General features: G+C 41.4%; 1 protein-coding gene across 9 annotated transcripts; it reads right to left on the reverse strand.

The window, feature by feature from the left end:
* Positions 1 to 7,305: 7,305 nt before the first annotated feature.
* On the reverse strand, positions 7,306 to 31,936 carry THNSL2 (threonine synthase like 2). Of its 9 annotated transcripts, none has more exons than XM_045835242.1 (10): positions 31,660 to 31,917; positions 30,153 to 30,202; positions 28,714 to 28,948; positions 27,109 to 27,303; positions 26,534 to 26,686; positions 23,419 to 23,649; positions 20,318 to 20,466; positions 20,095 to 20,220; positions 9,548 to 9,699; positions 7,306 to 9,122 (listed from the first exon to the last, which is right to left on the reverse strand). In XM_045835242.1, the coding sequence occupies exons 3-10, from the start codon at positions 28,934 to 28,936 to the stop codon at positions 8,897 to 8,899; spliced, it is 1,455 nt and encodes a 484-aa protein (XP_045691198.1). In that variant the 5' UTR covers positions 28,937 to 28,948; positions 30,153 to 30,202; positions 31,660 to 31,917; the 3' UTR covers positions 7,306 to 8,896. The 9 variants fall into 9 exon arrangements, with proteins under 9 accessions (XP_045691198.1, XP_045691199.1, XP_045691201.1 ...); XM_045835243.1 differs by having other exon boundaries at positions 31,811 to 31,913; XM_045835245.1 differs by having other exon boundaries at positions 30,153 to 30,198; positions 31,811 to 31,896.
* Positions 31,937 to 72,089: the final 40,153 nt, after the last annotated feature.

Consider the following 72,089-nt stretch of genomic DNA (forward strand, 5'->3'; position numbering starts at 1 on the left):
AAATAATATTTTCAAATGCATAAAATACATGAGATAAGAAAGAGAACTAATTATATCAAAAGACAGTTATCAAAATATTTAAAAATATTCGAAATATAGAAAGATATGTTCCTTATTGTTAAATAATATAGTGTCAGATCTAATATTATTTCAAGGTACTGATGATTGTTCATGATATTTTGATATACCTGCAACAATATCATGTGAAAATGTCTTGTGATTTGTATTGCTGATAAAGTCCCAGGTGCTGCTAGTATTAACTGGTTTGTTGCCAACATTTGTATTTTAAGAAAGTGCTAACATTCAGACACAGGCTAATAAAAGTAAAGATGCCGTGTTTCCTAGTCAAGTTCTCAACCCTACCTCACCCCCTACCCCAGTTCTACCCATAGACCATTTGGGAGTTAACAGACCTCAAATTAAAGACCTGCCCCTGGAGTTGGGGCAGAGATGGTCTATTTTCCCCAGGCCCTAAAAATAGTATCCAATAAGGTCTCCATACCTGAAAGAACTAATTAAGTGTGTGTGTGTACATGTCAGAAAATGAGAACACACGTGGCATGGTGCAGACTGAGCCTTCTTTTTAGACCCTGGAGTCTAGAGGGCTTTAGACAAGTTCTTCCTAACTGTAGCAGTGTCTGTGTATATCCAGTCTCTTTCATGTTCCAAGCCAAGATGGCTACCTGGAACCTGCAGGAAGCTCTACCTCAACTGCAGGGGCTGAACCCTAAGAGAATCTTCAAGATCCCTTTCCTTGCAAAACACCTTGCGCCAGACCTATGTTGACAGGAGCAATGCCTTGCAAAGTAAAAGTCCAGACTTCCCAAGCTGTCCCACAAATTAGCTGTATGACCTTGGTTAGGCCAATGTTCATCTTTCATCTTGTTTGCTCATCTATAAAAAGCAAGGGTTGGAGGAGATGTTTTTCAGATAGGACTCCAGACATACATTCTTGGTGTTTAAGAATTTTCAGTGAATGGTGAGCCTCTCTGTGTGATTTCATCTTGATAATTTTTTTTAAAGACATTTGCTGGATCATCAGTCTGGGCACTTTACTATTAAATCTTAAATATTTCAGTGTATGAATTTGCATTGGTATTTACAATTGCAAGCAACAATACTATCTCAATTGCTACAAACCAGTAAGGAGAGGCAAACAGATGTGACACATATATGACAAGCTGGTCCCAAGTTAAGTCCATGTGACATCACAGTGTGCTGTGCTTGGGATGTTTCCTTGTGGTTAGAATGAAAAAAGTGATGGAAGAGCTTAGTTATTCCACAATTGAAAAATAAATATGCTAAACAAACAATGACAACAAAAATCATGCCTTAGGAATGAAGTGCCATAGCTATATGCACAGGACATTTGAGTGTAGCATGTGATGTATCATGTATATTAATGAGATAACTTTGAATTTTATTGATCTTGTTTATCTATTTGTTTTTATTTGAGTTTTTTTATTAACAGAGGTATGGACACATGGAACACAATGACAGCTGTCAGAGGAGAGGGGGAACTGGGTGAAAGAAGGTGCAGGGATTAGCCAAAGAACATATATGCATAACTCATAGACACAGACATCAGTGATGGCCAGAGGGGAGGGGAGCTGAGGTGGGTGGAGTGGGCAGAGGGAAAGGAAAAGGGAACATCTGCAATAGTTCAACAATAAAAACAAGAAAAAAAATAATTTCTGTGTATCCTTGTGTGGCAGTTATCAGATTAAGAAGCTTAAAGGTTTATGTCTGAATAATATCACTACAAAACAGAAAAGCTATTTAAAACATTGGAAGTAAATGTGAATGATATTTTTACTTTTAAAAAAGAGAGCTCCTAATATTAAATTTGAGAAACAGTGAACTGAAAAAATATTTGGTTCCTGTCCCTGCTTCTGACCTACAGGGGCTCTGATTCCCAGAAAACAGTCAGACCAGGAGGCCTGTCAGGGAGGTATGGGAGTGTGCTCTGCTTCCCTCTGCTGGCTATGTGAATCATTGTCTGGGCTCACCCTGGGCTTGGAGAATTTGAAAGGATACATTTGCCCACAGGTGGTGGGAGGAGGGGAGTAGGGTGATTAAAGCTCCAAGTAACCTTTATTTGCAGAAACGTTCACAGAGCTGGGCCCTGACCCTTCTCAAGCCTTAAAACCTAAATTGAATCCATTTTACAAATAAGTGCTGTTCTTGCTTGGGGCTAAGTCTTATATAAGGCATAGTGGAAGGAAGACAGTGAAGAAAGTGATGAGGTGAAGAGGAGGGTACAGAGATGACACCCCCGTAGCCTCCTAGTGACCAAACCATGGAGAAGTTCCGGGGACTTCACCTGGGCCTGAAGGACTCGGAGCACTGCCTCAGTTCTCAGCTTTGCACCTGGTACAGGGCTTTGTCCTGAGTTGTCATTCAGAGGAAAGAAATTCTTCCCTAAGTTCACAGACTCTTATGCTATGACAGGAAGTTCCATTCCCTCTTCATGGTATAGGTCTGTAAAAGGCCTTTGTGATGACAAAACCGTTGAGGCAGCAGTCCTGAATCTAGGAGAATCCTCTTGGTACCTAGCAGATCCTTGAAGACCCAATCCAGCCTTCTCCCTCCCCCCTCTCCCCAAGAGAGGGAGGTAGGAACCTCCCTCTCTTGGCCAGTAAGCTTTCCTCCTCTGGACTCTGCAGCTCTTCCTGCCACGTCTGTCCCAATCCACCATCCACAGAGTCCACATTGAGTGAAGGCTGGATTTTCTGGCTAGGTCCTGGATTCAGGGGTATTTGACAGCAGACTTAAGAAATGTTTAAGTACTGGGTGAGCAGACCCCTAAACCAATCACTAGGACACAGTGGGAACCCACAGCCATTGCTGAAGTGGGAAGGGGAAGAAGGCCTGAAGGAGGGCTTACTGAGCACTTACATTCAAGAACTGTTTGCTTAAAGTCTTGGGGCAGCCCCAGGGTTTTGTCACAAACTTTTACCCTTCTATATAAGTCAACTCCAGCCATATCTTTTCCTACTTTTTATCTATCTCTTGGTACCCAACATAGTGCCCAGAACTTGGTAGGAAGTCACCACACTGGTTCTCAGCATTTGCCCAGCCCCTGGCACCCAGGAGGCACACAGATTATAGAATTGATGCCTAGCAAGGGAAGATCTGAGAAGATGCTTTTTTGGCAAAGTCTGCAGGAAGCCCTCTTCTCTTTTCAGGAGTCCAATGGCCCAGTCTCTCCGTGTTGCTTGACCTTTATTTGGGGACAGGGAAAACATAGTTAAGTCTAAGTCTCCCTGGCATCATCCAGTTGCAGTCTGAGTCTTCTCAGTTGGGGCCAACCAGACTGAGTCTCCTTGCCAGAAGATGGAAATCCCACAGAACTACTCTAACACCTCCTCCACTCAGCACACACCTGATCCCAGCCATCCCCAGTGAGGAACCCAGCTCCATTTAAGAGGTTAAGCCAGAGAAAAGCTCCCCACAAATGTACCAGCTTTGTGCCCCCTCTGTAGAGCATCTGGTCCTTTTCCTAATGATGGTACCTCTTCTTTTTCCCTCTACCTTCAGACATAGCCATTTCCCTGTCTAGCCTGCAGACTTTAATTTGAAGACAACTTGGAAGCCTTCTGACCCAAAGCACTTCTCCTGGTCTAGCACGGTGGTTGAGCTCGAAGACCCTACACTCAGCCTCATATCTCTCTTCCACCACTTACTTGATGGGTGACCATGGGCAAGTTACTTAACCTCTCTGAGTTTCATTTCCCCATCTTTAAAATAGAGATCCTAGCAGTATTTTTCATATAGTCTTCATAAAGATTAAAGGAGTCAATGTCTGGAAAGTGCTTTACGAAGGGCTCAGCACATCATTAGTGCTCAAGAAAGGGAATTGTTCCATCATCATCAGTGGAAATTAACAAGGCTGTTAACTGGCTAGCATAGCCACAACTGACTAATCCATGACATTCAGCCCCCTAAATGGCTGTCATAGAGCCTGCTGTTGGACATATTAGCTAGGTGATGGCAACTGCAAACCTGCACAAGAGCTGTGCCAGCTCTGTGAGGCCACAATAGAAGTGTGTCCTCTGGGAAGATGCAATCTCACTGGAAAGATAGAATGAATTATCAAAGCAATTAATAAAAGGTACAAGATAGTTTAGAAGTACTAAATTGTTTGGTGCAGGCTATATTCTGTTAATCATAAGAACTATTTGTTATGGCATTTTAGCATTTACCCAACACTTGGAAATACATTATCTCATATAACCTCCAAACAAACCAGCATGGTTAATACTGTAATTAGCAAATGAAGAAACTGAGGTTCACAGAGGTGAAACGGCTTGTCTGTGATCACAGCACCAGTAAGCGAGTGACTCAGAAAGGCTAACTTCTGCCTGATTCTGATTTCATTGGGTATGAGGCTCTTTGCTTTTTCCATTAAGTGGTATGGTCTATGTGTGTGCATGCCCTTGTGTACATTTACAAGGATAATGCTTCTTCAGAATTCATCTCACTCTTGTTCTGCTCCTGCACTCAGCCCCAAGACATTTATGGCCAGAATAATATCCTGTAGCTCATGTTTCATGTCTGTTCTGTGTCCAGTGGCTTTATTCTGGGCCCCCTTTCACAGGTGTCATGGCTTCTCAGAGGTACTCAGACTCTGAACCATCCAGGAGGACAGGGGATTTTGTTACCTGTGACCCCAACACTGCCCTCTGAGGCCTTCAGAAATACACAGCAGAGAAGGAACCCCTGGCTCTGCCTACCCACAAAGGGCCTGGGGTTCAGGGCCAGTGCTGGTAACAGAGACCCAGAAAGCAGGCTGCAGCAGCCCCTGGTGGGCTTCCTCCAGAAGCACAGCCATGCTCCCACATCCACCCTAAAAAAGAGGGGAAGGAGGCTCAGAGGCAAGGCCATGGCTTGGAGGACAGAGAGTGGCCGACCACAGCAGAACATGAGCAGATACATTCGACATAGTGTGTAAAAGCTACACACTGGATTTGAAGTCACGTGCCTAGGTTCAAGGAACACCCTCTTTGCTCCCTCGTGCTGTCACCCTGGCAAGTTACCTCACCTCAACACCTCAATTTCCTCTTCTCTAAAATGCAGACAATAGTTAACACCTGCTTCACAGGTTGCTGGCAGGATTAAATTAGGTAATTTTTCAACTAATATAGTAGGTGCTATCACTGCTATATTATGACTTCTGTGGGCCCTGGGCACTTGTACATTTCTTTTAAAAGAAATTAAAACACTTTTATGGATGTCTAAGTGTATCATGACCCCAAAGTATTGGGCCTTATTGTGCCTAATGGGTTTATCATGTATGTTGTTGCAGATGTTGAAGTATCTCAGCAACTGTCAAGTGCTATGGCCTGTAAGGATCATAATCTTTCCTTTAGAAATGCTCTTTCCCATCTTGCTGTGTTTCCATCACATTTGTACTGAATGTCATACTGCAAGGTCAAGTTTTCCAGTAAGAGGGTGGCCCCTGGCCTCTCCCTTCAGTCCCTGGGCACCGCAGAGATGTGGGACTGGGATGTTTTGATGTGGGGACATATTACAGAGAACAGCCTGGGTGACAAACTCCTTTAGACTTCAGGTCATGGGAAAGGGACTCTCAAGGCCAAATAGCCACTAGGTCCTTCAACAGTAGCCCTCAGAGTAGTAGCAGCATGAGGGAGCTGCTACTACTGGCCCCAAATTTCTATCCACATGGCTCCCACCTCGCCTGCCTTCCAGAGAGGCCCCCATGTCCAGGGCAGGAATGAGGTTTGTGTTGACATTCATGTATTTGTGTTTGTGTAAAACATCCCTCGATTCACTCAGGATTTCAATCCAGTAATATAACTAAACCCACAACTTATGTGCTGTGTGTATATTTGTATACAAAGCCAAGGCTATGCTCTAAATCACTGCTATTAATAGAAATACAATGTGAGCTATATATATATATATCCTTGCAAATTAAAACTGATGAAATTTGTCTCTCACAGACTGGTTTATTTCACTTAGCATAATGCTTTCCAGTTCCATCTATGCTGTCGCAAAGGATAGGAGCTCCTTCTTTCTTTCTGCTGCATAGTATTCCATTGTGTAAATGAACCACAGCTTTTTGATCCACTCATTTACTGATGGACACTTAGGTTGCTTCCAGCACTTGGCTATTGTAAATGGTGCTGCTATGAACATGGTGGTGCATAGGTTCTTTTGGATTGGTGTTTCAGGGTTCTTAGGATAGAATCCCAGCAGTGGAATTGCTAGGTCAAAAGGCAGTTTCACTTTTAGTTTTCTGAGGAAATTCCATACTGTTTTCCACAGTGGCTGCACCAGTCTGCATTCCCACCAACAGTGCACTAGGTTTCTGTTTTCTCTACATCCTCTCCAACATTTTTTTGATTTGTTTATGATGGCCATTCTCACCAGTGTGAAGTGGTAACTCCTTGTGGTTCTAATTTGCATCTCTCTGATGGCTAGTGTTGCTGAGCATCTTTTCATATGCCTCTGGGCTCTCTGTATGTCCTGCTTGGAGAAGTGTCTATTCAAGTCTTTTACTCATTTTTTAAAAATTATTTTATTGTTGTTCAATTACACTTGTCTGTATTTTCTCCCTGCCCCTCCTCCCCACTCCCTCCAAACCCACCTCCCTCAACTTTCAACCATTTTTAAATTAGATTGTCTGTCTTTCTGGAGTGGAGTCATATGAGTTCTTTATGAATTTTGGATATCAAACCCTTGTCTGAGGTATCATTGGCAAATATGTTTTCCAATATGGTTGGTTCTCTTTTCATTTTAATGCTGTTTTCTTTAGCCATGCAGAAGCTTTTTAATTTGATGAAGTCCCATTTGTTTATTCTTTCTTTTATGTCCCTTGCTTTAGGGGACATATCAGTGAAGATATTGCTGCACGGAATGTCTCATTGAAATTAAGAACGATCTGACAGTAACCAGAGGGGAGGGGGGAGGGGATAATGGGGGGAAGGGTTTTCAGGAACTACTATAGAGGCCACATGGGCAAACCAAGAGCGGGGTGGAAGCAAGGAGGGAGGTGGGTTTGGCTGGGTTGGGGTGGGTAGTGGTGGGTAAATGCAGACAACTGTAATTGAACAACAATAAAATAATTTTAAAAAAGAAAACTAGGCCCTGGCTGGCGTAGCTCAGTGGATTGAGCGCGGGCTGCGAACCAAAGTGTCGCCGGTTCGATTCCCAGTCAGGGTACATGCCTGGGTTGCAGGCCATGACCCCCAGCAACCGCACATTGATGTTTCTCTCTCTCTATCTCCCTCCCTTCCCTCTCTAAAAATAAATAAATAAAAATCTTTAAAAAAAAACGGATGAAATCAATTTGATATTTTATTTAACCCAAAACACCAAAATATTATCTTCATCAGTATTCAAGATAAAATTTTTGATATGTTAGATTTTTTCCATTTGAATTCTGTAATGTTGAATATGTATTTTACAGTTATGACATATCTCAGTGTTCGAATTTAGTTCTCTAACTTCATTAGGAATACTTATCTGTGTTTTATGCACTTCATAAAATTTACAGCTGAAAAAGTAGATTTACATACCAGCATTTTCCCAACCACACTTAAAAGGTGTCCAACAACTCAATCAAGTAAGTTTTGAAATTTAAATGTAAATTAAAATTAAATAAAATTTAAAATTCAGTTCCTTAGTTATACCATTCACATTTCAAATACTCAACAGTCACACATGGCTAATGGCCACCAAACTGGACAATGCAGGGCTAGAACATAAAAATAGTGGGAGCAAGAAAGCATGCCTTTGTGAAAATAAATCATATTGCACTGTGGAAGAAAATTATTTGCAAATAAAGTCCTCAGAATCAAATACAAAAATCATTATTTACAGATGGGCTAATGAGGGCCCACTGCAAACAAGACACAGGAACCAAAATGCAAGTAGTATGTGGGTCTTTGGCCTAGGCAAGTGAAAGTTTGGAGGCATGAAGAGGGGGAAGCATGAGTCATGTTTTCAGAGAAAAGAACAATTTGATTTCTTGGGGCATTGTGATTCTGATGGTACCTATGGAAATGTGGGCATCTGGACTTTATTTCGTGGTCAAGAGAGATCACTCCTTCTTGCTGGTATGTCACACGTCCTGGTAAACTGATATATGAGCAGGTGAACCAACATATGAGCAACAGGGCAACCTGACTCAGTTCGCACCTTGAGGAGCACACTTTCCCACATGGCTAGACCTGGTGATCCCACATCTCAACTCTGTTCACCACCACCTGTGCCCCACTGCCTGCTCTGCTGCCCCCTCAATGCTGGGCCAATCTGAAACAACTGGTAGATGTAGGACACACCATAGTATCACCATCACCCCTCAGCAGCCACTGTCCCTGGCCCACAGGCCATACAGAGTCACCATCATACTGGACGTGCACTTGTATTCCACAGATTCTGACATTTCAACAGGGTAGTAGCCTCTTACAGGACAGGCCCAGACCTCTGGATAAACAGACTCAGGCACTGTGAGCCTCAGACCTGTGCAAATGGAGTGTACGGGCCCCACCTGCAAAGGTTTTAGGGTCTGGGGTCCTAAACCCTGGAGCCAAGGTTGACTCTGCACCCAAAGCTCTTCCTGTGCAGGTCCTAAAACTTTCCCATGCAGCAGCGATGCTCCCTGCACTGTCCAGCAGTTGGGGTGCCCCTCCAGTGACCATGCACACCTGTCCAGCCTTCCTGGTGACTAGGTACCACAGCACCAGGTGAGAACACAGAGCAAGCAGCCATGGAACCGAGCAAAGCCACTGGCTCCAGACCCCACTGCACAGCCTCCTGGGAACCTCCTACATCAACACTTACAGGGAGAAGGTGCTCAAGGTAGCACAGAGGGCACTGCCACCCCACCCCAGAGTCTGAAATCTAAAGGACGCCAACTCCAGTCTGGCTATTCTGCAGCATTCAGGAAGCGATCCCTCCACTGCTGGCTCATGTCTTCAATTGCGTCCCGAAGCGTCAGCATCCAGTCGTCACTCTTCCTCATTAGGGTACAGCGTGTCTCCTTTCTCTCCAGGGCTAAGATCTCTGAGGGAATTTCTGGGGTCAGCCCAGCAGTCAGGACAGCTTCTTGGAACTTGGCTGCAGAGGCTGGGGCCAGACAACACCTGGGAGTGCTTTGGGGCGGAGCAGGTGGAAAAGTTGGTGGGAGATAATAGAAGGAGGGACAGGCACAGAAGGGGAAAGGGAAGGAGGGATGATAAGAAGGAACAGGGAAGATTATGGTAGTGTGGGGCACAGAAGAGAAAGAGAAAGAGAAAGACAGATGTTTGGTACCTTAAACTTAGTTCCACAATGACTGCTGAGCAAATTGCTTCTTGCTAGAGGCCCAACTTAGCTGCTGCCTCTCATGTGGGCTCTCCCTGGGATATCTATCACACACCCTCTTCTAGGACCATGGTTTTTGGGGCAGTTTCACAGAGCATCTATTATGTTTATTGAAGCCATCTGTTCACATTTCTGTCTTCCCTGCTTGAGGAAGAGGGTCCCTGAAAGTCAAAGTATCCCCCCTACCAAGTGACCCAGGTGTCCACGGCCATACCTGGGTGGCTGCCTATGCAACTTCTGGTAATGGTAGCTCACAGCCACTGCTGAGTGAGGGCACAGCAAGTACTGGTTCTCTTCCCAGCAGCGGACCATGGTCTGGGTGATGGTCTCATCTGACACTGACTCAGATGTCACTGCTGCTGAAAGCTGACAGGTCCCAGGGCCAAAGAGGTGGCATCAGAGTTAGGGGGAAGCAGAGAGAAAGGTGAACAAAACTCACTTCATAACATAGCCAGGACAAAACAATACCCAGGGGAAATGTTAAGATTGAATGGCTTAGATTCAGCCAAGTCTCACATTTCCCAGTGGCTAAGCTGATTCACTCAACTTGGGGGAATTTTTTTGACTTTCAGGTCAATAAATCTAGTTAGGATTTGGCTCATAAATCAGCAAATACAGAGTCTGGTTCAACAACCTCAAAACTACAGGTTAAGAGCATTCAAACATTCCCAGTGCTTTGTTGTTGGTGTGTCCTCTTTCTGTGGGTGTGAGAACCCTTCCTGTCAGTTCCCACCAAGTTTGTGCAGCAGCTGCTCTAGGAAACCCCCTCACTGCTCTTGGACAGAAAAACTCCCTTCTTTGTGTCCCCTCAGTATAGATGGCTTATTTGATCATTCTCTGAAAATATGTTGCATGCCTACAATATGCCAAACACCCTGCATGTGAGGTCTATCTGGAGAAAGTCCATCCATTGTTAATATAACAAGAACAGTTTGTACAATATCGATGTAACATGGCAGCCAAGGAGGGTGGACTGGAATGCACACGTGTGAACAATGACGACTTCACTCTACTAGTCAGTGGGGGCAGTAGATGCTATTAAGTGAACATGTGCACTGAGTGATCATCTCATTCAAAATGACTGAGTGAGCAGAGCAATGAATCCGCATTGAGTTTTGTGTTAAGCCTGAACATTCCTCCATGGAAACTATTCAGATGGTTCAAGATGCTGCAGCTATGGGCACCTAGTGATTGGTGGCTTCATGTCTTGTGCAGAGTTTCTTGGCAAAACATCAAATCACCCAGGTGACTCAGCCTCATTACAGCCCAAATTTCTAAGACTGTGACTTCTGGCTTTTCCCAAAATTAAAATCACCTTTGAAAGGGAAGAGATTTCAGATCGTTGATGAGATTCAGGAAAATATGATAGGGCAGCTGATGGTAACTGGAAGAAGTGTGAGGTCCTAAGGTGCCTACTTTGAAGAGAACTGAGGTGCCATTCTCCTGTGTACAATGTTTCTTGTAAGTTGTATCTTCAATAAATGTCTCATTTTTCATATTACATGGCCAGATATCTTCTGGAAAGACCCCGTATATTCAATGTCAATAGAGACCAGGGGTTGTTATAAAATTGTTTATATAGCTACCTGCCCCATTAAGGCTCAAGGAGGACAATGAATGTGTTTTATTTATATTGTTATTTCCAGGGCCTAGCACACTTTCTGGCTCATAGTATCTATGTGATGAATGAATGAATGATTGAATGAAGGCTGTTCTAGTAGATGAAGTGTCTCCTACAAGCAAGCCAGGAGGGGAACAAAGAGCTGGGGGGTTCTGTGTCTGTTTTCATGGAATTCCTTACTCACATGAGGAGAAAGTGGAGGTCAGAACAAACCATTAACCAATTAAGTCCTGAACCATCTGAATAGTTTCCATGGAGGAATGTTCAAGCTTAACACAAAACTCAATGCAGATTCATTGCTCTGCTCACTCAGTCATTTTGAATGAGATGGTCGCTCAGTGCACATGTTCACTTAAGTTGATCTTTGCTTGTGTTATGGTCTGAATGTGTGTGTTGCCCTAAATTTCATATCTTGAAACCATAATTCCAATGAGATGATGTTAGGAGGTGAGGCCTTTAGGAGGTATTTAGGTCACAAGGGTGGAGTCCTCATGAATGGGATTAGTGTTTTTATAAAAAGAGGCCAGACAGCTCACTAAATCTCTTTTCTATTGTGTAAGGATATGAGAAGCCACCATCTGCAACTTGGCAGGAGGCTCTGACTAGAACCCATCCACACTGACACCCTGATCTCAGACTTCCAGCCTCTATCCATAATTGTGAGAAATGAATTTGTGTTGTTTATAAGCCACCCAGTCTATGGTACTTTGTTATAGCAGACTAAGCTGGTTAAAAAAGTTTACATCAATGCAGCACATATTCCAGAGGACAGAAAGACCACTCTGCTCTGTGTTGGTACCTAAGCCCAGAGAACTGTATCTAGCTCTGGAAACTAACCACTCAAAATTATGTCATATAAGACACAGTTAAAGGAACTAAGAAGGATTAGTGGATAAATAAAGATCCTCTTGAAATATGGGAATTGAACTGAACCAGTGTGTAAGCTTGGAGGAGCAGACTCTAGCGCAACATAAAGAACTGTGTAATGATTAGAGCTAATATGAGGACATGAAGTTCTGGACCCTAGAGATATACACAGTCTGGATGACACTTGGTGGGACTGTGGTAGAGAAAATTAAATGCAACTTCAAGATATAAGATTCTATTTTTTTTTTCATAAGTGACCATCACCAAGTGACATTAAAATGAAAGCAATCCATCCCAATTAGATTTCTACCACTCTGAGGGGACAAAATTTGACGTCCTTCAAAAAAAACAAAACAAAACAGGACAATGGTCTCTGTTCACACTAGATGGACAAAGTGACTTCCAATTGTTGCTATGACTGGAAATCAACAATAAAAATTAAAATAATAATATCAATAGTTAATATATCAAGCCCTATATTGCCTGGTAGTATACAAAGTACTTAATGGAACACTCCAGAGACACCTGGGCATTGGCATCAGCAGAGGCTGTGGTTGATGGGATGTGGGGATAACGCTGAAGGAGGACGGTACTGTGCCATTTGGAGCCAGATCAGTCTTTGTTGTGGGGGCTGTGCTGGGCCGTGTAGGGCGTTTGGCAGCACCTCTGACCTGTGCCCCCACGATCACAATCTCAACAATCAAAACTGACTCCTGGTAGACGGAAGATGGCAGCTATACTCTAGGAAGCGTTTTACTCGGCTTCCGTGAAGAGGAGGGAAACTCACGGATCGGTGGAGAAACAGAGCAAGTGGACTAGGTTACCGAATCACTTTGGAAGGCAGGACATCAAAAATTATTGCAATCATTGAAAATCCAGATGGTAAGGAGACTGCTTCAGGACAAAAGGGGCCCAGGGATCAGCGCGGGGACCAGGGGTGTGCAGTCCCCAGGCCCGGTGCTCCGGGGTCTGCCTCAGGGCTCCCGGGAGAGGGGAGTCACTGCTCCCTCCCCCGAATATGGGGGTGAGCAACTCCAGGGGAGAATGTGTTGCTAGAAGGAACAGATTGGCCAGTTGGACTGGGAAAAAATCGCCCAGGGACTATAAACACCCACCCAGAGACCTGGGAGAAGTGAGGGCCTCTAGCCGACAGGACCAGGGGCAGCCTGGAAGAGTGCCCGCACCCCTAGCCCAGTGGAAGTGCAGATCGGTGGAGAGCACAGAGCCGGGTCGCGCTCGGCTCACTCCCCATAGGGAAGCCTGAATTGCGCCCGTGATCCTGGGAGGGATGTGGCGCTTAGTGCGTTCATACAGTAGTGGCTCAGAAATTTCCAGCCAGCCCAACCGGGGGAGCCAGGAAAGGCGCCAACACCGGTCAGAGTGTGGTTTGGCGGGGAACACGGACCTGGAAAGGGCTCGGATCACGCACCTTCGGGGAGCCTGTCTCGCGCTCGCTGTGAACCCGGAAGGGTCATGGCGAGGCGCTTAGGGCGATCCTAGACCCCAATCTCAAAAGTTTGGGGGAGGGGCGTGCCCTTTTACGATTCCCAGGGAGGGTGCAGTGAATCCCAAAACATCGCGGGTGCCTCCTGAGATCATAGAGCTGGAACCCTGCAGGACCCCAGAGTCCGGAAGAACGAGGAAGTGAGATCCAGAGAGCCAGTGTGCTCGGGAGTGCCCAGGATACCTGACAGACTTGCTGAGATCTGGCTGGGAGAGACAGAAGCATATCAAAGGTCCCTCAGCCAGCAAGATCAGAAAAACTTGTCTGGCCAGTTAGAAACCAACAAGAGGTTGTTTTTTTGATTGTTTTGTTTTGTTTTGTTTGGTTTGGTTTTTGTGGCTGTTGTTAGTTGATTGATTTTATCTTCTGTTTTATGTGACATTTTATTTTTCAATTCTTATTATTTTCCTCTCGCAATCCCTTATGTTTCTCTTCCATTCCTCCTAATATTATTCTTTCCACTCCAAATTTATCTCTCCTGCACTACATCTTCTGCTTTTCTTTCCTTTTTTTTTAATCTTGCAAGTTACTGTAAATTTGTATTATCTTTTTCTCACTTTTCCAACATTTTTTACTGTAATAATATTTTGGTATTCTTTTTCTCTCTGTATAATCTTCTTTGCTTGGCTGGTTATACTGTCATTTGATAGGTTTCCCCTGGTATCTCAGTCACAAGGTGTTGATAAGTTACTATCCTTCATCTGTGTTCCATTAATACACCTCTCAAGGTTCTATACTCTTTATTCTTGTTATCTAGACCTCATCGATTCTGCCACAAGACTGTCACTTTACTATTACTGTTAGTAAGACCTAGTCTATATAATTGTAAATGCTTCTCAATACCTCTACCTGATCTCAGCCCACTTTGCAATTTTCTGAACTATACTATTGGGGGGTTGTCTCTATTCTTTTACTCACTACTCCTATATACTAATCTTTAATCCAATCCTACCTTAGAATCTGACCTCCCACAGCCTCACAGCTTCCTAGATCCAACTAACAATCGTCTCACGCCAATAAGAGTCTTACCTTCTTTCCATCCTTTCTATAACATGGATAGTGGGGTGGAGGATCACGGTTAACACTATAAGGAGCCAAAGGATAACCCATCTCTTCTCTACTGGCTGCTAATGGAAATATCATAGTATACTGTCTTGCTGTCTTAAACCATTTTGCCTTACTCCTCCAACTGATCACAAAAAAGAGTAGGGGGAAGCTGTGAACATCAGGATACACGAAGGAGATTGCACCACTGAATCTCACAAATATTCTATCACAGAAGTTCACACCATAATTACAGGGAATCAGAACAGTTCAAATTAACAAACAAGAAGAAAAAAGAAGAAACTCATGAACAATGAGAAAACAAAGAAACAACCCCCAACTGAAGGGAAATGAGGAAGCCTCACCAAAAATGTTAAATGAAATAGAGGCAACGCAACTATCAGATAGTGAGTTCAAAACAATGATTATCAGGAAGTTCAATGAACTCACAATGAGCTTTCAGAAATTAGAGGGAAACTACATCAATCTCACTGCAAACTATATAAACATGAAAAAGGAAATAGAAACTCTCAACAAGGGTCAAGAGGAAATGAAGAATACAATTTCTGAACTGAAGAACACAGTAGAAGGAATGAAAAGCAGAATCGATGAAGCAGAAGATTGGATTAGCCACCTGGAGGACAAAGTAGAAAACAACATCCAGAAAGAGCAAGAAAAGGAAAAGAGGCTCAGAAAGAATGAAGAGGGATTAAGAGAAATGCAACACAATATGAAACATAATAATATCCGTATAATAGGGATACCAGAAGAAGAAGAAGAGCAAGGGATCGAAAACCTAGTTGAACAAGTAATGAAGGAGAACTTCCCTAATTTGATGAGAGAAAAAGTCATACAAATCCAGGAAACACAAAGAGTCCCAATCAAGAGGAACCGAAAGAGGCCCACCTCAAGACACATCATAATTAAAATGGCAAAATTTCAAGACAAAGAGAGAATCTTAAAGGCAGCAAGGGAGAAACAGGAAGTAACATACAAGGGAGCCCCAATAAGGCTAACAGCTGACTTCTCAATGGAAACACTTCAAGCCAGAAGAGAATGGCAAGAAATACTCCAGATAATGAGAACCAGAGGTCTGCAACCAAGGCTACTATATCCAGCAAGGCTCTCGATCAAGATAGAAGGCCAAATAAGAAGCTTCCCAGACAAAAGAAGTCTAAAAGAATACACCTTGGCCAAACCAGCTCTGCAAGAGATTCTAAAAGGACTGCTTTAAGGAAGGGAAGGAAAACAGAGAGAGAGAGGAACACATGTACATAAAGACAATGAATAAGTACCTATCAATAATAACCTTAAACATAAATGGATTAAGTGCTCCAATCAAAAGACATAGAATAGCTGAATGGATAAGAAAAAATGACCCACATATCTGCTCTCTACAAGAGACCCACCTCAGGATAAAAGACCTGCACAGGCTGAAAGTGAAGGGCTGGAAACAAATCTTCAATGCAAATGGACAGGAAAAAAAAGCTGGGGTAGCAATACTCATATCAGACAAAGCAGACTTCCAAAAAAGGTCCATAAAGAGAGACCCGGAAGGTCATTTCATAATACTGAAAGAAAGAATCCATCAGGAAGACATAAATATTGTAAATATGTATGCACCCAACATAGGAGCACCCAAATACATAAAGAAAATCTTAGAGGAGTTCAAGAAAGATATGGACAGCAACACAATTATAATGGGAGATTTTAACACCCCACTATCAAAAATGGACAGATCTTCTAAACAAAGTATCAACAAAGATATTTTCTCATTGAACAATACCCTTGAGGAAGTGGACTTTACTGATATATACAGAGCCCTCCATCCAAAAGAAGCTAAATATACATTCTTTTCAAATGTACACGGAACATTTTCAAAGGCAGACCACATGATAGGACACAAAACAAGCCTCAAGAATTTCAAGAAAATTGAAATCATACCAAGCATTTTCACAGACCACAAGGAACTGAAGCTAGAAACCAACCCCAAGGAAAAAAACCCAAAACACTCAAAATCATGGAGATTAAATAGCATGCTATTAAACAAGGAATGGGTCAAGAATGATATTAGGGAAGAAATCAAAAGGTTTCTGGAAACAAATGAAAACGAACTCACAACAACCCAAAACTTATGGGACACAGCCAAGGCAGTCCTGAGAGGGAAGTTCATAGCGATACAGGCCCACCTAAAAAAGTTAGAAAGATTCCAAACCAACAACCTAACCCTACGTCTACAACAACTTGAGGAACAACAACAAAGGCAGCCCAGAGCAAGCAGAAGGAAGGAAATAACCAAGATCAGAGCAGAATTAAATCACATAGAGACTAAAAGCACAATTCTAAGGATCAATGAATCCAAGAGCTGGTTCTTTGAAAAGATAAACAAAATCGACAAGCCTTTAAGCAGACTCATCAAGAAAAAAAAGAGAGAAGACCCAAATAAACACAATCAGAAATGAAAGAGGAGAGATTACAACAGATACCACAGAAATACAAAGGATTGTAAGAAATTACTACAAAGAACTGTATGCCAAAAAATTTGAAAACATAGATGAAATGGACAAATTTCTAGAAAAATATAATCTTCCAAAACTCAATCAAAAAGAAGCAGAAAGCCTGAACAGACCAATAACAACAAAAGAAATTGAAGCAGTGATCAAAAAAACTCCCAACACACCAAAGCCCAGGACCAGATCGTTTCACAGAAGAATTCTACAAAGCATTTAAGGAAGAGCTAACCCCCATCCTTCACAGACCATTCCGAAAAATCCAAAAAGATGGGAGTCTCCCAAACTCTTTTTATGAGGCCAACATCATCCTAATTCCAATACCAAATAAAGACACAACAAAGAAAGAAAACTTCAGGCCAATATCACTGATGAACGTTAATGCTAAAATCCTCAACAAAATACTGGCAAACCGCATCCAACAATACATTAAAAAGATCATACACCATGACCAAGTGGGATTCATTCCAGGGATGCAAGGCTGGTTCAATATTTGCAAATCAGTTAATGTAATACATCACATAAACAAAAGCAAAGACAAAAACCACATGATCATATCAATTGATGCAGAAAAAGCATTTGATAAGGTACAGCACCCATTTATGATAAAAACACTCGGCAAAGTGGGAATAGAGGGAGCATTCCTCAAAATAATAAAGGCCATATATGAGAGACCTTCAGCCAACATCATACTCAATGGGCACAAATTAAAATCTTTTCCACTAAGACCAGGAACCAGACAAGGCTGTCCACTTTCACCACTTCTATTCAATATAGTACTGGAAGTTTTAGCCACAGCAATCAGACAAGAAAAAGAAATAAAAGGCATTCAAATCGGAAAGGAGGAAACAAAACTGTCACTGTTTGCAGATGACATGATAGTATACATAGAAAATCCTATAGACTCTACCAAAAAACTGCTTGACCTAATAAATGAATTTGGCAAAACAGCAGAATACAAAGTCAATATCCAGAAATCAAAGGCATTTCTGTACACCAACAATGAAACAGCAGAAACAGAGATCAAGGAAAAAAATCCCATTTGAAATAGCAAAAAGAAAAATAAAATATCTAGGAATAAACCTAACCAAAGAGGTAAAAGACCTGTATTCAGAAAACTACACAACACTGAAGAAAGAAATCAAGGAAGACACAAACAAATGGAAACATATACCGTGTTCATGGATTGGAAGAATTAATATCATCAAAATGTCCATACTACCCAAAGCAATTTACACATTCAATGCAATTCCTATTAAAGTACCAATGGCATATTTCACAGACATAGAATAAACACTTCAAAAATGTATATGGAACCATAAACGACCCCGAATAGCAGCTGCAATTTTGAGAAAGAAGAGTAAAGTAGGAGGGATCACAATACCTGACAGTAAATTATACTACAAGGTCACTGTAATCAAAACAGCCTGGTACTGGCATAAAAACAGGCACATAGACCAATGGAACAGAACAGAGAGCCCAGAAATAAGCCCAAGTCTCTATGGTCAATTAATATTTGACAAAGGAGGCAGCAATATAAAATGGAGTAAAAATAGCCTCTTCAACAAATGGTGTTGGGAGAACTGGACAGCCACATGCAAAAAAATGAAACTCGAGCACCAACTTACACCATATGCAAAAATAAATTCAAGGTGGATAAAAGACTTAAATATAAAATGTGACACCATTAAAGTCCTAGAGGAGAATGTAGGTAGGAAAATCTCAGATATTTCACAAAGAAACTTTTTTTACTGACTTGTTCCCTAGAGCAAGGGACATAAAGGAAAGAATAAACAAATGGGACCTCATCAAAATTAAAAGCTTCTGCACAGCTAAAGAAAACAGTATCAAAATTAAAAGAGAACCGACTGTATGGGAAAACATATTTGCCAATGACACCTCAGACAAGGGTTTAATCTCCAAAACATATAAAGAACTTACAAGACTGCACTCTAAGAAGAGAAGGAATCCAATTAAAAAGTGGGAAAGGACTTGAACAGACACTTCTCCAAGGAGGACATACGGAAAATCCAAAGACACATGAAACGATGTTCAATATCACTAGCTATCAGAGAGATGCAAATTAAAACCACAATGAGATACCACTTCACACCAATGAGAATGGCCATCATAAACAAAGCAACAAACAACAAGTGTTGGAGAGAGGTTGTGGAGAAAAGGGATCCCTAGTGCACTGCTGGTGGGACTGCAGACTGGTACAACCACTATGGAAAGCAGTATGGAACTTCCTCAGAAAACTAAAAATGGATCTGCCTTTTGACCCTGCAATTCCACTGTTGGGACTCTATCCTAAGAATACTAAAACACCAATTCAAAAGAACCTATGCATCCCAATGTTCATAGCAGCACAATTTACAATAGCTAGATGCTGGAAGCAACCAAGATGCCCATCAGTAAATGAATGGATCGAAAAAACTATGGTACATTTACACAATGGAATTCTATGCAGCAGAAAGAAAGAAGGAGCTCCTACCCTTTGCAACAGTGTGGATGGAGCTGGAAAACATTATGCTAAGCGAAACAAGCCAGGCAGTGAAAGACAAATACCATATGATCTCACCTTTAACAGGAACCTAAATAACAAAACAAAGAAACAAGCAAAATATAGTAAAAGACACTCAAATATAGGCCAGGCTGACAGTGCCCACAGAAGAGGGTAGAGGGAATTTAAGGGGACAGTGGGAAGGGTTCACAGGAACAAACTTAAAGGACACATGGTCATAAACTAAGGGGAGGGTGGTAATGGGAGGGAACTGGGGAGGGTGGGAGGGGGGACTGGATTGGGAGTAAAAAGGAGAAAACTGTATTTGAACAATGATTAAAGAATCTAAAAAAAAAAAAACAAAAAAACCCGCAAAGTACTTAATGGGTATTATTTGACTTAAATCTTCAACAAGGCTATGAGATAGGCATTCTTATTATCCTTATTTTACAGATGAGGAAATTGAGGCACCAAGTTTAAGAAACTAGTCCAAGGTCTCACAGCTAGCTTGGAATTGAGCCCATCTGACTCTAAGCCAGTACTCTCTACTTGCTCACCTCATTCAACAAAGTGACTGGAAAGGTTCTAGGTTCAGAGCATGTACTCAAGAAACAGGTGTCTCTATCCCTTGAACAGATTTTCAAACTGGAAATCTGGTTGTATCTTAGAGCTGCATCCTTTCTTTCTCTGTGGTATGTGGGTGGTAACTGACCTTGCTTTGCAGTTCCTTAGATAGATGCACACTTTGGGTCCTTTCAAACTGCTCCATGAGGGCTCTTGTCACCTGACTGTTGCAGTCAGATAGCAGCCAGAAAATCCTCTCCATGTTGTAGGGCACCTGCACAGAAAGGCAGGAGGCACTCTGATCTCAACCCTTGTCCATTCCTACGCAACCAACAGCTGGCCAGAACTGCACACCTCCCAACAGGTCCCACCTGAATGTCCATAGCTGATGCTAAGGTTGGTTTGATGGTCTCAGACAGAGAGAAGTCTCCTTGCTGGACAGTCCTATGGATGATATCATTGCAATTCACTGCTGTAACCAGGCGGATGGGCAGGCCCATCCTCTGAGCAATGCACCCAGCTTAAGACGAGAGAGAAGAACAATGGTTTCTTAGGCACAGACAAAAGAAAAAAAAAACAGATAAATTGGACTTCATGAAAATTTTAAAACTTCTGTGTTTTTGAAGATTTTGTGCTTCAAAGGACACCATCAAGAAAATTAAAAAGCAACCCAAAGAATGGGAAAAACTATTTGCCAATCATACATCTGATAAGAGACTTATATCTGGAATATATATAGAGCTCTTATAACCCAATAATAAAAATACAAATAACCCAATTTAAAAATAGGCAAAGGACTTAAGCAGACATTTCTCCAAAGACATACAAATGGAAAATGAACACATGAAAAGTAACCTAACATCATTAGTCATCAGGAAAATATAAACCAGCCTCAGTGACAAATTTGTCATTGTTTGTCCCAGTAGGGACATCCCAGTAGGATGGCTAGAATAAAAAGACAGATAATACCATATCTTAGGATGTGAATTAATCAGAACCCTCATACACTGTTGGTGGGAATGTGAAATGGTGCAGCCACTTTGGAAAACAGTCTGGCAGTTTCTCAAGAAGTCAAGCACTGAGTTACCATATGACCCAGAAATTCACTCCTAGGTATATACACTTAAGATAACTAAAAACAGGTTCATATAAAAACATATATACAAATGTTCATAGTAGCATTATTCATAATAGCTAAAAACTGAAATAATCCAAACGTCTATTGACTAATAAATGGATAAGCAAATTGTGGTCTATCCATACAATGGAATATTATTTAGACATGAAAAGGAAAGAAGTACTGATCAATGTAAAAACACAGATGAACCTTGGAGACATTATACTGAGTGGAAGAAGCCAGACATAAAAAGCCATATATTGTATTATTCCATTTATATAAAATTTGTAGAAGAGGCAAATCTGTAGAGGCAAAAAAGATAAAATCTAGAACTGGGGGAATGAGGGGGTGTGGGGTGACTGTTAATGGGAACAGGGTTTCCTTTTAGGGTGATAAAAATGCTCTAAAATTGATTGTAGTAATGATTGTACAAATCTTTGAATATACTAAAAACTATTGAATTACGTACTTTAAATTGATGAGTTGTACGGTATATGAATCAAATAAGCTATTACCAAAAACAGAGAAGGGGAGAGGAGGAAGGGAATGTTACCATGCCCTGATACTGTTTTCCACACCCCTGCCCCACCAGGTACTGACACACATGCCTGCTGCCATTTGCAGAAGAGAAAATGGCGGTTCTGGGAAGTTTAAATGATCCATGCAAAGCCTGCTAAGTAGCAGAGTGCAGTTTCAAATGAGGTCTTAGTCCAGACACACGCACTGGTCCTCTTACTCAGCCTCCTTGAATAGCACCTTCAGACTGGGCAAACAAGGAGCTCCTCCTCACCTGAGAGGTGGACAGCGCAGAACGGTAACAAGGCTTAGGAAGATTTTAGACACAGTGGGCAAAAGTAGGTTTATAGTTGTGAGCCTGAAAGTTTATTCTTGCATTATTATTTATTAATTATTGTATTATTCATTTGTATTCCAACGGTAAACTTACTTTTGCTCACCCCATATAATTCCATGAATGGTTTATCTCTGGTGAGTAGTTAAGAGATGTTAGGATAACCATACCACCCCAATATCACTCTTAAATTTGCAAAGCACTTTCACATTCTTATTTCATTTGATCCTCATGAAAATGTTATGATATCTTTCTATGAAAGAAGAGAAATGGAGGCTCATGTGGATCAAGGGGCTTAAGGACAAACAGCTAGTTCCTTATGGAGCAGGAAGAGTTAAAACCCCCCTCTGCTAATGTTTCTTTTATGTCAGGCACTGTGCTCAGCACTGGGACATGTTCAGCCTGCATGGGTCTAGATGGCATCGTTTGCTGGAGGGTGTGGCTAATGGGGAACATAGTGGGCTTCACTCTATGGGTGATGAAGAAGGCAGAGTCATCCTTGTGTAACTGTAGAAGGACTCAGGAAGACTCTTGACCACTGAGATGCCTGCATGGCCTCACCTACGCCACCCCATTGATACCCACTGACAGAACCCCCAGGAACAGGCATTCGCTTTAGGAGGCAGCTTTGTAAGCAGGTGAGGATAAAGGCTCTGGAGCAGCCCACTGGCTGGAATTCTGGCTCTGCCACTGACCAGTGTGGACACAGGGACAGGCCAACTAACTTCTCTGTGCCTCAGTTTCCTCATTCTAAAATGGAAATAATAGTATTTCCCTTCTAATAGGACATATGAGAATTAAATGATTTAATACAGAAAAGCACTTAGAGCAATGCCTGTATAGTTAGTACTTAATAAATGTTAATTATTATTATTATTATTATTATTATTATTATTATAGAAAATGATTGTAATATCATGCAGCTATACAAAGGTCATACGCAAACAAAATAATCTTATCTATACCTCACAGCAGTCCTGAGAACTATAAGTGACACATTGCCGCTTTACACCTGAGGGCCAGAGCCTCAGGGGCCACCCATACTGTTCCACTAGTAGAGGCTGGAATGGGACAGGACCTGATGTCCAGGGCTTCTTCTACTGTGCAGGCCTCAATCATGTTCTAGGAGTGCAAACACACTGCCCGCTGTGCTGCTGCCCTCATTGCAGGCAGCTGGTTGTGGCTAGGAGTAAAGTCCGTATTTCTGGAAGAAGGCACTGCCAGCCAAGCAGAGCAGCTGAACCCCCACTTCATCTCTCCACACTCTGCCAAGCTAGAGCATCAGGTCTGCTGGCCAGAGGATGTCTCCCCCTGCAGCAAGAGGCTAGATGTCCCCCAAGAGTATTAGGGAGAAGTTTTTGGGAGCTTCTTCTGCATAATTTCCCATCACCTTCAGAGCTACAACTCAATCTTTCTCCTCACAGTTACAGGCAAGGGGCAGCTGCAAGAATCAGAGCCACAGATGTTTTTCTAGAAAGCCCATTTCCTCCCATGGGTCTCCTTACCTGCAAGGTTACCAGCGGCCCCTGTTGGCACAACCACTTCCACAGGAGGCAGTGGGTGCACATCTAGGGACGGCACACACCGGAAGTAAGCAAAGAAGTGGTGAGCCATTTGCACAAGGACCCGGGACCAGTTGATTGAATTCAGACTCATCAGATTATGCTTCTTGACAAAAGCCACATCCTCAAACACAGCCTTGATTGGCTTGTCAAGTTCATCGCTGTTTCCCTCCACTGTCAGGAGAGAAGAAAGCAGCTATTAGCAGCACAAAGAATCCCAGGCAGTCAACACTTGCCATAGCAAGGCTCTCCAGGCTAAGCCTATCCATCTGAGACTTTGGTTCAGCCTTGGTTTCTTTACTCTGGTGTATCTTGGCCTGGCTTTCTATATTCAGAATTAAAGCTCTTCAACTACAGAAACCATGTCTCATATTCTTGCAGTCATGTTTCTTCCAAAAGTAATGATGTTTTCACCATTATATAAAATAAGATATAAACTGCCAACTTTCTGAGATATTGGAAAAATAATTCCTATTGCTACTCCATACCCACCTCCCCAACTCTCCGGGAAGAAGGAATGGCTTATCACACAGTGAGATAGTGAGAGGTTGATCCTTTACTCCATCATCCTCTATCAGGAGTTAGTGGGGGAGAGTCACTGTCCCATGTGCTCTGCCTTTCTTCACTCATTTAGATCACAAGAGTGGAGGTTCTGCTCTCTGTTCCTACATGGTAAGTATGCTAGTGCAGGCAGGACATCTCCCTGAGCTAAGTATGCACATAGTTTAATGTACAGATGAATTGGGTAAATTTGTGAGTGAATTGGCTACTAGTACAAGCTGCATCCTTCAACTCAGCTCAATCAGCAATCAAGCCAATATTGATCTTGTATCTGATCTGGGTTTATTTCTCCTCTAGATCCTAACTTGAAGGACAGTGAAGTAATATTTATTGGGATAAGTGCCACACTGAGGTTATTATCCATTCTACCTCCACCACTATGCAAAACCAATAAGGTCTGGGGGATAACTCTACAACCATGCCAAAGGGAATGTTTGCTGTGGTTCCAGGAAAAGATTCACTGTTTTTAAGAGAAAGTCACAGGAGGAGAGAGACTTGGTTATCTCAAGTAACCATCAAAGGCCACAAGAAGAATGGGCCTTAGGACTGGGGAAAGCAGGACAGAGAATTCAAAGAACCTGAGTCCCTGAAGGTACTGTTGAGTCACTGAATCAACCAATTAGCAGACCACCCCACCTCTGGACTTCCACTTATATAAGCTGGAAAATATTTTTGCTCAAGCTGGTTTGAGTTGGATTTTCTGTTACTTCCAGCCAAAACCATACCAAATAATATATAACTAGCATGTGACAATTATTATGTGCTTAAGAATACAATACACATACAATATATATGGAAATTAATGACTTATAAAACAGTGTCCAACACATAACAATCCAGGTGACCCACCCCTATACCCTGAGCTCACTGGTCTAAGCAAAAATACATATTCACTGTTCCTAAACTAACACACATCCTCCCAGAAACCAAATCAGAAAATCCTAGAAAGGAAAGGAATAACTTAAACAGGGATGTCAAGAAACAATAACTAATTTAAACTCTGTTGCTCTATTTTCTTAAAACTCTGAACATGTACAAAACAGAAATGCCCCTTTGACTCCATCCAGGAGTAACACATTTTTGACAAATTGCACTCCTCACCATCCACTTTTCTGCCATTATTTTGCAAATGGGCACCATTCTCCAACTCATGGTCAGGAATGAAGCTTCCACCCATGCCCTCAGGTAAAAGCCTTCCAATATCTGTACAAAGTGAGGGGGAGTAGGTGGCAGGACGGAGGTACAAAAAATAACTACTCATTGCTTCAATTCTAAGAAAAGATAGTCCTAGTTCTACAATTAGCAATTTTGGAGTTTGGGGTATAACAGGGACCCTCAGGAACCTGAATCTTGTGCATTAAAACCTTGCAATGACTGCAGGAAAATGCAGCCAAATACAGGCAATTAACAAGACTAACGAGTGAGATGTTGCAACACCTATATTAATTAAACCATAAATGTGTATGCACTTGCTGAAGAAAAAAGCACAGGGGGCTTTATTCTTGATCTTGAACAAACAGACAAAGGATTCTCATCCTATTCCCATGAGTAAGGTTTGTTTTTACTGAGTTTTTTCTCCTTAACAACTTAGTATTATATAAAAACAGACTTTAGAGATTATAAAGGAATTATAGAGATAACTTTTAGAGATAAAAGGAATGTCTTCTGCCACATTTACCACACAGATACATGACCAAACCAAGCCAGGACAGCCTGGACAGCCTACCCAAGGACACAGTGCATAAAACCTCACCTAGACCCTTACCTTGGGGCTACCTGGAGTCTTGTAGGATATGAGAGATGAAAATAAAAATTCACTTCCTCTTTCTCCATTCTTAATCTCCATAAAGATTAAATTCATTTGGAATAGATGGCCTGACATTAAAGGAAATGGTCTTCTGCTTCTCCCAAAATGCTACAATTCATGACATGGCCCAAGAAAGGTGTCACCAGTGATGAGTCTACTGAGGAGCTTCCTACTTTCAATACTTAGACCTGCTAACCAAGTTCTTTCCATACTATAGGCTTAGTTACTTCCATACTATAAGGGAGGACATTAGCTATCAACCTATAATGACATATTCTTTTAAAATAATTATGTAGCATATTCTTGCCCTCTAAACTTCAGTGCCCTGGGGGGAGAAAATCCCAGGTCCCTTAGCTTAGGGTATGGCTGTGGGTTGCTGCATATATACATGGCACTGGCAGGTTGAACTACACGGAGGTGGTGTTCTTTGGTACATGTTTCTAAACTTGCACTTCCTAGTTTGTACAGTCAATGTTGGTTTATGCATCTGTCATCTCTAATAGTTTACTAGCCTGTGTAGTCAAGAATCTGCCCAAAGCTAAGCCAAGGCATATTACCAACCTGAAAATATGACTGTTCAAGGAAGGGAGGAAGGGAAGAAGGGATGGTCAGCTAGTCAGCAACCAGTTTTGTCCCAGCCCATCTTTTCTAACAGGCCACGCTGTCCCTGGAGTCTGTCCCAGCACTCACCTGCAAACACACGGACATTCTCCTTCAGCACTGTGGTCATCTGGAGCTCCTGGATCTTTGTGCAGTGCCCCTTGGGCAGGAGAACAATGATGTCCACATTCTTTGCCCCTTGAACACTTTCAATGGCAGCACTCCCTGTGTCCCCAGAAGTTCCTGGATGGGAAGAAAAAAGAACTGCCCATTTAGAACAAGGGAGATAGAAAAGGAAAAAAATGGTCCCTAAAGTACTGTTGCCAAATGAGGCAGTATCTACTATCAAATACTTTGAGGGTAGGAAACTAGTGCTTAATCTGGGCCTATGAACCACCAAAAGACCCATGGATAGAATTCAGGGCATCTGTGAACTTGGAACCACATAGTCTTATTAATTTTATATAGTTAAAAATATTCTTAGAAGATTCTGTAGCCTCCACCAGACTGTTAAAAGGGCCAAAGCATGAGAGAAGGTTAAGAACCCTGCTCTAGAAGAACCAGGAACATACTCCCAGATAGACATCAGTAGAGGACATGCTGTGGGTGGGCACCAGCAAGTTGGGTCACTAAGGGGCTCCAGTGCTCCCTCCCATGATGCCTACCTACAACCACAGTGACGTGCTTCTTTCTCTTCTCCAGGAAGTATTGCAGAAGCTGTGCTGTGCAGCACAGGGACAGGTCCTTAAACGCATATGTGGCCCCATGCCACAGCTCCAACACATTCAGCCCGTTTCTCAACCTGGACAAATGGACCACTTCTGTGTGGCGGAATCTGCTGAAGCCTCGGTGGATCAGGTCTGTGGACACAGCAGGTGAAGGGCATTATTATGTCTCCCCTCCAGTTCTCTTTCAGTCTCTTTACACTTTTGAATTTGAAGATTTTATCTCTGCTACAGGATAAAAAGAGCAGAAATTTTTATCCTACATGATACCATGCATGAATATTATTGTATAATATTACAGAAATTCTGGGAAGACATGGACCAAACTGTTGATAGAGTCCTCATAGTGATTCCCCAAAGAGCAGAAATGTACTGTAAGACTTTCATTTTTAAAATTTTATAAATATCTTCATCATTTGGACTTTCTGTGAGCATGTATTCCAACAGAGGATTCAATTAAAGTTATTTGACAAACAAATCAATGTTTATCTCTTCTAATTTTTCTTCCTAAAAAGAGGATACTGTTTGTTTGTTTGCTGTGTTACTAATTTCATACCTGTGATGCCAGAACCTTTGGAGGGTTTGCATACAACCCTACCCAAAGCAGGGTAGTGTGGAACACTGTGCAAACTTTAATTGGCAAGCCAATCAATCACCTGGGATCTTAAAATGCAGACTCTGGTTCAGTAGGTCTGAAGGAATCTGAGAAGGCTAATAAGTGTCTAGGCAATGTCATCAGTGCTGGTCACCAGACAACATTTTGAGTGGTCTTCTTCTCTTCCCAGCCCCAAACTCTCATTATTATGTTATGGATATCACATATCTGGTCCCTGGAACAGCAGCAGACTCAGCTGGACACTTGCTAGGAACACAGGATTCTCAGGCTTACTCTAGATCTGCGCAATCAGAGTCTGCATTTTAATGAGATCTCTGAGGGGAATCCATAGGCACATTATAGTTGGAGACTAGCAAGTCCAGGACATGCAAAATCCCTTCTGGAATCACCAAGGAAATAAGACAGCAATCTGCAGATCTGTGTGCCTTATATACAGGAAAGAAAAATCCCAACATTCAAGCTATTAGTCTTGAAAAGGTGTTTTAAAAATAAACTAAAGTAGCCCTGGCCAGGTGGCTCAGTTGGTTAGAGAGGCATCCTGTACTGCAAAGGGCTGCAGGTTCAACCCTGGGTCAGGGTGTATATGGGAGGTAACTGATGTTCCACTCACACATCAATGTTTCTCTCTCTTTCTACCTCCTTTCCTCTCTTTCTAAAATCAATAAACATATCCTTGGGTGAGGATTAAAATAAATAAATACATAAATGTAAAAAAATTTTTCCACAGGTCATTTTGGTTGGTGAGAGGAGCTAGAATAGATGAATTCTTTTGGGATACTTCCAACTCTGGAATTCTAGCATCTGAAAAAAAACACACTAAATTTTAGGAACTGTGACTAAAGATCTCCTATGAAGGAAGTGACAGATTTTTAGCTCTCTGGGGGTTGAGCTGGCAGGGGTGGGAAAGTGGCACTGGGATGGATGCTCACCATTTAAGTCATCTCTGGGAATGAGCTCAGGACCAATGAAGAGGGCGCACAGCTCCGTCACCAGGCTGGGGTAGGAGAGTGCACTCCACCGACGCAGGGTCTCCCTGTCCAGCTGGGGGAGTTTCTCAGGCATGAAGAGGCCCCCATCAGGTGCATAGCCAGAGAACAGGGCCCCCTCAAAGTCAACATGTGGGGCCATCCCCCTGGTGCTGACATACCACATGATCCTTAGAGCCTGTAGAGTGGACAGTCAAGAGGCACCTGGTCTTTTTCTCCAGCACCCCAGGGGCAAAGCTGAAGTGTACACAGCTCCCTCAGCTAGCTCTTGGGTCACCACTCATTGGGGTGAGTGTCCCAGACCAGAATACTAGAGCCTTTCCTCAAGTCTTATGCCAGCTTCATTTGGGATTAAGCAAATCATAACCATCCAGTCAAAATGAAGCAATTTAACTGACTTATTACCTTGGAAGAAGGGGTACCAGACCATGTCAGGAAAGACAGCTTGGTCCTTGCTGGTAAGGAAGGTCTTGGGTGCAGAAAGATAATAGCAATGAGAATAATTGTCATTTTGATAACCCTTTGGATAAGAATACCACCACACTTGGTCATATACACTTTAGAGAGAAGTATGTGCCACTTCAGCTGAAAAATCACCAACTTCAATGGTTACTTAGCCATGTGGCCTATAAACTAGTGGTTTGCAACTCTGTAAGTTTGTTAGAATCCACTTGGGAGCTTTAAAAAATGTCTGCTTAGGACCCTACCTCAGTCAATTAAATTAGAATCTCTAAATGAGAGGCTCTTTATGTGAGGCTAATGGGCAGCCAGGGTTAAGAATACGATGGCTAACCCATCCCACTCTTCCTGGGACTTTCCTAACTTTAAAACCGAGAGTTGTATGTTTCAGGTAACTCCTTAGTACCAGGCAAACTGGGAGAGTAGGTCATCCTAGTTGAAAACCAGTGCCTTACTTCAGCCTAATCCTAGAAGAGTAGTTAGAAGTGCTGAGATGCTGCCTTCAATACACTTTAGCCATGCTGACTGGGCCTGTGTGTTCCCAGAGGCCTCTGCCTAGGGCAGGCTGGAGGCTGTCCCAAGCCCCTCAGGCCTAACTTGGGTCACAGTGCCGCAGCAGCTGGACTTTCAGGAGCCAGGAGCCATGTCAAGAAGCTGGGCTTGAGCTCTGAACATATTGCTCTGGGTCATGGCTATAAATTCTGAGGCTGTGATTTTAAAGCCACAGAACCTCCAGGAATGAATTTCACTAGATACACAGCAGGTCTCAGGACCAGCTTGGACTCATTTCTGTGCCAGGGCCAGAGGGGAATGGAACCCCTTCCCTCTAGGGGCAAAGCCATCTGAAGCTTCCCATGTATAAGAAAAGGTATGAGCTAGCATTGACCTGGAGGAACCCCAGTTCTCTGGACTGTGGATGTTACCTCTGAGTCCTGTGCCAGTCCTGTGAGGGCTTCTGGGTGCTACCTGCTGCCTTCAAATTCAAATGAATCCAACTTAGAGACAGAGACAAGTTTAATCATCCAAACAATGAATCCTTTGAAAGTGAAAGTGGGTACTCTTATGCTGAGGCAAAGGGCATAAGCCCAGACTGTCTCAGGCAAACTGGGACATATGGTATGGGGATGCATGTCAAAGAAATGGAATCAGGGTAACTCCAAAAGTCAACTGCAGCAGTGAAGCAAAGAAGGCCCAGTGTTTCACAAAACAGAACCAAGGTAAGGGTTCTGGGGGCTAGCAGAACCTTCAGTAAGGAAAGGAATTTTTGAAACTCTGTGGCAAGTGTTAGAGTCAATGCCAACTACCCAAGACCCTAGAGTAACAAGAGGGAGATCCTGCCCAGACACTTCATAGGACCAGACTAGAGGAAAGGATGCAACTGAACTGCTAAAGAAACTGCCGCAGGCCAAGGGTAGGGGAAGGGGCAGGGGTGGGGGCAAGCAGGGCTATAAGGACAGACAGAAAGTATCTATGGAATGCCCTTCCCTGACAGCGTGGACTACATCATATCTGGGCTACTGGGCTCTACTCTGGGCTCTGCATTTCATGAAGGATGCAGGCAAACACCTAGGAGCAAAGGAGAGGGCTGGCCAGCAGGCTCTGCACACATCAGTGTCAAGAAATGGACTGATAAGCACACAGGTGACGATCTTTGCCTGGGAAAGTCTGCTCCTATTCTGTCCAGTGACCCTACGGGCCAGCACTCTCAGGCCACGAGGGCAAAACTACAGAGAATACATGTTGTTGGGTTCAACGTAACATAAACCAAACACAGAAGCCCAGAAATAGAAGTAGCTGCCACAGGAGGTGAAGTTGAGGAAGAAAGTGAAGCAATTTTGTATGGGGACTGGACTAAGTGACCTGTAAAATATTTTGTAATTTACCCTTGTGACTCATTTTGCATCCTATTTCAGAACAGAGATGGATAGGAAACAATGATCAATAACCTGATGAATAACACAGGAAACAGGAGACTGCCCCAAGGCTGGGAACGCTTTGAGGAAAGGCTCCTGAAAGGTGGACAGATTTCTCGGAGAATGGGTGGGGCAGGGCAGAGTCTCGGACCCCAGCAGCAGAACCCCTGGCCACTGGGGGCAGGTCACAGACTGTGTCCCTGGGAGTGGAGGCCCCTGTAGGCCCCAGGCATGCATCTGCCTCTTTAGGGTCACTGGTCGCTAACCAGGCCCTGAGCCTAGAAGGTTCTGAACAGGTCTGCAAGTCAGGGCTCCATTCTCACCCTCTGAAAACACCGCAGAAACCCTGCACTTGGTGCAAAGAATCGGAAACCCTCAGCGTTCCCAGGTTCCAGCAAGTTGCAGCGCCTGAACCAGAGGTTAGTTACAGAAAGCAGCGGGAGCCAACACAGTCCCGCCGAAGTCAGGGTTAAAAGAAACCTCAAAGAGTTCAAGAAGTTTAAGAAATTAGAAATACCGATAAAAACGGACTTTCCCAGGACGACGCGCCACCCGCCAGGAAGAACGTAAGGAGGGGACTCTGGGCGTACGTAGGAGAACAAGGCCGCCGAGGAGCCGGCAGGCTCGAGTAGGGTGGTGTGGTCTCTGCCGCGAGTGGGGACCCCTACCCGGCAGGGATCGGTGGTGGCCTGAGATTGCAGGCAGACGGTTGCCTGCCCGGATCGCGCGTGATTACGGGTCAAGGGTGCGCAGAGTTTGCATTGCTGCCCAGCTGCTGAACATGCGCACTGCACTCTGCCAGGCTTCCGGTTGAAGGAAGAGAAGGGCTGTGGGGGAGGGGGGGAGGCTGAGGATAAAGGAAAGGTGGGGGAAGGGGGTAGAGAAAGAGGAGAAAGCTGAGGAGAATGATAGTAAGAGTACAGCTATTTATTCCTCACATCACTTGTCTATAGGGCACCTTGCTAAGTGCTTTATTCAGTCTCTATCTTCATTACAGCTTTGGAAGTACCATATAATCTCATTTTTCAGATTAGAAAATTGAGGGCAAGGTGGGAAGAGAAAGGCCCTTGTCTTGGTTTCATCCTCTCACCTGCAAAATCAGGCAGCTTGACACACTTTTTGTTTCTCAAAGTGGGGCTAGTAAATCTGAAGTTAAAAATCCAGGGGGCACACGATACCATTTCAGCTGAAAATTCTTTGTAGGAAAACACTTTTCAAAAGCATATCTCTATTCTAGAGTAAAATGGCTCCTTATTTTATACATTTTTAAAATTTATTTTCACCCAAGGACATGCTTATTGATTTTAGAGAAGAGGAAAGGGAGGGGAAGGCAGGGGTGGGGGTGGGAACATTGATTGGATTCCTCTCCTATACGCCCCTACAGGGGATCAAACTTGCAACTTAGGCATGTGCCCTGACTGGGAATCGAATTGGCAGCCTTCTGGTTAATGGGAAGATGCTCCAACCAACTGAGCCAAACTGACCAGGGCTCTACAATTAATTTTAAAGAAAAAAAGGCAAGACACCTAAAAAAATGTCCTCAAGATACGCCCAGGTGCCCCTGGATTCACATTCATGCTCCTGGGTCCTGACCCACTCAGATAGCAGTTTATGGAGCTAGATAGGACAGATGCCCTCTAAGGTTTAGTTTTGACTTTGGGCTGGGCCTGGTCACTATAGCAGGCCCATCTGGGCCTTATGGGGAGTACGGGCATGGACGACTGCCCTTCGGTTCTTTCCCTTTCTTCCTATTTATGACTTTCTCTGATCACTCAAGTTGCCTGCCCTCCAACCTTTGGTCCACATAGGGTATCCATTTGACATATTGACACAAGCCCATGCACCTACCATTGAATGACTCCAGGTTGGGTAGGTCTCAGCTTCCAGAAAGAGAGAATGTGACTGGTCACTGTTCAGCTAATGAATCGTAGTCATGGAGGACATACAGAAGCCAGGGTGTCCATTCCCAGAAAGGGACATAGGCCAGTCAGGGAGTTTCAAAAGGTTTCTATCCCCTGCATCAGGTCCTTAATTACTCAAAGGCCAGGAAAACTGAGGCTCCCAACAAAAAAGGCATAAGGTGCAGCAGTGTTTTCTACAGTGCTCATGATCATCTAGGACAGAGTCTCAAATCCATCACAAGAACAAAGGTACCTTCCACAGAGCTCTCCCACCAAGCCCCTTGACAGATTCACAGACACTTGCAGGTCTTCTTCATGATTCTATGAGCAGGAGGGGAGGTCAGAAGCTCTTTTGTGAATTGTATTCTGACTCCCTGTGAAAGGATAGGAACAAAAGCCTCAGGGAACAAGAAATTTAATTCACTGGGAATCCCTGCCTAGGACTCTCAGAATAGTGCAGCTACAGAAAATAAAAACTTCTGCATGTCCCACAAGGAAGACAGAATTCTGAGTCCCAAGCCAGAGCAGTGGGAATGTAGAGTTCTGTGACACTCCTACATGGATCAACATCTAGTTTTTATAAGATTAAAATTTGCTTTTATTTATTTATTTTGCTTTTTGCCCTTATGGATTAGAGTGCTTAGCTGTCTATGACTTTGAAGCCAGCGAGCTTCAAAGTTCCTGGCCTTCAAAGTTCCATCAGAGCTCCTGGTCTTTCAAATGCTGTTCCTGCAAAGCACTCATAAGGGAGGCTTCTACAAGACTGTGTGCACAGAGGATTTATAAGGTCTCCAGGTACTGGGATGTAAGAGTTAAGGAACAGAGTCCTTCCTAAACATGTGATAGCACTGCTGGAAAAGAAAGTGACCTGTCAGAAGTTCTCCAGCCATCTGTGCAGACCACAGGCCACAACTCAGGCTTTTCCTAGAGTCCAAGCTGGCAAGGACAGCAAGGCAGATGAGATAGCAGATAACATTCAGAGTGAGGACATGCTTGGTGTCTCCAGGCATTTTGACCTCCTAAATTGAATATCCATCATTTCACTACTGTGTATGGTGGTTGTTGAATAGATGGGGTAGTATTTAAGCTCAAGTAATCTGAATCACCCTCAGATCACTAAGTTCCTGACTCTCTAAATAAAGGCTTCTAATAAATAGTCTCAAATTAATTATCAAGCAAAAACTGGTATAATGCCATTAACTTTTTTTTACACAAAAACAGACAAGTTGATCCTAAAATTTATATAGAAATGCAGGGAACTCAGAATAACTAAATTGATCTTGAAAAAAAAGAATGAAGTTGGAAGACTTACACTTTCTTGAGTTTGAGACCTAGTATAATGCGAGTACAAATCAAGACAGTGTGGTACTGGTGTAAGAATAGACACACATATCAATGGAATAGAATTGAGAGTCTGGAAATAAACACATGATCAACCAATTTTTAACAAGTATGCCAAGACCATTCAATGGGAAAAGAATAGGCTTTCAATAAATGATGATGGGACACCTGGACATTCACATGCATGAGTGAATTTGGATCCTACCCCACATCATATGCAAAAATTAGCTCAAAATCAAAGACCTAAATGTAAGAACTAAAACTATAAAACACTTGAATAAAATATAGTTATAAATCTTTGTGACCATGGACAGGAAATAGTGTCTTAGATATGACATCAAAATCACATGCAACAAAAGAAAAAGTGGACAATTGTGTTTTATAAAAATTAAAAAAACTTTTGTGCATCAAAGTACACTATCAAGTGAAAATATGACCTACAGAATGTAAGAAAATATTTGCAAATCATAAACCTGATAAGAGTCAAGTATCTAGAATATATATATATAAAAACTATTACAACTCAATAACCAAAAGACAACCTAGTTTAAAAATGGGCAAAGGATTTAAACAAACATCTCCCAATAAACTTCACAAATGGCCAATAAGCACTTAAAAAGAGGCTCAATATCATTAGTCATTAGGGAAATGCAAATCAAAACCACAAGATATCTCTTCACACCCACTAGAAGCTAGAATCAAAAGACAGATTACAAGTGTTATTGAGGATGTGGAATAAAAGGAACCCTCATATACATTGCTAGTGGGAATGTAAATTAGTGTGGCCACTTTGGAAGGTCATTTTCCAGTTCCTCAGATGTTAAGAGTGTTACTAGATGACACAGCAATTCTGTTTGTGTGTGTATCCTGCAAAGAAGTGAAAACATCTTCATATAAAACCTGTACACAAATGCTCATAGCAACATATTCATAACTGCCAAAAAAGTGGAAACAAACCAAATGACCATCAACTGATGAGTGAATAAACAAAATGTGGTCTGTTTATACAATGGAATATTATTCAGCTGTAATAGGAATGCTGGAGCATGGATGAACATGCTATGACACAGATGAGCTTTGAAAACATTATGCTGAGTGAAAGAAGGTGGACACAAAAGCTCACATATCATATTATTCTATTTATATGGAATCTCCAGAATAGGCAAATCTACAGAGACAGAAAGTATATTAGTGGTTGCAAGGAGTTAGATGAGAGAGAAATAAGAAGACTCTGCTGAGGGGGATGGGGTTTCTTTTGTGGTGAATTAAAATGTTCCAGGGTTCGTGCTGATGGTTGCACAAATTTGTAATATATTAAAGGTATTTTTTAACTGCACACTTTAAATTAAGTTATAATTTTTAAAAATTGCAAAGAGAGAGAGAGAGAACAACTGATTGTCCAGGAGTCAGGTCATATTATCCAAAAAGCTGCCAAGAGAGGAAAGCTTTGAAGGCCTGAAGGGGCAGACTGAGTCCTGGGGAGGGGCAGGCTGCTCTCGCTGGGGTATAAAACAATCAGATAATGGTTTTGATTCAGACATGACCTAATTCATCAGTAAACAACTTCAGAAATCATTTATAAAAACTCAGAAAAGAGCAACCAAGAATCTTTCATCACTGGAGCTTCTTATATGTATTAATTATGGTCTTTTTTCTTATGTGTATTAATTATGTACTCCTGATTAGAATAGCAGTGAATGACACATAATTAATACAAATCAGCAATGCTTCTTAACATTCTGATATCTGTTTTATTCAATAACTTTTGAGAAAGCTGCAGGATACATTTGAATAGGTACAAAAATTCTGTAGTTACTATAACTTCAGGTGCTGCAATTTTACCATCTGAGCAGAGTATGTATTTTTAAGAGATGTTTGTGGTAAGAACTGGATGCTGATTTCTCAGTCATGTGTTTTTCCTTCTCCTTGCCCATGCTAAGCATTGCTCTGTATGCATGAAAGCACCTGTGCCAAGTTGAAAGGTACTTTTGTTTAAGCAAATTGGAAAACATGAGTACTCAATTATCTCCACTAAAGCAAAATTAAGTGAAAGCCTAGACTCATGTTCCATTATCTCAAGGCCATTGAGCAGACTGGTACTATGTGTTCTGCATTATTTACACAAAGTGGTAATAACTGCAAGTTCATTGTACAGTTTAGCAGTCACGGCATTGTTGCTGTCAGGATATGAAGTCTTGTGCTGACCATGTGTGAATTCAGACACATGACATCACTGGAGCCGGCTTTTGCTTTGCTCTGAAAGATGACTCAGTTCCATGCTGCCTGGACTTTCCTTTCGCCTTCCAGTCTCTCAGCTGAGATTTATGTTTACCACAGATCTTCATATATATTGGCACATTTTTCCTCCCAGTCACCAGATCTGACATTTTTTTTAAATTTTTATTTTATTTATTTTTAGAGAGAGAAGGGAGGGAGAAAGAGAGAGAGAGAAAAAAAACATCAATGTGGGGTTGCTGGGGTCATAGCCTGCAACCCAGGCATGTACCCTGACTGGGAATCGAACTTGCGACAGTTTGGTTCACAGCCCGCACTCAATCCACTGAGCTACACCACCCAGGGCTCAGATCTGAAATTTTTAATCATCATTTTTAATTTTCAGGAGTTGAGACTGAGCAGGATGATGACCTTCCTAAGAGTGTACCATTAGTTAAACAGCACAAAATAGGTCTACAAATTCCCTATTTAATTTTATTTCCTATCATAACTGTAAATTGTTTGGAACTTGGAAAATATTTTTCTATTGATAAGACATTGTGAAAACCTGGGAAAGATGGCAGTGTAACAGTAGTACCAAAACAGTGTAACAAACTTCCTGGAACAAACCAACCACTATGAGATGCATCTCTAACATCCACTCTCACTTTATTCCTTGATATCAAACTCTGATATAGTCTGGGGTGGCAAAACATGCAGCTAGAACACTCATACATACCCAGGAACTTGTTTGCCCTTGGGAGTACTAAGTTGCCAAGTTCTGACTACTATATAAGACATAGGTCCTAAGATTGTTTTTATAAGAAATAGACTCAGCTGGTGCACTTGAGACTCAGATTTATTAAATGGGAAACTGAAGGGTCTGACATGGTGCCCTAATTGTAAGCTAACAAGTTAACCTACCACAGTTTATTCTCTATAATATACTGACAGGAGACCTGAGGTGTTCGGTATCAGAGAAACAGGTGATTACTCATGACAGAAGCAGCCAGAGCAGCATTTTAGCACCAGTTTCCCAATCTCTAGAGGAGGATACAGTGAAGCCCAGATGTTACCTTCACATACAATGTGGTTTGTGTCACAGTAAAGGGACCCCAAAATTAGGAGTTTTATAAGCTTCTGTTGGATTTGCCCCTTGAGATTACTCTTTAATCAAATCTCCTTCAGGAAAGAGAAGATAGACACCACTAGGTTTAAAAACTTGGAATGTAAGAAATGTCTCCAGGGTGGAGGAGAAGGTTTTAACTCTCCAAATCTCCCTGGAGGTCTCTAGCTTAAGAGAGACACTATCTCCAGTTTCCAAGGATTTGTTATTGAAACATGCCTTTGCTCAGAAAGCTTGGACCATGCAAAACTATGTCTCATTCGTGGAGAGCTTTTTTTCCCCAACACCCAGGGGCTCAGTAGCCACCTTACATCTTAAGGAAAGCCACACACTAAGGATGGAGAGGCAGAAACATAGAAATGCCTGGGACATGTAGCAATTAGGATATTGCTTGGCTCCTAGCAAGAGAACCCAAAGAAACCAAGCAAGTCTAGGACTAATTTAACTTCTAATTTACCTTCTTAAGGAAAGCCACCAAGCTCTAACTTTTGGGCATAAAAGCAGATACCTAATTAAAGGTCCTAACCTACCAAAATTTGGTTGGATATTTACTCTGAAGGCTGAGCTGCAAAAGGCAGGATTTAATGTCTGCCCAGGAAAGGGCCACTGGGCTGGAAGGCCAAGGCTCCCCTCCATAAGGACATCATGACTGCTGGGGAAGCCAGGACACCACTGGGCAGTATGTCCAAGTGGAAACTGACTCTCACCACAAGGGGTTGGTGCTCCTCTATCTCTGGAGGTTGAGGGTGACTGGGGACTACCCCAGAGTCCCTCGCCTTGAGGGCATCAGCTATGTAGAGTCAGCTGACAGAGTGTATACTGCCCATGCTCTGGCCAGTGTAGTTTTGGCTAACCAACACCTGGAATAAGAAGCGGATGTCAGGAGGGACCCAGCATCTAGGATGCTGGCTCATCCAATACAACTGTGTGGAAGAACATATTTGCCAATGATATATGAGACAAAGGTTTAATCTCCAAAATATATAAAGAATTCATACAACTCAACACCAGGAAGACAATCCAATTAAAAATGTGCAAAGGACATGAAGGACACACAGATGTCCCTTAGACATATGAAAAGATGTTCAACATCACTAGCCATCAGTGAAATGCAAATTAAAGCCACAATGAGATATCACCTCACACAGGTCAGAATGGCTATCATGCCCTGGCTGATGTGGCTTAGTGGATTGAGTGCTGGCCTGCGAACTGAAAGGTTGCTGGTTTGATTCCCTGTAAGGGCACATGCCTGAGTTGTTGGTCACTTCCCCACTTGGAGGCGTGCGAGAGGCAACTGATCCATCTTTTTCTCCTTCTTTGTCCCTCCCTTCTCCTCTCTTTAAGAATAAATAAATAAAATATTTTTTTAAAAAAGAACAGTTATCATTAATAAATCAACAAACAATAAATGCTGACGAGGTTGCAGAGAAAAGAGAACCCTAGTGCACTGTTGGTGGGAATGCACACTGGTGCAGCGACTGTGAAAAACAGTATGGAACTTCCTCAAAATTAAAAATGGAACTGCTTTCTGACCCAGCAATTCTGTTGCGGAGAGTATACCCTAAGAATCCCAAAACACAAATTCAAAAGGACTTATGTACCCCTATGTGCTATATACAATAGCCAAGTTTTGAAAACAGCCTAAGTGCCTATCAGTAGGTGAATGGATTAAAAAACTGTGGTACATTTATACAGTGGAATACTATGCAGCAGAGAGAAGAAGAAAGAGCTCCTACTCTTTGTGACAGCATGGATGGAAATGGAGACTATCACGCTCAATGAAATAAGCCAGTAAGTGAAAGACAAATACCATATGACCTCACTTATTAGAGGAATCTAATGAACAAAATAATCTAATGAACAAAACAGAACCAGAGACATGGAAATAGGGAACAGGCTGACAGCTGCCAGAGGAAAGAGGGGAGTCAGGGAATGGTGGAAAGAAGGAAATAGTCAAAGAACATACATGAATGACCCATGGACATGACAACAGTGTGGGAATTGACTGTGGGAGTGCAGGGTAGGGTTAGGCTAGGTGGAGGAGGAAAGAGGGGGAAAAATTGGGACAACCACAATAGAATAAACAAGAATTTAGAAAGAAAAAGAGAATAGCCAGGGGTCTGGAATGGAAATTAGTCAGGAGAGGTTGAGTCACAGAACAGGTTCCTGGAGGACAAGTTTTATGCCACATCTCAAGCTTTAAAATACCTAATGGGCAATATTCAAACTAAATGCAGGATTTCAGAAGCCCAGGACCTCATAAGGCAGCAAGTGCAAGGAAGACTAACTATGGTCAATTTGCTGCTTCAGCCAGAGGGTGATTTTCATGAGGTGGGCTTCTCTAAACTGGAGCCTAGGCAGGTGGTTGAAAACAGCCACCATATTGACAGTTCTGGAAGACCCAGCTGCCAAAGCCCACTGAAGTAATGCAAACTATGTATTCATGAGAAGCCCAGCCCAGAGTTGCTGGGGACCTGGAAAAGCACACAGGTTAGGAGAGGCTGAATCACAACAACAGGATCTTGTGGACACAGGCATCTGTGCAAATTCAGTCCCTCAACTACACAGTCAGATATTTCCCCTTGAAAGCAGAGATGGAGGATACAGGTCTGCCCTGCAAGGGCAGGCCCAGACCATCTGACTGAGCAATCATTTAATACAAAGAGCTGGCACACTGGTTGCCCAAGAGGTCAGCCCAGGACCCTCAGGTGGCTGGCTATGGTCCTAGCTGGTGTGGCCCTAGCCAGTGTGGCTCAGTTGTTCCATACTCAAAAGGTTGTGGGTTCAATCCTGGTCCAGGTGTGTACAGTCCCCTGTCTGGGCACCTACAGGAGGCAACCTAACCATGAGTCTCTCTCATGCTGCTGTTTCTCTCCCTTCCTCTTTCTCTAGAAGCAATGAGAAAATGTCTTCAGGTGAGAATTTTTAAAAAATTAAAAAAAATGACTGTGACCAATTTTAGCTGCCACCCTGAGGTTATTTTTAGAAGGTGGGCCACCTCCTGACTAAAGATTTTCAGGTGGTTAGGCTGGGTCCCAGCCCATAGTCTGAAGGGTCCTGCTGCCCCAGGTTGGCTGATGGGAAATTTACTGCCCATGCATCTGTGGAATGACCAGAGATCTGCAACTGACAAGATTGGGAGAGGTTGAGTCACAGGATGTCACCTTGCAAGCCCTAAAATACCCAATGAGCAATATTCAAACTGACTGAAGAGTGCCAGGTTACTGGACTGCCTTGCTTGGGTGGGGCTGGAAACCCTGGGAACTGGAGAAGCTCTCAGCAATAGAGGCAGCAAGTTCAAATGACTGTCTCCAAATGCAGCGGCTAGCCCAGGGTGATTTTGAGAGGGTGTTCTCTCTCCACAACTGAGAATATGCAGGTAGGTGAGGCTGGACCCCAGCTCCTCAGGTCTGGAGGCCTCTCCTGCCCAAAGCCTGCTGAAGCAGTTCACACTGTACATGCATGGCCTGACTGTGCAGGGTAGCCAGGAGCCTAAGCTAAGGAGTAGGTCAAGAGAAGACTGGGCACAGGAATAGGATCTTTGTAACACAAGACAGCTGCCTTTTTCTAAGTCTCAAATTATACAAGTGAGCATGTTCTCCTGGAAAGCAGAACTAGAGGGTGTTGGCCTATTTGTCAGGGTAGGGCAGGCCTGGCTGACCAGGGAATCATCTCAAAAGAGACACCTGAGACCCTGATTGATGGAAAATCTCAGGACTTCTCATGCCAAGTGTCCATGTAAGGAATGACTGTCTTTAATTTGTAGCTGCTCTTTCAGGGCAATTTTCTAGAGGTGGTCCACATAGTCAATGAAGACTTGCTGGTGTTGGGGCCAGGTCCCAGCTCTACAGTTTTAAAGGGCCCCCACTGCCCAAAGGATGATGAAAGGGCACATACTGTGCAAGCCTGTCCCAAGCAGGTCTGGGTAGCTGGGGATCTACCACTGAGCATAGTCAGGGGAGATTGGGGTCTTGCCTCCTCCCAAGCCTTAAAATATTTACTAAGAAAATTCTTACAAAATGCAGAACTCCAAGTTTCTGGACTGCTTTGCTAGGGCTGAGTGGTGAGGGCAGCTGGGATAACTACCAGTAAGACACCTGAACATCCATAAGGCAATAGTTGCAGCTGTTACCCCAGGGTAGCCTCCTGGAGGTGGCCCCTTTGGGAGAGGCTGCTTCAAGGAACACTGTGTGGTGACTGGGGCTGTGCCCTGCTGCACAGAGCCTGCTGAAGGAACGCCTACTGCACAAGTTTTGAGGAAAGAGTAAAGACAAGGAAAACATAAAATGCTGTCATTTTAACCAAGCTGACAAATTATTAACATTATGAAGGTTGAGGCCTGAGTAAATGATTCGTTTCTTGTCTAAATGACCCTGGGAACTTAAACTTTTGAACTTTGCATCTCTTGAAATACACTAGTTCATTGTGTGTCAAGCCTGGAAATACCTTAAACCTACTGATAGCCCTTGGACGATTCCCTAAAGGACTTAGGACATTACCAGGCCACCTGACCCCCATCATCCAGACCACCTGACATCTAACTAATAATAGTCCTGGACCAATCCAAGGGCTAAGAATGTAGGACTGAATATTCTCAAGGATATAACTCTTACTATAAATCTCAACTTTTTTCTTCTTGGGAACAATTCTGAGTTTTTGCCTACCTCTATTTCCAGTTTGCAAATTCTAAGACTCTTGAATCAATCTTTATCATTTATTTCCAGATGAAGCCTCCTGACTTTTTGTACTTTAGTGACACTTATGGTGTCAGCATTGTGAAATTCAAGTTCTCTGTTTTATTTCAGAAACATTGCTGTATTTGAGCAAGGTAGCTGCTTGAACCCTTTGTGCTTTGTCTTCTAGGTTTCCACTAGAGAGTTCAACAAGGGAAGTTCAACAAGGGCCAAGAGAAAATGAAGAATACAATTTCTGAACTGAAGAACACAGTAGAAGGAATGAAAAGCAGGATCAATGAAGCAGAAGATCGGATCAGTGAATTGGAGCACAAAGTAGAAAAAAACATCCAGAAAGAGCAAGAAAAGGAAAAGAGGCTCAGAAAGAATGAAGAGGGATTAAGAGAAATGCAAGACAATATGAAACATAATAATATCCGTATAATAGGGATACCAGAAGGAGAAGAAGAGCAAGGAATAGAAAACTTGTTTGAAAAAGTAATGATGGAAAACTTCCCTAATGTGATGAGAGAAAAAGTCACACAAATCCAAGAAACAGAGAGTCCCAATCAAGAGGAACCCAAAGAGGCCCACCTCGAGACACATCATAATTTAAATGGCAAAATTTCAAGACAAAGAGAGAATCTTAAAGGCAGCAAGGGAGAAACAGGAAGTAACATACAAGGGAGCTCCGATATGGTTAGCATCTGACTTCTCAATGGAAACACTCCAAGCCAGAAGAGAATGACAAAAAATATTCTAAGTAATGAGAACCAGAGGCCTACAACCAAGGCTACTTTACCCAGCAAGGCTCTCAATCAAGATAGAAGGCCAAATAAGAAGCTTCCTGGACAAAAAAAGTCTAAAAGAATACACCTCCACCAAACCAGCTCTGCAAGAGATGCTAAAGGGACTGCTTTAAGGAAAGGAAGGAAAAGAGAGAGAGGGAGGGAGCGAGAGAGAGAGAGAGAGAAATGCACGTGCATAAATGACAATGAATAAGTACCTATCAATAATAACCTTAAACATAAATGGATTAAGTGCTCCAATCAAAAGATATAGAATGGCTGAATGAATAAGAAAACATGACCCACATATATGCTGCCTACAAGAGACCCACCTCAGGATAAAAGACCTGCACAGGCGGAAAGTGAAGGGCTGGTAACAAATTTTCCAAGCAAACAAACAGGAAAGAAAGACAGAGTAGCAATACTCATATCAGACAAAATATATTTCCAAAAAAAAAGCCATAAAGAGAGACCCAGAAGGTCACTTCCTAATACTCAAGGGAAGAATCCACCAATGAGACATAAATATTGAAAATATATATGCATCCAACATAGGAGCACCCAAATACATAAAGAAAATCTTAGAGGATGTCAAGAAAGATATTGACAGCAACACAATTATAGTGGGGGATTTTAACACCCCACTGTTAAAAATGGGCAGATCTTCCAAACAAAATATCAACAAAGATATTGTGGCATTGAACAATACTTAGATGAAAGGTACTTAACTGATATATACAGGGCCCTCCATCCCAAAGAAGCTAAATACATATTCTTTTCAAATGTACACAGAACATTTTCAAAGATAGACCGCATGATAGTACACAAAACAAGCCTCAACAATTTCAAGAAAATTGAAATCATACCAAGCATTTTCTCAGATCACAAGGGACTGAAACTGGAAACCAACCCCAAGGGGAAAACCCCAAATCACTCAATATCACGGAGATTAAATAGCATGCTATGAAACAATGAATGGGTCAAGAATGAAATTAGGGAAAAAATCAAAAAGTTTCTGGGAACAAATGAAAATGAACTCACAACAATCCAAAACTTATGGGACACAGTGAAGGCAGTTCTGACAGGGAATTTCATAGTGATACAGGCATACCTAAAAAAGATAGAAATATTTCAAACAAACAACCTAGCCCTATATCAACTAGAACTCAAGGGACAACAAAGACAGCCCAGAACAAGTAGAAGGAAGAAAATAACCAAGATCAGAGCAGAATTAAATGACATGGAGACTAAAAGCACAATTCTAAGGATCAATGAATCCAGGAGCTGGTTCTTTGAAAAGATAAAAAAAAATCGACAAGCCTTTAAGCAGGCTCATCAAGAAAAAAAGAGAGAAGACCCAAATAAACACAATCAGAAATGAAAGAGGGAAGATTACAACTGACACCACAGAAATACAAAGGATTGTAAGAAATTACTATGAAGAACTGTATGCCAAGAAACTTGAAAACCTAGGGGAAATGGACAAATTTCTAGAAAAATATAATCTTCCAAAACTGAATGAAGAAGAAGCAGAAAGCCTGAACAGACCAATAACAACAAAAGAAATTGAAGCAGTGATCAAAAAACTCCCAACACACTAAAGCCTGGGACCAGATGGTTTCACAGGAGAATTCTACAAAGCATTTAAGGAAGAGCTAACCCCTATCCTTCACACACTATTCCAAAAAATCCAAAAAGATGGAAGACTTTCAAACTCTTTTTATGAGGCCAACATCATCCTAATTCCAAAACCATATAAAGACACAATAAAGAAAGGAAACTTCAGGCCAATATGGCTGATGGACATTGACGCTAAAATCTTCAACAAAATACTGGCAAACTGCATCCAACAATACATTAAAAGGATCATACACCATGACCAAGTGGGATTCATTCCAGGGATGCAAGGATGGTTCAATATTCGCATATCAGTAAATGTAATACATCACATAAACAAAAACCACACGATCATATCAATAGATGCAGAAAAAGCATTTAGTAAGGTACAGCATCTATTTATGATACAAACACTCAGTAAAGTGGGAATAGAGAAAGCATTCCTCAATATAATAAAGGCCATATATGAGAGACCTTCAGCCAACATCATACTCAATGGGCAGAAACTAAAATCTTTTCCACTAAGATCAGGAAGAAGACAAGGCTGTCCACTTTCACCACTTCTATTCAATATAGTACTGGAAGTTTTAGCCACAGTGATCAGACAAGAAAAAGAAATAAAAGGCATTCAAATCGGAAAGGAGGAAACAAAACTGTCACTGTTTGCAGATGACATGATAGTATACATAGAAAATCCTATAGACTCTACCAAAAAACTGCTTGACCTAATAAATGAATTTGGCAAAACAGCAGAATACAAAGTCAATATCCAGAAATCAAAGGCATTTCTGTACACCAACAATGAAACAGCAGAAACAGAGATCAAGAAAAAAAACCCATTTGAAATAGCAAAAAGAAAAATAAAATATCTAGGAATAAACCTAACCAAAGAGGTAAAAGACCTGTATTCAGAAAACTACGTAACACTGAGGAAAGAATCAAGGAAGACACAAACAAATGGAAACATATACCATGTTCATGGATTGGAAGAATTAATATCATCAAAATGTCCATACTACCCAAAGCAATTTATACATTCAATGCAATACCTATTAAAGTACCAATGGCATATTTCACAGACATAGAACAAACACTTCAAAAATTTATATGGAACCATAAACGACCCCAAATAGCTGCTGCAATTTTGAGAAAGAAGAGTAAAGTAGGAGGGATCACAATACCTGACACTAAACTATACTACAAGGCCACTGTAATCAAAACAGCCTGGTACTGGCATAAAAACAGGCACATGGACCAATGGACAGATCAGAGAGCCCAGAAATAAACCCAAGTCTCTACAGTCAATTAATATTTGACAAAGGAGGCAGCAACATAAAATGGAGTAATAATAGCCTCTTCAACAAATGGTGTAGGGAGAACTGGATAGCTACATGCAAAAAAAATGAAACTCGAGCACCAACTTACACCTCATACAAAAATAAATTCAAGGTAGATAAAAGACTTAAATATAAAACGTGACACCATTAAAGTCCTAGAGGAGAACGTAGGTAGGAAAATCTCAGATATTTCACGAAGAAACTTTTTTACTGACGTGTCCCCTAAAGCAAGGGACATAAAGGAAAGAATAAACAAATGGGACCTCATCAAAATTAAAAGCTTCTGCACAGCTAAAGAAAACAGTATCAAAATAAAAAGAGAACCAACTGTATGAGAAAACATATTTGCCAATGATACCTCAGACAAGGGTGTGATCTCCAAAATATATAAAAAACTCACATGACTCCACTCTAAGAAGACAAACAACCCAATTAAAAACTGGGCAAAGGACCTGAACAAACACTTCTCCAAGGAGGACATACAGAGGATCCAGAGACACAAGAAAGGATCTTCAATATCCCTAGCTATCAGAGAGATGCAAATTAAAACCACAATGAGATACCACTTCACACCAATGAGAATGGCCATCATAAACAAAGCAACAAACAATAAGTGTTGGAGAGGTTGTGGAGACAAGGGAACCCTAGTGCACTGTTGGTGGGACTGCAGACTGGTACAACCACTATGGAAAGCAGTATGGAACTTCCTCAGAAAACTAAAAATGGATCTGCCTTTTGACCCAACAATTCCACTGCTGGGACTATATCCTAAGAACCCTGAAACACCTATACAAAAGAACCTTTGCACCCCAATGTTCATAGCAGCACAATTTACAATAGGTAAGTGCTGGAAGCAACCTATATGCTCATCAGTAAATGAATGGATCAAAAAACTATGGTACATTTACACAATGGAATTCTATGCAGCAGAAAGAAAGAAGGAGCTCCTACCCTTTGCAACAGCATGGATGGGGCTGGAAAGCATTATGCTAAGCAAAATAAGCCAGGCAGTGAAAGATAAATACCATATGATCTCACCTTTAGCAGGAATCTAAACAACAAAATAAAGAAACAAGCAAAATATAGTAAAAGACACTCAAATATAGGACAGGCTGGCAGTGACCAGAGGGGAGACAAGAGGGAATTTCAGGGGAGAATGGGAAGGGTTTACAGGAGCAAATTTAAAGGACACATGGAAAAAAACTAGGGGGAGGATGGTAATGGGAGGGAAGTTGGGAGGGATGGGCTAGAATGGGAGTAAAAGGCAGAAAACTGTACTTGAACAATGATTAATAAAAAAAAGTACAGGGACGTTAAGAAAAAAAATGCTACTTACATCATTAAACAATGTAATATTAGGAAATGGAGCTATACCCATTCTAGAGAGCATGTAAGAAAGTGTTTAAAAACACTAGTAATAAAGGTGTTTCTGAGACTACTTGTTGACTTTGATTAGAAGTGTTATATCAGTGAATAACTTTATACCCATAGTGTGATACATATAGAGAAGTGTTCCTATTGCTTGCTACACTGATAACAGTGTTATATCAGTGATTTGAAGTGACACCCATTCTGTAATGCATGTAGGGAATAGTTTAAGAATACAGGTAAAAAGATGTTTCTAAAAACGTCTTGCTGTGTTCAGAACAGTGGCCTATCTGTAAATGGAAGTGACACCTATTCTGCAACACATGTGGAAGTTTAAGAACAATTGTAGTAAACATATTTTCAGGAATGCCGCATGCTTGCTTTCTTGAGAACAGTGTTATATTAGTGAATGGAAGTGGTGCCTGTCTGCAATGCTCATAGGGAAGTATTTAAGAATATTGTAGGAACTGATATCAACAACATGTCAGCATAAGACATTTCTCCTTTCATCTCTCATTTTGCTTAACAAATTAAACATGCATACTCAAACTAAAGCATTTTTGTGGGGATTTCAGACTTTGCGTCTTGCTTCAAGGGACTTGGAAAAAATCTTACCCAGCAGTGCAGCCAGTAGGAGATAGGCAAAACTCTGTATAGGCCGTGGATACCAATGCAGGCAGCAAGTCCACATGTACATCTCTCACTGCCGTGAGCAAGAATCCAGTGAGTGCTCAATCAGGCAGACACTCACCTATGAGAGAGAACTTGCAGAAGTCAAACCCTCCCAAAGTGAGACTCTGACATGGTATTAGAGAAAAAAAAAACAAGTTTGACCACAGTAGAGATAAATTTGTTTGCAGCAGAGGCCATAAAAAATTTTTCTGGTGCCACCCAACCCCCAAGGAGGTACTGATTATGGCTAACTGATCTGACAAAGGAAACCTCCTGTGGGAGTTTGGCAATGAGAGAGGCCCAGTTAATTCAGCTGGTGTGTGTGTGTGCTGGAATGTAGTGAGAAACCCATTTCTCACATAAAGTATCTGGAATACTGAAGTGGGACCTCTGCTATGAGTGGAGGGAAGATACTGAAAAGAGGTAGATAAAAACAAACAAACAAACAAACAAACACAAACCATCAAATGGCCTTGAAAGGATTATGCCAGCAGAAACCAGCTCAGAGATTTCCTACTGGGTCTGCAAAAAGCTCCAGAACCATTGAGTGCCAGACCATCTCTCTCTACTCTGCTACCAGCTCTTATGCACACTCATGAGTGTCATCTGAAAATCAAACTTTGGTAGACAGAAAGAAAATTCAGGTATTAAACTGCAAGGGAGAAACCACAAACTGAATTACAGCCCCACTTTCTTCCTGCAAAACAAAAGAGAGGTTTTTAATAGCCACACTGGTGAATGTAGAAACGAAGGAGATATAAAAACTTAGTTAAAGATGTGTCTGCTTCTTTAAATGCAAATAAAGGCATAACTATAAGCAATGATACATCAAGGAAATATGACATCACAAAAAGAAAATGTTAATTCTCTAGCTACCAAACTCAAAGGCACAGCTTATTGCTTTCTAACAATAAAGAATTCAAAAATGCCAATTATGAAGTTGTTATGAAGAGCTATAAGAAAATTCAGAAGGATGATTCAATAAAATCAGGAATAAAATTAATGAACAGAAGGAGTTCTTTACCAAAGAGATTGAAATTATAGAAATAAGAACCAAACAGAAATTTTGGATATGAAAAAAAAATCAATGAATGAGTTAAAGAGTACAATAGAAGGCATCTGTAGAAGGTTGCAGGGCAGACCCTATGGAAAACAGACTCAGTGACTTATAGAATAGGCACATAGAAGAAATATAGTTAGAAGATTAGAGAGAACTATAATTTTAAAATAATGAAGAAAGTGTATGAGAACTGTTTCCATCATAAAGGCAAATGCCAGAATAATTGGGGTTCCAGGAGTAGAGAAGAAGAAGGGGCAGAGAATTTAAATAAATAATAGCTTAGATGTCTCAGATAAACAAAAACTGAGGAAGATCATCACCAATATACCTGCCTCCCAAGAAATGCTGAAAGGAGTTCTTCAAGCTGAAATGAAAAAAGTCATCATGACAACTTATGAAGCTATTCACACATTGGTAAAGATGAAACTTTTATAGTTAGATTTTGAAAACTCCAATTCTGTAACAAGATGTTTTATTAATCATTTAACTGTAGTATAAAGACTAAGGAAAAGAGCATTAAAATAACAATAGCTACTATAATTTTTTAACAACTACACAGCATAAGAAGAGGTAAATTATGACAGCAAAAAATAAAAAAGAGATGTAAAAGGGTGGAGTTTTCATAGGTAGATAATAATAAGTTGCTATCAGGATAAAATAGATGATTTTCATCTCTGAAGTCTTCTGTCTGTCTATTGTTAATATAATGAGAATAGTTGTGCAACATCCATGTAGGCTGGCAGTCAAGGAGAATGGACTGGAATGCACATGCATGAACAATGATGACTTTACTGTACTAGTCAGTTGGGGCAGTACATGCTGTTGAGCGAGCATGTGTATTGTGTGGCTGTTGCATTCAAAATGACTGAGCAAGTAGAGCAATGAATTTGCATCAAATTTTGTATTATGCATGAACATTCCTCCAGAGAAACTATTCAGATGATTCAGAAGACCACAGCTATGGGCAACTTGTGATTGGCAGCTTCATCACAACAATGTGCCCACTCATGCCTCATGTCTCATACAGAGTTTTTTTGCAAAACATCAAATCACCCAGTTGACTCAGCCTCCCTACGTCCCAGATTTTGCATCATGTGACTTCTGGCTTTTCCCAAAACTAAAATCACCTTTGAACAGAAGGGATTTCAGACCATCAGTGAGATTCAGGCAAATACAATGAGGCAGCTGATGGCAATTGGAAGAACTGTGTGAGGTCCCAAGGTGCCTACTTTGAAGGGGACTGAGGTGTCATTGTCCTATGGACAATGTTTCTTATATCTTCTATCTTCTTCAGTAAATGTCTCTATTTTTCATAGTACATGGCTGAATACATTTTTGACAGACCTTGTATGAGATATTTTATGTAATCCTCATGGTAATCACAAAGCAATAATCTACAGGAGAATTACAAAACATAAAAAGGGTAAACAGAGCATTCTGCCATAGAAACCACCAGTTTACAAAGGTAAGGGAAAAAAGGGGAAAAACAAACAATGAATACACAGGAGAATCCAAGCAGCAGAGTAGGTGGAAACTACAGTATCTCCTCCAGGACCAAACTGGAATTACAACTAAATTATAGAATAAATAACAAACTGAACATTGCTGAAGAGAAGCCTTATAATGAAGATTTTACAAAGGAAGAAACATTGGGGCTGGCCCCATTTTAAGAGGCAGCAACTGAAGTTCTAGAGGCTGTGGGTGGGGGAAAAGCTCCCTGAGAAGCTTGGGGTCTAAACCCCAAGCCAGACTCCCCAGTTCAAAGCACCAGAGCTGGGAAGAGGTGCCCACATAACATCCAGCTGTGAAATGCATCAGGGTTTCTTTCCATCAAGAAGAGAAATACTCTGCTGGAGATGACAAGCATACTCTTTAAGGGCCAACACACAAAATTTTCTTCACAGCCACTCTCTCTGGGCCATGGCAAAGAGAGGGTGAAGCAGACTAGAGATATGTGAGGAGGGTCTGGGCTCTGTGGCCCTGGGGAGAGAGCTAATGGAAAGTCCACCAGGATCCCTGTGCTAAGTAATTCTCCTGTACCACAGAGACTATTTTTTTCTTGGGTGGAGCACTTCATTCCCTGTAGCATCAGCCTGAAGGAAAGCAATAGCCCTACCTTCTGGATCCCTTTTGTCATACCCTGTGAAGCTTACAACCTTCTGAGGAATCAGCTGCTTTGGCCAAGGTGTAGAGATCTGGGAAGACTCTGAGGATCTCAGTGATTGAGTTGAGTTGCTTTGGGACAGGGGCCATTCCCCTCACTTTCCTGTGAACCTGACTGGCACTTTACCTTCATAGGAGACCCACTAGAACCAGCTTGCCTGCTTTTGGCAGACCCACCCTCTAGGCTCTGTATCTGCCTGACTCCTAGTGGCTCTGCACTGCAAGGTCAAACTGAATGTTGTGGCTCTGGGGCAAAAGTCATACCCCCCCAACCCCCCGCCCCCGCCTTCTCCTGACCTTTTCCATCCTTTACAAGACATACACTACCCCATGCTCCTAACCCTAGTGGCCCAAACCTGATTAGCTCTATCTCCTCCTGGAAGAATCTGGGACAGACTGAGCTCTGTGGCTCTTGAATGGAAGTCATTTCCCCCACATTCCAAATCAGAGTAGAGCCCTCCCTTAACATAGCCAAATCAAGTCTGTGTGGGCCTGATAAATTCTGTTGGCCTCACTCTGATTATTCCTTGAGACCCTGTCCCAACACAAAAGTACACCAGTACCCAATGGGTGACAGCTAGATTTAGTATACCCAAAAACATTGCTGAGTAGCCTCAGACCATCACTGGCACCAATCTGAACCTATATCAGTCCAGTGAATATCACTCACCCCTACCTGGTGACTCACAGTGAACCTATCTCATGCAACTTGTGTATGGCCAGAGTTTCTTTCAGTAACTGAGTCTAACTGGTAGCTGGCAGGCAAAAGCAGGCAGAGATGAGTCTTGCGCTGCCTTGGGACTTTTGCTGACCTTCCCCCAGGCCAGGTGCTGGTAAATGCTGGCCTTCGTGTGCAGCTGGGTCCTTAGAATACACACCCAGGACCCTCAGAGGCAGCCACAAATGGGGGATTTCTTGCAGCTCAAAACAGGTGGCCCAAAAACCAGCCACAGGAAGTGTCTGACATTGGTTTGCACAAGAGTGCCCCGCAAGAGACCCAGAAAAAAACACACCCATTGGCCAGCTTTAGACAACATCAGAGCAGGATCCAATAAGCTTCATAAGTGTCATATCCAAAAGAAGATCTTGTCAGGCACCATACCCTGCTAAGGTGAATTCTGCTTTGTGTGGTCAGCATCAGCACAGCAACTCACATGCCATGGTCAGGGCTGAGCCTCACAGTCAGCCAGCCTAAGGGTTGATCCCATGCAGGAATGGGCCAATAAAAATCAAGACTCAATTACAATAGGAGGGCCCACATAACCCTTACAAGGGACATTCCTGAAGCACCCAGCCCAGGTGATCAAGGGGACTCCAAAGGAGACCTAGTGCATAAGTACACCCAATTAAGTAGCAAAGGTTAAAGACAGAGATTCTAAATGCCACAAAAGAAAACAGCTACAAGGGAGCTCCCATAAAACTGCCAGCTGATTTATAAACAGAAACATGTAAGGCAAAGGAATTGTCATGAAATATTAAAAGAAATGGAAAACAAGAACATACGACAAAGACTACTTTCCCCAGCAAGGCATTCATTTCAAATTGAAAGAGAAAAAAATTATTTAAAGACCAAAAGAAAGCACAAAAGTTTACTACTACTACGAAACAGGCATTTAAAAGAAAGTGTTATATGGCCCGCTTTAAGAAGAAAATGAGAAAAAAACAGAGGAACATAGTTAAAATAATAAAATGGATATAAATATGTACCTATCAATAAGCACTTTAAATGTAAATGGCTTAAATGATCCCCAAAAGACAGAAGGTAGATGAATGTACATGAAAACATAACCCATATGTATACTATGTACAAAAGACCCACCTCAGAACAAACAATACCCACAGACTAAAAATAAAGACATAGAGAAAGATATTTTACGCAAATAAAAAGTAAAAAAGCAGTAGTAGCAATACTTATATCAGACAAAATAGACTTTAAAACAGACTACAGTAAGAGACAAAGAAGGATATTGCATAATGATAGAAGGAGCAGTACAACAAGAAGATATAATCCTTATAAACATGTATGCACACAGCATAGGAGCACCTAAATATATAAGGCAAATTTTGATGAACATACAGGGAGAGATCAACAGTTAGACAGTCATAGTAGAAAATTTCAATGCCCTTTTGATATCACTGGTTAGATTTTTCATACAGAAAATCCACAAGGAAACAGAGTGGGAGTGGGGGGATGGAATAGGGGTGAGCAATGGGGAAAAGGTGGGGCAACTGTAACTGAGGAGAAAAAAGAAACAAATGAAATTGAGAAAAATACATCCCAGTATCTATGGGTCAGAGCAAAAGCAGTCCTAAAAGGAAGTTCATAGCATTATAGGCCCACTTCAAAAAACAAGATAAATCTAAAATAAACAGTCTTATTCCACACTTAATGGAACATGAAAAAGTACAAAAACAAAGCTCAAAGTGAATAGAAGGAAGAAAATAATAAATATCTAAACAGAAATAAATAATATAGAATCTTAAAATAAAAAATCATTGAAATCAAAAGTGGGTTCTTTGAAAAGATAAACAACATTGACCACCTTAAAAAATCTTTTATTGTTGACACTATTATAGATGTCCCAAATTTTCCCCTTTACTCTCCTCCACCAAGTCCTTCCCAGGCTATACCACATTGTCTGTGTCCATGAGCTTTGCATATATGCATATACGTACTTTGGCAAATATCTTCCAGTGCCCCCCCCAGACCCAATCCCAACCCCTCTGAGATCTGTTAGTCTGTTCCATGTGTCCATGCCTCTGGTTTCATATCATATATCAGTTTATTTTTTTTATTAGATTCGACATATGAGTGAGATCATATGGTATTTGTCTTTCTCTGACTGGTTTATTTACTTAGCATAATATTCTCCAGGTCCATCCATGCTGTTGCAAAGAGTAAGAATTTCTTTTTTATAGTCACATAGAATTTCATTGTATAAGTCTACTACAGATATTTTTTTATCCACTCATATACTGATGGGCAGTTGGGCTGTTTCCAGACCTTGGTTATTATAAATAATGCTGCTATGAACATAATTGTGCACATATTCTTTCTTATTAATGTTTTGATATTTTTATAACATATTCCCAAAAGTGGAATCGCTAGGACAGAAAGCCATTCCTATTTAATTTTTGGAGGAAACTCCATACTGCTTTTCACAGTGGTTATACCAGTCTGCATTCCCACCAATAGTGTTCTACAGTCGCCTTTCCTCTACATCCTTGCCAGCACCTATTTGTTGATTTATTGATGGTAGCCATTCTGGCAGGTGTGAGGTGGTATCTCATTGTGGTTTAAATTTGCATATCTCTGATGATTAGTGAATTGAGCATTTTTTCATATGTCTATTGTCCATCAGTTTATTATCTTTGGAGAAACGTCTATTCTGGTACTTTGCCCAACTTTTAATTGGATTATTTGTCCTCCTGTTCTTAAGTTGTATAACTTTTTAAAAATATTTTGGAAATTCATCCCTTATTAAATGTATCACTGGCAAATATATTTTCTCATACATTGCATTCTCTTTTCATTTTGTTGATGGTTTCTTTTTCCGTGCAAGAGCTTTTTAGATTGAGGCAGTCTCAAAAGTTAATTTTTTTTTCTTTTATTTCCCTTGCCCTAGAAGATGTATCAGAAAGGAAACTGTCACTGAGAACTTTTGGCCAAGATGGAGGCATAGGTAGTTGCACTTTGCATCCTTGCACAACCAAAAGAAGGGCAACAATAAATTTAAAAACAAAAACAACCAGAAGTGCTAGAAAATTGAAAAGTATGGAAGTCTCACAACCAAGGAGTTAAAGAAGAAACATTCATCCAGATTGGTAGGAGGGGCAGAGATGGGAAGGCAGGGCAGAGAGGACACATGGCAAGATAGCAACTGGAGGACCAGGTGGGCAAGCATTGGCTGGCAGTCCCACATATGTGTGGGGATAAACTGGGAGGAACAACTGGGGAGCAAGCCTGACCATGCAACACAGGGTTTCAGCACCAGAACAAAAAGCTGCAAAACCTCTGCCTGTAAAAACTTATGGGGGTTGCATCAGCCAAAGAAACTTCCAACCTCACAGGAGAGTTCATTGGAGAGACACACAGGGTCCTAGAACATACACAAACCTGCCCACAAGAATCAGCACCAGAAGGGCCCAAGTTGTTTGTGGGTAGCAGGGGGAAGTGACTGAAAGCTGGTCAAGAGCCAAGCAAGTGGCATTCTTCCCTCTCTGACTCCTCCCCCACATATAGCACCGCAATGCAGCATTGTGGGTTGCCCTACCCTGGTGAATAACTAAGGTTCTACCCCTTACAATGTAACTGGTGTGCAGAGACAAAGAAATATCGGCTAAGTGAAAGAACAGATCAAAATGCTGGAAAAAGAACTCAGTGGTGAAGAGATAGCCAGCTTATCAGGTGCAGAGTTCAAAACACTGGCAATCAGGATGATCACAGAAAGTTGTCGAGTATGGTCTCAAAATAGAGGAAAAAAATGAAGGCTATGAGGAGTGAAATACAGAAAAATATACAGGAAACCAACAGTGAAGGGATGGAAACCAGGATACAAATCAACAATTTGGAACAGAAGAAAGAAAGAAATATTCAGTCAGAACAGAATGAAGAAACAAGAATTTTTAAAAATGAGAATAGGCTTAGGAACCTCCAGGACATCTTTAAATGTTCCAACATCTGAATCATAGGAGTGCCAGAAGGAGAAGAGGAAGAGCAAGAAATTGAAAAATTATTTGAAAACATAATGAAGGAGAACTTCCTCAATCTGGCAAAGGAAATAGACTTCCAGTAAGTCTAGGAAGCTCAAAGAGCTTCCTCCTTTGTGTCCAAAGAAGTTGGATGCAAGGAGGAACACACCAAGGCACATCATAATTACATTACCTAAGATTGAAGACAAGCAGAGAATCTTAAAAGCAGCAAGAGAAAAGGAGACAGTTACCTACAGAGGAATTCCTATAACACTATCAGCTGATTTCTCAAAAGAAACCTTGCAGGCAAGAAGGGGCTGGAAAGAAGTATTCAAAGTCATGAAAAGCAAGGACCTGCATCCAAGATTATTCTATCCAGCAAAGTTATCATTTAGAATGGAAGGGCAGATAAAGTACTTCCCAGATAAGGTCAAGTTCAAGGACTTTATCATCACCAAGCCCTTATAATATAAAATGTTAAAGGGGCTTACCTAGAAAAAGAAGAACATCAGAACAGTAAATAACAACAAACTCACAATTATCAACAACTGAACCTAAAAACAAAAACTAAGACAAAACTAAACTAATCAAACAACTAGAACCAAACAGAATCACAGAAATGGAGATCACATGGAGGGTAATCACTGGGGAGGGGAAGGTGGAATGGGGAAAATGTACAGGGAATAAGCATAAATGGTAGGTACAAAATAGATTAGGTACAAACTATGTTAAGAATGGTTTAGGAAATGGAGAAGCCAAAGAACTTATATGGATGACCCATGGACATGAATAAAGTTTGGGGAACAGAATCCTGGTGGGAGGGGTGGTGCAGGCAAGAGGGGAATAAAAGGCACAAAAATTGATAACTGTAATAGCATAATCAATAAAGTATATTTAAAAAATCTAAAAAAAGAAATTGCTACAGGAGTGGTCCAAGATTTTACTACTTATGTCATTTTTTTTCTTTTTAGGATTTTATGGTTCAGCTTACTGTATATGGTATAAATTGCTAGTCTAGTTTCATTTTTTTAAAGTATCTGTCCAAATTTCCCAAACATCTTTTACTGAAGAACTGTCTTTATTCCGTTAGATGCTCTTGCCTCCCATGTCAAATATTAATTTACCATAAAGATGTGGGTTTATTTCTGGACAATCTGTTCTTTACCATTGACCTATATGCCTGTCCTTATGTGAATACCAGGGTGTTTTGATAACAGTGGTCTTGTAATATAGCATGAAATCAGGTATTGTGATACTTCCAACTTTGTTCTCCTTTCTCAAAATTGTTCAGGCTATTCGGGGTCTTTTTGGTTCCACATATATTTTTGGATTATTTGTTTTAGATGTGTGAAAGAAGCCATTGTCTTTTAATAGGAACTGTGTTGAATGTATAGATTGCTTTGGGTAGTATGGACATTTAATGGTGTTAATCTTCCAATCCATGAACATGGTATTTGCTTCCAGTTATTTGTATATTCCTCAATTCCTTTCTTCAGTGTTCTATAGTTTTCCAGGTATAGGTCTTTTACCTCATTGGTTAAATTAATTTCTAAGCACTGTTTTTCATTGCAAAAGCAAATGGGATTGTTTTCTTAGTTTCTCTTTCTGATTTTCATTATTGATATATAAAAATGTCACCAATTTCTGAATATTAATTATTTATTCTGCTAATATGGCAAGTTTATTTATTATATCTAGTAGTCTTTAAAATAAAATATTTAGGGTTCCACAAATAACTACAGTTTTACTTCCTCCAAATTTTAGCCTTTTATTTCTTCTTCTTGTCTGATCACTGTGGCTAGGACTTTCAATATTATGTCAAATAAGAGTGGTGAAAATAGATATCTCCATCCTGTCTTCAGGTGAATGCCTTTAGTTTTTATCCATTAAGTGTGATATTCATTGCAGATCTCTTGTATATGGCTTTTATTATGGTAAGGTATGATCCCTCTATTCCCACTTTGCTGAGAGTTTTTATAATAAATGGGTGCTGGATTTTATCGAATACCTTTCAATGCAAGTATCGAATACCTGCATAGATGATATGATCACTGAACTATGTGTCTGCTCTTCTGCCAGTACCAGGCTGTTTTGATTGCCATGGACTTGTAATATAGTTTTATATCAGGTATTGTGATCCCTCTTACTTTGTTCTTTCTTAAGATTTCTGTGGTTATTCAGGTTTGTTTTTGGTTCCATATAAATTTTTGAAACATGTACTGTAGATCTGTGAAATATACCATTGGTATTTTAATAGGAATTGCATTGAATCTCTACATTGCTTTGGGTAGTATGATCATTTTAATGATGTTAATTCTTCCAATCCAAGAACACAGTATATGCTTCTGTTTATTTGTATCCTGAATTTTTTTTTTCAGTGATTAATAGGCTTCTGAGTACAGGTCTTTTACCTCCTTGGTTAAATTTATTCCTAGGTACTTTATTCTTCTTGTTGCTATAGAAAAAGGGATTCTCCCCCCTCCCCAGTTTCCTTTTCTTATATTTTGTTGTTGGTATACAAAAATGCCATTGATTTCTGCATATTGACTATTTATCCTGCTATTTTACTAAATTCACTTATTAGGTTGAGTAGTTTTTTGGTGGAGACTGTAGGGTTTCCTATGTACATTATCATGTCACCTCTGAATAATGACAGTTTTATTTCCTCCTTTACAATTTGGATGCCTTTTATTTCTTTTTCTTGTCTGATCACTGTGGCTAGAATTTCTAGTACTATTTTGAATAAGAATGGTGAGAGCAGACACCTTGTCTTGTTCCTGATCTTAAGGAGAAAGTTTTTAGTTTTTTCCCATTTAGTATAATGTTAGCTGTAGGTTTCTGGTATATGGCTTTTATTATGTTGATGTATGCTCCCTCTAGTCTAACTTTGCTGAGTCTTTTTATCATAAATGGGCGCTTTATGTTATCAAGTGCTTTTGTAGCATCTATTCATATGATCATGTGATTTTTGTCCCTCATTTTGTTTATGTGATGTATTATGTTTATTGATTTGTGAAAATTGTACCATCCCTGCATCCCTGGGATGAATCCAGCTTTATCACAGCATATGATATATTTTTAAATTGTTATTCAAGTACAGTTGTCTCCACTTCCAGCCCCCCCCCCCCCACACCATACCCCACTTCCCCACACATCTCCACCTCTCACCCTGGAACCTACCCCCTTTGGCTTTGTCCATGTGTCCTTTATACATGTTCCTTGATGGCCCTTCCCATGTTTTCCCCCATTATCCCTCTCTCCTTTCCCCTCTCTCCTCTGGTTACTTGTCAGTTTGTTCTTCATTTCAATATCTCTGGGTAGATTTTCTTGCTTATTTGTTTTGTTGATTAGGTTCCACTTCATAATGGTGTTTGTCTTTCACTGCCTGGCTTATTTCACTTAGCATAATGTTATCCAGTACATCCATGATGTATGATCTTTTTAATGTATTTATAAGTCCAGATTGCCAATATTTTGTTGAGGATTTTAGCATCTATGTTCATCAGAGATTTTTGCCTCTAGTTTTCTTTGCTGTGTCTGTATCTGGTTTTGGAGTTAGGATAATACTGGCCTTGTAAAAAGATTTTGTGAGTATTCCCTCTTCTTGAATAGTCTGAGAAGGATAGCAATTAGTTTTTCCTTAAATGTTTGGCAAAATTCACCTAGAGTGAAGCTGTCCAGCCCAGGGCTTTTGTGTGCCAGGAATTTTTACATTACTGCTTCACTTTCACTCACTGTTTTTGTGCTTCCTGCTTCTTCTTGATTCAGTTTTGGGACATTATGTATTTTTGAAAATTTTCCCATTTCCACCAGGTTGTCAAATTTCTTGGCATATAGTTTTTCATATTAATTTCTTACAGTCCTTTGTACTTCCGTGGTATCAGCGGTAACTTTTTTCCTAATCTTATTTTTTAATTATTTTATTATTGTTCAAGTACAGTTATCTGCATTTACCTCTGACTACTCCCCCACACCCTCAGTCATCCCCACTTTCCTCCCCTGATTCCACCACCCCTTGTTTTCTCCATATGTTCTTTATAGTTGTTCCTGAAAACCCTTCCCCCATTTCCCTTCATTAGCCCCCACCTCCTCTGTGATTACTGTCAGATTGTTTTTAATGTCAATGTCTCTAGTTCTATTTGGCTTGCTTGTTTGTTTTGTTGATTAGGTTCCACTTAAAGGTGACATCATATGGTATTTGCTTTTCACCAACTGACTTCTTCCACTTAGCATGATGCTCTCCAGTTCCATCCATGCTGTCACAAAGGGTATAAGCTCCTTCTTTCTCTCTACTGCATAGAATTCCATTGTGTAAATGTACCACAGCTTTTTGATCCATTCATTTACTGATGGGCACTTGGGTTGCTTCCAGCACTTGGCTATTATACATTGTGTTCCCATGACATTGGGGTGCGTAGGTTTTTTTGGATTGATGTTTCAGGGTTCTTAGGATAGAATCCCAGCAGTGGAATTGCCAGGTCAAAAGGCAGTTCCATTTTTACTTTCCTGAGGAAATTCCATACTGTTTTCCACAGTGGCTGCACCAGTCTGCAGTCCCACCAACAGTGCACTAGGGTTCCCTTTTCTCCACATCCTCTCCAACACTTGTTGTTTGTTGCCTTGTTTATGATGGCCATTCTGACTGGTGTGAAGTGGTATCTCATTGTGGTTTTAATTTTAATCTCTCTGATGGCTAGTGATGCTGAGCATCTTTTCATATGTCTTTGAGCCCTCTATATGTCCTCCTTGGAGAAATGTCTGTTCAAGTCTTTTGCCCATTTTTTCAAGCCCAATTGGGTTGTTTGTCTCCCTGGAGTGGAGTCATGTGAGTTCTTTATATATCTTGGAGATCAAACCTTTGTCTGAGGTATCATTTGCAAATATGTTTTCCCATATAGTTGATTCTCCTTTCATGTTCATGCTGTTTTCTTTAGCCATGCAGATGATTTTTAATTTGATGAGGTCCAATCTGTTTAATTCTCTTAATGTCCCTTGTTTAGGGGACATAGCGGTGAATATATTGCTGTGTGGAATATCTGGGATTTTCCTGCCTTTGTTGTCTGTCCTCTAAGACTTCTATTTGTGTCATGACTTCTAGTTAAGTCTTTTATCCACCTTGAATGTATTTTTGTGTATAGTGTAAGATTGTGGTTGAGTTTCATTTTTTTACATGTAGCTGTGCAGATCTCCCAACACCATTTATTGAAGAGGCGATTTTTACTCCATTTTATGTTGCTGCCCCCTATGTCAAATGTTAATTGACCATAGAGACATGGATTTATTTCTGGACTCTATTCTGTTCCGTTGATCTATGTGTCTGTTCTTATGCCAGTACCAGTCTGTTTTGATCACAGTGGCCTTGTAATACAGTTTGATATCAGGTATTGTGATCCCTCCTACTTTCTTCTTCTTTCTCAAAACTGCTGCAGCTATTTGGGATCATTTATGGTTCCAATAAATTTTTCAAATGTTTATTCTATATCAGTGAAGTATGTCATTGGTACTTTAGTAGGGATTGCGTTGAGTCTATGAATTGCTTTGGGTAGTGTGGACATTTTGATGATGTTATTTCTTCCAATCCATGAGCATGGTACATGCTTCCATTTGTTTGTGTCTTCCTGAATTTCTTCCTTCAGTGTTGTGTAGTTTTCTGAGTACAGATCTTTCACAGCCTTGGTTAGATTTATTCCTAGGTACTTTATTTTCCTTGTTGCTATACAAAATGGGATTTTTCCTGATTTCTGTTTCTGATATTTAATTGTTGGTGTACAAAAATGTCTTCAATTTGTGAATATTGACTTTGTATCCTGCCGTTTTGACAAATTCATGTATTAGGTTGAGTAGTTTTTTGATGGAGTCTATAGGATTTTCTATGTACTCTGTCATGCCACCTGCAAACAATGACAGTTTTGTTTCCTCCTTTCCAATTTGGATGCCTTTTATTTCTTTTTCTTGTCTGATTGCTGTGGCTAGGACTTCCAATACTATGTTGAATAGAAGTGGTGAAAGCAGACATCCTTGTCTTGTTTCTGATCTTGGTGGGAAAGTTTTTAGTTTTTTCCCATTGAGTATGATGTTGGCTGTAGGTCTCTCATATATGGCCTTTATTATGTTGAGGAATGCTCCCTCTTCTCCCACTTTGCTGAGTGTTTTTTTTTTCATAAATGGGTGTGCTGTACCTTATCAAATGCTTTTTCTGCGTCTATTGATATGATCATGTGTTTTTTTCTTTCCTTTTGTTTATGTGATGTATTATGTTTATTGATTTGTGGAAATTGTAACATCCTTGCATTCCTTGGGATGGATCCCACTTGATCATGGTATATGATCTGTTTCATGTATTGCTGGGTGCAGTTTAGCAATATTTTGTTGAGGATATTAGCATGTATGTGCATTGGAGATATTGGCCTGCAGTTTTCTTTCTTTGTTATGTCTTCATCTGGTTTTGGGATTAGGATGATGTTGGCTTCATAAAAAGAGTGTGGGAGTTTTTGGTCTTCTTGGATGTTTTGGAATAGTGTGTGAAGGATAGGGGTTAGCTCTTCCTTAAATGCTTTGTAAAATCCTCCTGTGAAACCGTCTGTCCCAGGGTTTTTTTGTGTTGGGAGTTTGTTTATTACTGCTTCAATTTTGTCAGCTGTTATTGGTCTGTTCGTGCTTTCTGCTTTTCTTCATTCAGTTTTGGAAGTTTATATTTTTTCCAGAAATTTGTCCATTTTACCTAGGTTTTCAAATTTCTTGGTATACAGTTCTTCATAGTAATGTCTTACAGTCCTTTGTGTTTCTGTGGTATCTGTTGTAATCTCTCCTCTTTCATTTTGATTTTGTTTATTTGAGTCCTCTCTCCTTTTTTCTTCATGAATCTGCCTAAGGGCTTGTTGATTTTATCTTTTTGAAGAACCAGCTCCTGGATTTATTGATCCTTAGGATTGTGCTTTTAGGCTCTATGTCATTTAATTCTGCTCTGATCTTGGTTATTTTCTTCCTTCTACTTGCTCTGGGCTGTCTTTGTTGTTGTTTCTCCAGTTCTTGTAGGTGTAGGGTCAGGTTGTTTATTTGATATGTTTCTATCTTTCTTTGGTAGTCCTGTATTGCTATGAACTACCTTCTCAGGACTGCCTTTGCTGTATACCGTATGTTTTGGATTGTTCTGAGTTCATTTTCATTTGGTTCTAGAAGCTTTTTGATGTCTTCCTTAATCTCATTCTTGACCCATTCATTATTTAATAGCATGCTATTCAATCTCCATGAGTTCGAGTGTTTTTGAGGTTTTGCCTTGAGGTTGGTTTATAGTTTCAGTCCATTGTGGTTAGAGAAAAATGCTTGATATGATTTTAATTTTCTTGAATTTGTCGAGGCTCGCTTTGTGTCTTATCATGTGGCCTATCTTTGAAAATGTTCCATGTGCACTTGAAAAGAATGTGTAATTTGCTTCTTTGGGATGAAAGGCCCTTTATATATCAGTTAAGTCCCTTTGCTCTAGGGCATCATTCAATGCCACAATATCTTGGCTGATATTTCATTTAGAAGATCTACCCATTTTTCATAGTGGTGTGTTAAGATCCCCTAGTATAGTTGTGTTGCTTTCAATATCTTTCTTGATGTCTTCCAGGATTTTCTTTATGTGTTTGGGTGCTCTTGTGTTGGGTGTGTATATATTTACAATGTTTATGTCTTCTTGGTGGATTCTTCCCTTGAGTATTATGAAGTGACCTTCTGGGTCTCTCTTTATGGCCCTTTTTTGGAAGTCTATTTTGTCTGATACGAGTATTGCTACCCTGGCTTTTTTTCCCCTGTCCATTTGCTTTGAATTTTTGTTTCTAGCCCTTCACTTTCCCTCTGTGTAGGTCTTTTGTTCTCAGGCAGCATATGTGTGGGTCATGATTTCTTATCCATTTGGGTATTCTATATCTTTTAATTGGGGCATTTAGTCCATTTACATTTAAGGGTATTACCGATAGGTACTTATTCATTGCCATTTTTTCATGCCTGTGTTCTTCTCCCTCTCTCATTGTTTTTCTTCCTGTTCTTAAAGTCGACCCTTTAACATCCCTTGCAGAGCTGGTTTGGAGCAGGGGTATTCTTTGAGGCTTCTTTGGTCTGGGAAGCTCCTTATTTGGCCTTCTATCTTGATTGAGAGCCTTGCTGGGTAAAGTAGCTTTGGTTGCAGGCCTCTGGTTCTCATTACTTGGAATATTTCTTGCCGTTCCCTTTGGATTGGAGTGTTTCCATTGAGAAGTCACCTGCTAGTCTTATCAGGGCTCCTCTGTATTTTACTTCCTGTTTCTCCCTTGCTACCCTTAAGAATCTCTTTTGTCTTGGAATTTTGCCATTTTAATTATGATGTGTCTTGAAGTGGGCCTCTTTGGGTTCCTCTTGATTGGGACTCTCTGTGTTTCCTGGATTTGTGTGACTTTCTCTCTCATCACATTAGGGAAGTTTTCCATCATTACTTTTTCAAACAGGTTTTCTGTCTCTTGCTCTTCTTCTTCTCCTTATGCTGGTCCTATTATGTGGACTTTATTACATTTCATGTTCTCCTGCAGTTTCTGTACCACCTCTTTGTTCTTTCTGAGTCTCCTTTCCTTTTCTTGTTCTTTCTTGGTGTTTTTTCCTATCCTGTCCCCCAGCTCGCTGATTCAGTCCTCTGCTTCATCTAGCCTTCTTTTGATTCCTCCTACTCTGTTCTTCAATCCAGAAACTGTATTCTTCATTTCCTCTTGGCCCTTGTTGATAGTTTCTATTTCATTTTTTCATGTTCGTATAGTTTGCAGTGAGTTCATTGCAGTTTCCTTGTAGTTTTTGGTAATTCTCTGTGAGCTCATGGAGCTTCCTTGTAACCATTGCTTTGAACTCAATATCTGATAGTTGACTCACCTCTATTTCATTTAAGATTCTTTCTGAGGCTTCCTCCTTTCCTTTCATTTTGGGTGTGTTTCATTGTCTTCCCACTGTTTGTGAGACTCTTCTTGTTAGCTTCTGCTTCTTAAGTTGACCTGTTCTGACTGTCTGGGTTTATGGTGTGAACTTCTATGGTAGGAGGCCTGTGAGATTCAGTAATGCAGTCTCCTTGATCTCCTGAACTTGCTGCTCTTAGGCTGTCTTTTATGTTGGCTCTCTGGGTGTCTTTGGGTTTGATTGATTGTTGAGTTTTTCTTTAGTGGATCCTTCTCTTCAGCTGGTTAACTGAGGGTCACTCCACCCACCATGTCTTGCATTCTGTTGTGCAGGTGTGGACAGGTTGTGTTGAAGCTGGTTCTTCTGTCTGTCCAAGGTTTTCAGTCTTCTATCTCACTATTGTTCAGCTGTTTTTCTTTGTCATTTCCTCACCGTTTAGTTGTAATTCCTGATTGGTCCTGGGTGGAGGTTAGTGTGGCTTCCACTCAGTTCATCACCATTGCCCTTTATTATCTGTTGGTGGTTCTTCTGTTGGTGGGTTTGCTCTTCCAGTAGGTATGCTCATGTTCATAGCTCCCACCTAGTCTTTTATGTGATCAGTTGGATGGGGAAGGCAAAATGGATTAAGACAGTGGGAGTGTATTCTTTGGGAGTTAAAGTACCAACCCACAGGGAAGAGATAGGGAATCCTTTGGGTAAGTGTAGAGTTGACCGTGATATTTCACCCAACTAGCCACTTTTTAGAAAGGGTGGGAAAAAGATAAGACTTTTGTTAGAGGGGGGAAGGATTGTGAGTTGAATCCAGAAAACAGTGGGCTTGTGGGAGGTCAGATTATGAGATATAGTGAGAGTAAAGGATAGAAAATAGACATAATGTTGAGAGAATAGAGTTCACCAGAACAGTGATAAAGTTCCAGAAGACAGTGAAATGGGCTAAGATCTGGGAGGGGTGCTGTGTGGTATTTACAATTGTGTGGAACAACAATTATTTACAATAATACTGGAACAACAATCATATGACAGAATCTATATGATCTGAATAAGAAGAATAGGAAGTACATGACCTAGATTAGTGTGCTATTGGAACCCAAATGAAGTGAAAGGAAAAAAATTAAAAGTACACTATGAAACAGAGAACAGGGAAAACCAGGCAAATAATGCAATGAAAGAAACAAATAAAATGAAGAAAACTAAACAGAAAGAAGACAAGTAAAAATACTAATAAAATAAAAGAAGTGAAAATAATAAAAAATAATAATACAAATAAACAATAACATGCAAGTTCTCTGGAATAGAAAGTGAAATTTGTCTCAGTTTCTCAATAGTTGTGACTAGCCTTGTGGTCTTTCTTTGAGTCTGACTCTGGTCCTTTCATAGCTCCAGGTCTTATTATCTTACTTGAGGAAAAATTTAAAAAATAAATAAATAAAAAGGAAGAAGAAAAATAAATAGATAGAAAAGCCTCCTACTGACTTTAAAGTGGCCAGGTCTGGGCCACACTCTTCACAGTTGCCCAGCCTCCAGCCCAGTTCCTCAGTTCACTGCCAGGCCCCCAGTGCCTTCCTGTGCCAGGCCGGTACCTTTAACCCACCAGATGTGCTGTCCTTGAGGTGCACCAATTAGGGGCAACTCACACACTACCTTCTCCCTTCTTGCTGTCTTAGGTGCTGGCACCCTGAGGCATAGAGCTGCTGCTTCAATGCCGGCCTACCCAAAAGCCAGGGCCAGCTGACCCCTCTTCCTGCCACATGTCTTGGCTCCATCCAAGTCTGAAAGTCCTCAATCCCTCTCTCCAGAGTGTGTCCTGACTTCCAGGCGAGGCCTGTTTGATCTTCCTGACATAACTGAGAGAAGACATTCATGTCCTTCTGTGCAGACCCAAGCCACATCATCAGGGTGTAGCCAGAAAAAGGGTCCTATGGTTCACAACACATTTCCCACCTCAGCACCATGGGGTTTACCCAGAGTCCAATGAAATACATATTTAGGAAGAACATTTGCCAACTTTTCAAGAGTAGTCTGATTAGGAAGACACCCAAATCACATGACTAACTCATCACCTCTGTCTGCAGCCACTGCACTTACATTCATGATGACCTACATTTCTTTCAAAGACAGAGCACTTATCTCTAATTCCTTCCCCCTTTTATTGGTAATTAAATTGTTCATCTTAGGGATTCTCCCAAAGCAAAGTGAGTGTATTGCGAAAATGAGCAATGTCTTGGAATGCAAAACCTGATCACTGCCAGTAGCCTGGAAATGGCAATTCTCTTACTAAAAGCCAATGGATTCATGGTATAGCTTCCAGTTGGTGGATTGGGGCAGGTGGCCCAGGGCACAGGGGAGATCCCCCTCAGCAGCTTTCTGGCCAATGCATGAGGTGGCTGGGAAACCAATAGGGTTGGCTGCATGCACCCTTGGTTCCAACCAGGCACCTCTCCATAGCAAGTCCTTTGCCACCAGATTGCCATGACTAGGCCCAGCCCACACACACCAAGCCTGGAAGATGGCTGGACAGCCCCTTGACCAGCTGACACTTCGTACCTCTCCAGCTTCCCCAAGGTGGCATGGCTCATGGCTGGAATTCCCTACCCCACATAGGATGTGAGACCTGACCAGAAACAAACCCAGGTGTTTTTTTATTTGTTGACTTTTGTATTCATCCCTGAGATGGCACACTCAGAGACAGGTAGGGCTCTGAACTTCCTGCTGAGAAAAAGCCACACATTGAACCAAAAGTGTCTGTAATGGGCCTGAAACCTGATGGCTGACCACCCTCTCCCCCCACACCCTGGCTATGGTAGCTATGACCATGGTAGCTATCTGTTCCCTATACTGCGCTGTCCACCCACCAGTCTTTGTCTCCGTCAGAGCCACCTTCTAACACTGTCTTTCTTACGTACTCACAACACTGCCCCTGGCTCCCATGCATATTCTTCATAGTGACCCCAAGAGGCCTCCTGCCTCCCACTCCAGCTTCTCCCCAAAACATCTCTGTGTGGCCATGACAAAAAACACGCAGTTGTTGGTCTGAATTAGCTTGTCTCCACAACCCACTGCACTGACTCCCTCCTATCTAACATCTCAAGCACACTCCTCAAAAATTTTCTTACCTTGGTTTCCACATCTGAACAATGGATATTATGCTTAATCACATATGAGTCAAGAATTTAACATGGGGTTTGGCATAGAATAGATTGAAGCTCTTATTAAAAACTTCACCTGCTGGTCGAGCCCTTGAGCCCCTTTCTTCCCTACCTTCCCTTCATTCCCTTCCTTCCCCTCCTTCTGTGTTAATCTTATAATTACTATACTTGAAAGCGAAGTATGCATTTACAGGAATGACCTTTCTGCCATGTATTCAATATTAAGGTGTCAACTGGTAGTTATTGATGCCAATTCAATGCCGGTAGGAATTCCCAATGTGAAGTGTAGTGAAGGAGGGAAGTTTATTCAGTGCCAACAGCTGTGAGGGAATTTTGGGGCCAGGCCCCTCCCTAGCTAGTCAGCTCTGATCCTCATGGTCTACTATATTTCCTGCCTGTCTGCTTTGTGCTATGCTGGTGTGCTCCTCTCATTCTGTGCTAGATTGGTTTGCTTTGCTCCTGGGAGACATCTTTGGTGTTTCAGCTCAGCCAGGGAAATGCATTCTTCAGTCTTCAGTGGAAAGTGGAAAGTGAAAGTGAGCTCCACAGCCAGCGGTGAGCTGGCTTATGTGGACAGAAGGCCATGACCCTGCTCCCTGGTTGGTCTGGCCCTGATTTGCATGAGGACTCTAAATCCTGGCAGTTCGATTGGTTCAAAAGACACTGTCCTGGATGGTCAGAATAGAGCCACTCTGGTTGGTCAGAACTGTGCAGCTCTGATTAGATGGGAAAAGCCTTAATCCTATTGGTTGAAATAGGATTCCAGGAACTCCTCTATAAGGGCTGGCTAGGACAGCAGAAACAGTGCAGGCAGGCAGTTCAGTGCAGAGGCAGATAGTTCAGTGCTGGCTTCTCCCTGAAGTGTGGTTTGCATGAGAGAAACCTATGCAGAAATGGCTGCTTGACTCTGTTTTTGTTTTGCTTTGTTTTGTCTTGTTTGATTTTTGATTTGAGCCTTCTTAGTAGGTATCTCCTTCCTCAGGGTTCACAAACCTGAGCTTTGTGAGCTTATTCACTTGTGAATTCATTTGGCACATTTCTGGGGCCAGGCTGGGCTGCTGCATGAGGTCTGAGGGGAAGACCCAGTCCAGGGATCTGTGGGGGTTCAAGCAGAGAGAGGTCAGCCCTATTGGGACTTTCAGAGAAGGCTTCCTAGGATAGTACTTGAGCAGAATCTTACAGGGATCTTTATGGTAAGATAAAGTTAAAGTGGGTGAATGACAACTGTGGAATGAAGAAAATACCAGGAGTAAATTGGTTCACAAAGTATTTGCTGGATGTCCTGTACATTTTCTGGTGCAACAATTGGGCTCTGAGCTTTCTACTGGACAATTTAAAAATTAGACTTCAGTTTTGTGACTCACTGTGTCCATATATAATGAGCGCAGCAGTGCTCAGAAGTGTCATTCCTGGTGCTGAGAACAGAGTTCTCCTGAGAGTTCTCAGAAAGAGAAATTACAGAATAAGGTGATCAAGTTCCTTCACTTGTTCCCTACTAAATATACCATGGTGCTTTTCACAGAGCCTCAGAGATCATAGGAATGCTGCAGGAAAAGCCAGCCTACAGGGAGAGTGTTCATTTTCTCCTCAAAGGAAGGTTGCTGGCATAGTGCCAATGGGTAGTTTGGATAATCATCAAGAATAGTCATGGAAAACAAGCATCATATCAAGAACAGTGGATCTATCCATCCAGACCCTGCCAAAACCAGGAACGGGCACATCTGCTTCCAAACCACCATCACTTTCTGGCATCGAGACCCTCACTCTATGAAATGGAGGTGGGGCTCACAGGCATGCTGGGGTTGTGCCTGGACCCCAAGAGGTCTCTGGACTTAGGTTGGAGGGCCTCCTCTTACTGAGTGAGGAATAGGAAGCATTCCAGAAAGTCTCTTAACCAAGGGGAATGGGTATGACATCAAAACCTTGCCTGTTTACTCTTGGTCTTGCCCTCACATCCCTGAAATATAAAGGCTCTCTATGAGAGCCAAAGCTTTGGTCTGTTTTGTTCACTGCTGAGTCCCCAGTGCCTAGAACAGAGCCTTGCACATGGTAGTCATTCAACAAGTATTTACTAAGTAAATAAATGAGTTGGGTGCATGGTCTCCAGACTGTCTGGTGGTTCTCAGATGCGGTCCACCAAAGGATCTTTAGCCTTTCCTTGCCCTTTCTTCCTCCCCACTCAGCTCTCATTATTCCCTCACCCACCCCGAGGTCATGCCTAATGCTCTATCTTCTTACCTTAGTCTATGGACCCCTTTTGGGATGGGATACCCAAAACCACCTGCCTTTCCTAGCATAACACTATGCCCTGTTTCCTTTGGACTCTTGCCAAGTAAAGACCACACAGCCCTCTTTGTAGTTCTTCTGTGGTAACTGATTCTTCTGGAGGTGGGCTGGCTGCCTCAGAGCTTCCAGAAAGAGGTTCAGCAAGTGCTGGGGAGAAAAACAAGCATTTATCTTGCTTCAGGTGCACTGCTGGCTCAATCCAGGGCCTAGATTTAAATAAATGCTGGAGCACAGAATGTACTCTTGGAGTTTGGTTTCTTACAGAGCATGCAGGGCTTGTGTACTAAGGGGTTGTTCTCCTCGACCTGTACGCCTCACATGTAGAGAATGACTATACCCAATAAGAATAGTATCAGTAGGACCGTAGCAACAGACATGGGAGAAAGGGCTGGTAGATCATGTACTCTCCACTATGAATATCACTGAACCAAAGGGCAGTTCCAAGTTCTGTTCATGGCTGCATGTGATATGTAGCCAACTGTCCTTGGCATAGATTAACTCCTCTATGAGAGAAGAGGCATACAGCAAGTCACATTCTGCATCTCACCACATGGCCACAAACTTCTCAGCTCACCCAGCATTAAAATTTGGTTTAGCCAAATGGCCTCTTTATCTGCTGTTCACTTCATACACACACACCCCTCACTAAAGCTGTTATAGAACATTTGACCTTGAGCAATGAGCTTCTTTGCATTTCCTCTGAAGTAAATGTGTTGCCTAGATCACTAAGTGAGCTAGCTGGCTTCACAGGGTTCTTAAGTTAGAATGGGTTATATTGTGAAAGGTATCCCCAAGAGAGGAGCTGAATTTGGGACCTACCACTTGGTGGTCTTCTCCAGCAGGAACAATAGCAGTGAGACTTTTAATTCTACCAGCAGCCCATTCCTTCCGCATCCATGAGACTGTTGTATTCTCCATAAGTAAGGGACACTAACAGGCACCCAGCACATATTACTGAGGGGAATATATTTTATTATACAGTAAACTATGTAGTGAAACAGATTAATAATAAAACTGAGGTAGGTTAATATTTGTGAGGAAAACTTGGGATTCAGACAAAAACAGCAGCACTTTATGTCTGCACCTTCGTTCCATTTCTTGCTACGTGACTGGAGAATTCTGTTTTTGTTGTTGTTGTTTTTAATCTCTGGGACTAAAATAGATTAGAAAAAGGTGTACTGTCATTCTGTGATTGGATCTTTGCTCTAATTACTGCTTGCTGAGGTAACCTTACTCTTACTATTCATTATAGATACCCAGCATGTTTTTGCAGAACCTTTTACTTTTATGAGCCTGCGGCTTTGGAAACAAATCACAGGTTTCATGTTCCATTAGTCTTCATGGGATGGAATTTCTGGTATGACAGCTTTTAGCTGCTGAACAAACATGTTCAACTTTGCCTTTTTTGGAGGGGGAAACAAAAGAAAAAGCTGAAGTGAGTACAACCAAGAAAGTTTATGTTTCAGGGGAACTATTTTAATCTCCTTTTAATACTATCAGTGTTCACTCAAAAGTCTTTGTGTAGGTGCTCTTAGTAATTCATCAATATTTCATGCATTTATTCCAGTGTTTTGATCACCCCCATTTTGTTGTGGGGGAGCTGACAACTTTGATCAGAGTAGCATGTTTCATGCAATCTCACTGCAGTGTCATTAGCCCTCCAAG

Source organism: Phyllostomus hastatus, unplaced genomic scaffold (genome assembly GCF_019186645.2).
Source record: "Phyllostomus hastatus isolate PE091 unplaced genomic scaffold, TTU_PhHast_1.1 phas_contig_2, whole genome shotgun sequence".
Classification (NCBI taxonomy): domain Eukaryota; kingdom Metazoa; phylum Chordata; class Mammalia; order Chiroptera; family Phyllostomidae; genus Phyllostomus; species Phyllostomus hastatus.

What these genes read in the sequence shown, in the direction of transcription:
- THNSL2 (XM_045835240.1), bottom strand. Translation starts at nt 29,322, where the DNA reads ATGACCAAGTGTGGTGGTATTCTTATCCAAAGGGTTATCAAAATGACA. An exon ending in CATCAGCTATGGACATTCAG is followed by an intron (nt 20,221 to 20,317) that starts GTGGGACCTGTT and finishes CTTTCTGTGCAG; the next exon opens with GTGCCCTACAACATGGAGAG. An exon ending in CTAAGGAACTGCAAAGCAAG is followed by an intron (nt 9,700 to 20,094) that starts GTCAGTTACCAC and finishes GGGACCTGTCAG; the next exon opens with CTTTCAGCAGCAGTGACATC.